The sequence below is a fragment of the Lissotriton vulgaris genome, chromosome 8 (assembly GCF_964263255.1).
Source record: "Lissotriton vulgaris chromosome 8, aLisVul1.2, whole genome shotgun sequence".
Taxonomy (NCBI): domain Eukaryota; kingdom Metazoa; phylum Chordata; class Amphibia; order Caudata; family Salamandridae; genus Lissotriton; species Lissotriton vulgaris.
The window spans coordinates 607,567,287-607,639,375 of NC_141696.1; positions in this window are offsets into that span (position 1 = coordinate 607,567,287).

Sequence of the window (72,089 nt, forward strand, 5' to 3'; positions counted from 1 at the left end):
GAAGGGTCAACAAAAGTGGAGGAGGGCAGAGGGATGTTGTGTTTAATTTTGACAACTTTGTCTATGAAAAACTCGTTGAGCGAGTCACAGAGGGATTGGGAAGGGGGATGGTAACCGTGGCTCTAGTGGATGAGGCAAGTTCATGGACAGTGGAAAAAATTTCCTTCGATTGGGACTCAGCGATCATTATCCTGTTGGTGTAATATTCGGTTTTTGCTCCCAGGATGCTTTTTTTATAGGTTTGCAGAACAGCCAAATAGATTGTCTTTTGGGCAGGGTCATAAGTTCTTCTCCAGGCTCGTTCGGCCCTTCTTGCAGCTAGTTTTTTTTCTTTAAGGTCGGAAGTAAACCAACGATTGGCTGCGTGGGCCCGTTTGATTATATGTAACATTCTGATCATGTGCCCAAGATCACACTGTGAGTGAAGTGTTGGATTCCTTCCACTTAGCACACACACTACAGCAGGAAGGAAGTATGTTCCAATCCACTTCCCCGACCCACAGGTCACTCACAAGATGTCAACTATGAGTGTACCAATGAACCAGAAAAGGGGGTGGAATTTGAGGAGACACCAAGTCTTCCACCCCTGTAGCACAAAGAGTTCACTGCTCCCTTCTCCACGCTTCTGCACCTGGACAAACAAAGAATACACACTTCACAACGTCATATACCTTACCCAGATACCCCAACACCAGTGACCATGTCCTACTAAATCAATCACATTGCACTCACCAGTTGAGGGTACAGGCTTGGCTTCGTGAAGAAATAGGTCAGCAGGTAAATCTGGACCAAGATAACGTCTCTTGGTAACAGGCAATAGAACAGTACTAGTAGGGTGTCTCTCTTCACGTCTTGGTATTAGGGGAAAAACATGCCTCAGCTTCGGCATGAACAAAAAAACCCTACCCGTTTCACTACAAACGTTAAAACCGTCACTTCAGTTAGGACAATGAGTAACGGTGTTGCAAGCCGTCCATACCGGCGCTTGAGATCGGAACCTAATCGCAGAATGACCTAAAACGTCATTTCCGCACACAACGACATGGAGCGGTGTGACGAGGAGCCGCGCAACAGGAAACTAGTTGCAAAAACAAACACAGCGACTCCCCCGCACCTTGCTGCTCCGAAACAAGTTTCGATGAAGTCACTAGACGGGAGGGGAAATAGGAGCCCCCAGAACCCCCCAGCCCAGAATATGAACGGAAAATTCGCTAGGCACCGGGACGGAACAGAAGGCAGGGAAAAAGGACACTAACTAAAGAAGGAAGGCGAGGGAAGGAAAGGGATTCAGGAGCCCACGACTGGAGCTCCAGAAAGGGATCCACAATTCTCACGAGCCCATGAGAATAATCAGAAAAGCTCCAGCAAACACAGGAACCAGGGAACAGCAACCAGGAACCCAGACATTAGCAATAACAAGCAAACACAGTAAGGTAGGACTGACCTATATCCTAAAACTGGTTGGTCATGTGATAAGAGTTCATGGTCACTGAAATAGGACTAGACCCGAATCCTAACATGAAGCTTGATTCATCCATCAGTGTGATCTTAGCCAGAGACACACATACTATTGGCAGAGACAGACATGGTAGATTATATGTAACATTCTGATCATGTGCCTAAGATCACACTGTGAGTGAAGCTTGATTCACCCATCAGTGTTATCTTAAGCAGAGACACACATACTATTGGCAGAGACAGACATGGTCGATTATATATAACATTCTGAGCATGTGCCTAAGATCACACTGTGAGTGAAGCTTGATTCACCCATAAGTGTGATCTTAGGCAGAGACACACATACTGTTGGCAGAGACAGACATGGTCGATTATATGTAACATTCTGATCATGTGCCTAAGATCACACTGTGAGTGAAGCTTGATTCACCCATCAGTGTGATCCTAGCCAGAGACACACATACTGTTTGCAGAGACAGACATGGAAGATTATATGTAACATTCAGATCATGTGCCTCAGATCACACTGTGAGTGAAGCTTGATTCACCCATCAGTGTGATCTTAGGCACATGACCAGAATGTTACATGTAATCTACCATGTCTTAAAAAACACGTACTTCCATATTTTTAAAGACATCAACTAAGCATACCTTTTTACCAGAAAACATTTTCTATAGTAAATTGTTTTTCACACAAAGCACAGTCCTTTTAAATGACCACTACAAAGCAAAGCAGAAACCTAACTCATTTTCAAAATAGATTTCCAATATGCACCATACAATTTTTAAACAGCATTACAAAAAAACGTAACACACAATGCAAGAATAAATAACAACAATATGCTTCTTAATCTTCCCTATACTGCATACAGCAGTATATCTTCAATAAATGAATCATATATCAGATAGCACACAGGCACAGAGTAAAGTGAGACACAAGCAAAAAATACTCTTTAAGCTAATTGAGGCAAACTGTTACAAAGCACAGGTGACATTATCGAAAAATGTAAACATGTTTTCTCTTATTTCAAACAGAAAGTCAGAATGATACTTCACCAATTTTTTCCAGAAAATATTTTCCATACTAAATCGTTTTTGACACAAAGCACAGCTTATTTAAATGACCACTACAGAAACAGAGCAGAAACCTAACTCATTTTCAAAATACATTTCCAATATGCACCATTCTATTTTTAAACAACATTACAAAAACACATGACACAAAATGCAAGAATAAAGAAGCACAATATGCTTCTTAATCTTCCCCATAGTGCATACAACACTCTATCTTTTTTAAAGAATCATTACTCACCGTTAAAAATGCTTTGAAAGATGTAGAACAGTGTCAGTCACACACAACAGATACTCTTAAGCTGAATCTCTGAATAATGCTTCTTTCACTGGAGCCTCAGAATAATGGCACAGATTCTTTCTCAATACAGACCCATATACTTGAACATAACCTATCAAAATTCTTCCCACACAAATTCAAAACCAAACTGCACATTTTAATTGGTTGTACATTTGAAAACTTTGAAACTCACATAACATCCACCCATCCCCCCACTGCTCATTCACCCTGTTACCATGGTAACTCCCTCCTAACCCAGCACGCAGTTCAGAAGTTCATCATACTATGTTGCAAAAAAATCCAGCAAGGGTGTTTGACCTCTCAATGTACTAGCTAATCAACTGCAATGTTTCTTTAAATGACTTTTTCTCAACCATTGAAATGACTTTTTTTTTTTTAAAAAAAGCATGCACCCTAATTTTCAGTGGAGATTTTTAAGAAACCACCAATCATTTCTGGTTTTTCAAGTGCACTAAATCTCAACCACTTTTTTTCATAACTCCTACTTTCAAACTGCCATTTCATTTCCACAACTCATCTGAATACAAGCACATCTACCTTCAAAATGCCAAAAGTCTGGTTTGTGGGTCATAGCTATGTCTTCTGGAGTGAAACATTTGCAAGCAACAGAGGTATTTACAACCTTGATTTGCCAAATGTGGACATTGTCTGGATTGGACAGAGAGGATTAAGAAGTCACCAATTGATACCATTGGTAAAATCCTTTATGCATCTTCCACACCCTGACCTTATAATTGTGCACTGTGGAGGAAATGACCTAGGCACTTTGACTGGGGTAGGTCTGGAAATGCTTTTAAAGGACATGTTTGGGCAATTGATGTCACTTTTTACAAAAACCTACCTTGGTATTTTCTAATATATGCCAAAGGCAAAAATGGAACTGGTCACACCAATTTTGTCCACGGATTGAGAAAGCAAGGAAACATGTGAATAAATCTGTTTCTGCTTTCCTCAGAGACTATGGTATGGGGTCCATATACCACAACAATTTGCGTTACAACATGCAAGGCATCTATAGGAGAGATGGTGTACATTTTACAGATGAGGGGAATAAAGTCTTCCTCTTGAATTTGAGACTCTGCATTGGTACTTACTTGTAGGTACAAAAAACACCCACATAACACAACAGCTCTTTTCAGAGCTAACTTACCTCTAAGCACTCTAAATTATTTTTTTACTCTATTTTTTTCACTGTTTTTCCCCGTGGTACACTCAGGGTGCGCGTACCGGAGAGCGCACCTGGGAACGCACCCAGCGCTTACCCCGCGAAAAATAGCAAAAAAAAATAGTTTTTTTACCCTTCAGGGTCCTTCTAGGCCATCCACAAAAAACCTAGAGGGTCAGAGGGTGTCTACCCTGCCCCCTTTTACACATTTCCCCCTTTTTTTTTCACCTCAGGTGTCTCGATTTTCCCGAGACACAAGATGGCGGACTCTCTGGACTGTTAAGAATGTTGACAGACACCCGACAGCCAATCAGCTTTCTGCTCGCGCACTCCCGTAGCGCGCCGGGTGCGCTCTCCGGTACGCGTACCGGTGAGCGCTCGGAGCGCGCCCTTAGATATATATGGGTTTAAGAAGTTGCTTTTCATAAAAACCACTAGAGCAATTTTCACCAAACATAGCAAAGGCACATCTGCGTACCAGTCCCTACAATTTTACCAAGTTTGGTGTAATTCCGTTCAGCGATTTGGGCTGTAGCCATATCTAAATGTCCTATGGAAAACTGCATTGGGAAAACACATTTGAAACTATTGAAAATTAGAACCAATCAAAATGTAACTTACGTTTTGAAATTGAATGTGATGAAGTATGATTGGTTATGTACATATCTTACATGAGAGGAAAACACGGCCATTTTGTGATACTCCTGTCAGAGGTACTTTTGAGAAGAATTTTGGCTGGTCAATTTCTGGACTTTCAAATACACAGTACTTACTCTTCTACTTTCAAAAAGGTGAGTTGTTAATTTGTAAGGGGAACTATGTTGTACACTTTAAGATAATTTGAAAAATGTTTTCTGTTAGTTATTTACAGTCCTTCTGTTATAATTATGAATTAAGATAGGCTGTATCTCATGCAGTGCTTTATATTTCTAGTTCCTGCCTGATACTTTACACTGCCCAATTAATTTTAAAGAACTAAATACTTGATTAAGCTAGTTTGTAGGAGTGATTACCTACACACCCGACTTATTACGGTCCCTACGTCCCCCTGTCAAACACACCTGTGAAATACTATCTAACCACAGGAACAACAGTACCGCATGCTGTGCATGCAACTTCTATCTTGACATCCCGCAACTCTGTCGGCCCAGACCTAATGGCCGCAAGCCAGCTCGTTCATGGCTTCTTGGCAGTCTTAACTGCAGGTCACTCTGCAAACATAAAAGGAACATTTTTGATCTTCTATCTGACAACTCCTTAGATGCCCTCTTTCTCACTGAGACATGGCTACACGCTAGTTCTGGCTCAGACATCGCCGAAGCCCTACCGTCCAACTATGCCATCATTCGACAAGACCGAACCACTGGAATTGGAGGTGGGATAGCAGTCATCTTTAAAAAATCGCTGCAGTGTATTTTAGAACCCATTCCTTTACCTGCCTGTGAGGTGGCCCTTTTCAAACTTCAACTCCACCCGACCTTCACCTTCACAGGTCTTCTGATTTACCGTCCGCCTGGCCCCACACTTCCTTGGGCCACCCAACTAGTGGACTGGATCGCCTCGGTAAGGGTGAATTACAACAATCTATCTATTGTAGGTGACCTGAATATTCATTTCGACGACCCTACAAACAAACCAGGCATTAATTTAGTTCATGACCTGGCTGCCATGAATCTCACTCTATGGAACTCAGGCCAAACTCACAGAAGGGGACACCATTTGGACCCCATCTTTTCCAGCCTTCCCCAGCTACAGTACCAGCAGGCTCTGCCCTTAGATTGGTCAGACCATTTTCTAACAAAATTCCATTTGGGGGACCATACAGCCGTCAGCCCTCTTAGCGGAACTAGTAAGTCCCTCAAAAGAAATTGGAAAAATGTGGACATTAACCACCTCACGTCCATCCTAAGTTCGACCCCACCGGAGGAACTATTAGACACCAGAGACATTGAAATTGTAGCCACCAATATCAATAAATGGCTCCTAGGTGCTTTAGACATTTGCCTGCCCCTAGCTCACAAAAAACCACCTCCCATACCTCTCCGGCCTTATGGTATAATGAACAACTGAAGGCTTCCAAATCTGAATGTAAACGATTAGAACGCCTTTGGAGGAAAGATTATTCCCCGGCTGCCAGCTCGCTCTATAAAAGCGAGCTCAAGCTCTATCATAAAGCCTGTAACAAGGCAATAGCTAACTATGTAGCCAAATCCATATCTGAAGCTACCAACAAGTCCAAAATTCTTTTCAATCTTGTAAAAGAGCTAGCAGGAGCTAATACATCCTCCAAACCTCTTCCTCTCAACAGCCTCCAATGTGAGGAATTGGCGAAATATTTTACATCTAAGATTGAAACAATCTACCAGGATATAGCAACACAACACCAGGCTCAATCCAAAAGTGCACAAAACCCCGGCTCCAATACAGATGACATCTATGTCCAACCTCATCTGTCCTACGCGCCACTTACTTCTTGGCCCGAGATCGATGTACAAGGTCTGCGGGACATCTTAGGGAAGGTTAAATCTGGGTCACCTGCTGACCCCCTCCCGATCTCTATACTCAGACTCTTGGACACTCCTCTTCTTGCCGTGTTATGTCAAACCTTAAATGTATCCCTCTCCACGGCCACGGTCCCGCCATCCTGGAAACATACCATGGTCTCGCCCCTTCTTAAGAAACCATCGGCTGACCCCAAAATCCTGGCAAACCTCCGTCCAATATCCCTCCTGCCTGTTCTCTCCAAAATCTTGGAGAAGCATGTCCATGAACACCTCGCCAGATTCACGGAGGCAAACAGCATCCTACACCCTTCCCAATCGGGTTTCCGCACCGGATTCTTGACGGAGACTACACTACTTGGAGTTGTGGAAAATCTTCGACAACTGGTCGACAAGGGAAACTCAGCTGCGCTGATACTACTTGACCTCAGCGCGGCGTTTGACACCATCTCCCACAACATACTGCTCGCTTCCCTCTCCAACATGGGCATAAAAGGAAAGGCACTAGACTGGATTGCATCTTTCCTGACTCTCAGGACATTTCAAATCTCTTACAGTAATGCGGCATCCAATGTCCATTTCTCCCCGTACGGAGTTCCACAGGGATCAGTATTAAGCCCCCTGCTTTTTAACCTCTATGCAGCCCCGCTGGCCCAGATCGCTGAATCAGCTGGTCTTAATATGTTCACATACGCTGACGACTCTCAAATCGTTTTCTCACTCTCAAACGATTACCATGACTTCCCTTCGCGCCTACAGACATTTCTTAGGAACATTTCCTCCTGGATGAACAAAAACATGCTTAAACTTAACGGAAGCAAAACCGAGGTCTTGATAGTAGGTCCCAATCAAAACCTCTGGAATTCCAGACACTGGCCATCCGAAATGGGCCCCCTGCCAACTCCATCGCATCAAGTTCGTAATCTAGGCATTACCATTGATAACGGATTAACTATGGAGCCCCAGGTGAACCATCTCACAGCGACCTGCTTCACAATCCTGAGATGGCTCAGAAAAATCATATGGATGCTCCCGGACGACACTCAAAAGACAGTGATCAACGCGCTAATTACCTATCGTTTAGACTATAGTAATGTCCTTTATCTAGGGGCATCTCAGGCAGTCATGAGGCGCCTCCAACTGGTGCAAAATACTGCAGCTAGACTGCTTTGCAAATGCAACAGGAGAGATTGCATGTCCAGTCACCTAAAGGCGCTCCACTGGCTAAAAATCGACAACAGGGTCAAATTTAAAACTCTCAGCCTCATGCATAGGATAAAGTGGGGCAATGCACCCAGATACCTTCAAACCCTTGTACACACCTACACGCCTGCCCGATGCCTGAGATCTGCCACTCAAGGTCTTTTTTGTGTCCCTAAAACATACCGTGCGAGGATGGGAGGTAGATCCTTCTCTCTCCGAGGCCCGAAGCTTTGGAACTCCCTCCCGCAATCTCTCCGTATAGAAACTCGGTACACCCACTTCCGCAAAGCCATTAAGACCTGGCTTTTCAACCAGTGACCTGTTCAGGTTTTCATCCTATAACTCTTTCCTTCTCTCTGGTTCAGTATTCTGTTATAGCGCCGGGAAGCCCTTTTTGGGTAGCTGTCGCGCTCAATAAGCCCAATAAATAAATAAATAATACCAAAAACGATAAATGAAAGTCATTACTTTTTTCTGCAATTTACAGCAAGAAATTTGAATTTAAATGGAGGAGAGCAAGGACATTTCATTTGAAATTACATCAACATATCTTGAAAATGAAAATGTCAAGGAAAATGAAAACACCATTTCTTCCCAAGGAGAAGATGACTTAAAAGATTTTTTAAATCAATCTCTAGATGAAGAATTAATTGAATGTTTGCATGAAATAGAATGCCAACAAACACCAATGAACAATTTTCATGAGGAGATTAAATTTATGAATGAAGATGAAATACCAGATGAGGACATGCTACAAGTTCTATTAAATTATGAGAAATCTGAACAATAAATTATTATAATTTTTTTTTAAAGACCTTTATTGTACATTTCTAAAATCACACAACTTATGGCCTACAACCACTGGGGCCGGCCGCATTAAATCTAATTAAAATGTATTCAACCGGATCGACACAGCCCATCAGCCGACATCCCTGGGGTTCGGCGGCGTATTGGATTACTGCGCGTACTTCACTTGCACTGTCATACCGGATAATTTATAGGTCCGTATTTTCTGTTATGTAAAATATTCTAACTTAACTAAGAAACTAATGAAGTACACATCGTAAGGTAGACAACCAGATTAGCACATATCATCCTTCTTGACCTACAAGTGACAATCACTACCCTGGGGTTCTTGAAGGCTTTATGCATAGCAGAGGTATTGATCAACACTACAATATGCGGGCGTCCCCAATCAAATGCTGTGGTGGCTCAGGAAGATAGGCCTCTCGCACCCCCCCAGCCAGGTCACCTTTCCTTAATGGAGTACCAGGTCCCTATGTCCGCCCTCCCCCTCCCAACCCACCTCACTCCCCCTCCTCCTCCTCGTCCGAGGTCAGCTGTTCATCCTCCTGCAGCGGTTCGCAGATCTCCCCTCTGTAAACGTTCCATTGGAACCATATCTTATTTCATTTGCGTGGGCTAGCCCTTGTTTTGTATACCTCCCTCTCTGTGATCATCACCCTATCCATGTTTGTACACCAATGTGCCAACGTGGGGGCCTCTGCCGCACCCCATTTCTGGGCTGTCTCTTTTCGCTAATAGTATGCCTATCATGGACCACGGTTGGCTGTTTCTAGTGAGGTTGTTTGGCTCCCATATATTTAACAGGCATTTGCGCGGCTCAGGGACCAGTGACAGCCCCTTCACCTGAGACAAAGTGCGCATTATTTGTCGCCAACACTCTATTATATGAGGGCATTCCCATATGGTATGTAAAAATGTACCCTCCCCCCACACCCGCGTAGGCAGTAGGGATGTTGTGCCTGTTGTATTGTATGCAACGTCGTTCTCGTGTAGTACACCCTGTGCAAGATCTTGAGCTGCACCAAGCGGAGCCTAGCCGATATGCCCACCTCCTTTGGTGAGGCCAATGCCTCGTTCCACTCCGAATCATCAATGTCGCCCACTTCTGCTACCCATTTGTCTCCAAGTTTCAGTGTAGGGTCCAGCATGTTGTTGAACAACTTGCGATATGTGAGTAATGTAGCTCGCTGTTGCATGTAGTCCGTGAGAAGGCGGTCCTCAAGGGGGGATGCCTCTGGGACCTGCGAGTCAGGCGGTATGGCCGAAATCAGCGCATGTCTAATCTGTACATATCTATACGATTCTGTCTCACCTAGTTCATACTGTTGTCACAGCTGAGTGAAGGGTATCACTGTCCCTTTGTCCCATAAGTCCCCCACCATTGATATTCCAATGTTGTCCCATTGGGTGAAGCCCTTACAATGTCTAAGGTTCCCCAAGGCTCTAGCGTCCCAAAGTGGGGTGAGTTTAGTGATGCGACCTTTCCACCCTAGTTTAGCCTGCGCTGCGTGCCATATTATGGTCGTAAGTCTCATGGGCCCCACCATCTTGTTTATGAGGCGTTTATCGTACAGGGCCGCTAACATACCATTGGTGCCCAGCTGCGCTCTGTCAGCCCTGTAGGCCGGGTGTTCCTGGGGGGCGTGCAACAACTGGTTGATTGGCTTCAATTGGGCCGTCCAATAATATAACAGCAGGTTTGGCAAAGCAATCCCTCCTTCGTACCAGCTTCTGTTCATTTTAGCCTGTGCTATGCGTGCTGGGCGATTGTTCCACAACAGGTTGGAAACCAACGCCGACAACCGCCTGAAGTACCCGGGCGGTACCGGATAGGGCGTGTTATCCAGGACATAAAGAAACTTGGGTAACGACATCATTTTGTAAAGTGCCGCTCTGCCTAGTAGCGTCAGTGGTAATGTCGCCCAAAATTTTATGTCGTGTTTCAACCGTTCTAACGGCGGTTTCAGATTGTTGTCAAAAAATTCTGTAGGGTCTCTTGTTACATGTATACCAAGATATTTAAAGGAGGTTCCTGCTAGCCGCAGGGGACAGTCGGCCTCCAAGACAGGGGGGGGGGGGGGTCCCTGCAGCACATAGAGTTCGGACTTCGCCCAGTTTATGGTGTATCCCGAGACCTTACCATGGTCATCCCACAAAACCAGCAGTTCCGGTATACTACGGTCCGGGTCTGTCAGGTAGACGAGCATGTCATCGGCGTAAAGGGAGAGGCGATTTTCCCACCCCTCCGCCCAGGTGATCCCTTTCAGTAGAGGGGTCGAGCGTATCAGTGTCGCCAAGGGCTCCAGTGCTATTGCGAAGAGTAGCAGGGACAGGGGGCTTTCTTGCCGGGTGCCTCGCGCCAAGGGGAACGGGGGGGAAATGTGGCCAATCGCCACAACTTGCGCTATGGGATTTGAGTACAGCAATCAAACCCAAGCTATGAATTTAGGGCCAAACCCCATGTGTGACAGAACCTCGAATAGATATTGCCATTCAACCAGGTCAAAGGCCATATTAACATCAAGTGCAAGTATGACTGCTGGGTCGGTATGCGACGGAGCGCCAGCCAATACCCCATGCACCCGTCTCAGGTTGAGGGCGGTGTTTCTGTGGGGCATAAAGCCCGATTGGTCTGGGTGTATCAGGTGCGGGAGATGGGAGATCAGCCTGGTAGCCAAAAGTTTCGCCAAAATGTTGACTTCTGCGTTAAGCAGGGATATGGGGCGGTAAGATGTACATTCCGCAGGCGGTTTCCCTTGTTTGGGGATAGCCACAATTGCGGTGGTCCGTTGATCCAGTGGGAGTTCAGCCGCATGCAAACTCTCTGTGTACATAGCCAATAAAGGCCCACTGAGTTGATCGGACATAGATTGATACCATTCTATTGGGATGCCGTTAGGTCCTGGTGCTTTCCCTGCCCTCACCTAATGAATGGCCCGTCGTATTTCCTCTGTCGTAATGTCTACCTCTAGCTCTGTGGCAGCCTCAGACGGCAGTGTTTGTAGTACAATGTGGCTAAGTGACGCTCGCGCCATGTCCGCCGTCCCAACCCTATCAGAGGTGTATACAGCCTCAAAATGGTCTGCAAGGACCCCCACCACCTCCTCCGGGCTCATGTGTGCAACTCCCTCCTTATCGTACACTTGTTGTATCCCCCTCGTGCTTCCCCCTCTCTTGTCCAACCAGGCCAATATTTTCCCGGCCTTGTCTCCAATGTCATAGATTCTATGTGCTGTTGCAGAAGCCGCTCAGCCGTCTGATGTTGTACATGTTCCCTATGCTGCTGTTGTCGCAGGAGCAAAGTGCGATGCGTAGCCGGCGTTGGGTCTGCCGTATTGGCGACGTCTGCTTCGTGTAGCGCCGGTTCAAACTTGGTTAAATCTAGAGTCCTCTCACGCTTATAACCTGTAATGAACGCTATCGCCGCCCCCTTAGAACTGTTTTGTATGCCTCCCAGAGGACAACGACATCGTGTTTTCTGTAAAATAGTGTTTAGCCATCATCTTAAGTGCCTTTTTAACCTTGGGGACCTTGAGATACGATGCATGTATAGGAAAAATCCTTCTACAGGACTTCTCCTGAGTGGACAGGGTTAAGAGGACTGGGGAGTGGTCTGAAATCCCCTGGGTAGAATTTCGATGTTGTCCACATGCTGCAGGCCATTTCCCAATGCCAGAAAATAATCAATCCGAGTTAAACTGTTATGTAATGCGGAGTGGCAAGAGTACTGATTCGTGTGAGGGTGTATGTGTCCACCAAACCCAAGGCCTCCAAGAATCGCTGGAAGCGGGAAGGTCCGGGGGGTTGGGCCATGACCGGGAATCTATTCGCTGTAGCATCTATTGTCGTGTTGAAGTCTCCACCGATAATTATATCCCCCTCCGGGAGCGTCAGGAGAAAATCTCCAATGCCGGTAGCATAACTGTGTGAAGCGCCGGAGGTATGTACACTGAGACAACATTCACCAGCCTCCCCTACCATTGCCCCTGAATCGCCACGAAGCAGCCCTTGTCGTCAGTGTTGGTGCTCAATAATATGAACGGGAAGGATTTCTTAACCAGAATGCCCGTACCCCGGGAGCCTGATGTGAATTCCGAGTGTACCACCATTGTATACCCCCTCCTGTCTAATGCCTTAGACGCCCCTCTGGTGAGGTGTGTTTCCTGCAGGAGTACTAAAGCAGGACCTTGCCTCTTCACCACGTGCAGTACTAATCCGCGCTTGATTTTGTCCCCCAGCCCTCGTACATTCCATGTTAAAAGTCGGAGGGGAGCAACTGTGGACCTTAGTGTCGCACCCTCAAGCGTCGTGGAATGTGAGTCTTGCATGTTCGCCATAAAAGCCTATCTGGTGCCCGGTGTATCCCACCACCCGAGTGTAGTGCCCGTCGCGGAAGCCTGTTGAAAGTGTGCATCACCAGTTTCGTTTTGCCCTTACCTGTGTAACTTGAGAAACAACAGAACTGTCCCCCCTCTCCCCCCCTCAAAGCCCCCCTGCTTAACGGACATAGAACCGCCCGCCCCCCCAACTTAGCAGAGTGCTTTACCCATCCCATTAACAGTGTACTTGCTTGCTGGGGTGAAATGTCCTCCGGAGCAGGCGGCCTTCCTGCCCTCTTCAGAGTCCCCCAGGCCAGTGTCCAGCCACCAACCAACCAGCTATGTCCTCATCTTGTGGCACTCTCGGGCGCTCAGGACTCCACGCCACCCTCTGCACCAACGTCCTCTTGCGCCTGCGATCGGGCCACGCCATCTCTGCCGGATGCCTGCGAACCCGCTTGGCTACCCTCTGTTTGATTCGGGTGGATCTGTTCATGCGGCGGGCCGTCCTACTTGCCTCCATCCCTCCAACCAATCTCGGGCCGCATCAGGCGTGTCGAAGAACCATACTTTATTGTCCGCCACCACTCTCAGCCGAGCCGGGAATAACATTGAGTAGGGAAGCTCCTTCGCTCGTAGTTCCTTCTTAACCTCAAAAAAAGGTCCTTCTCTGTCGAGAGACCTCCTTCGTGTAGTCCGGAAAGAAGGCGATGGTAGAGTTTTGAATCTGAATCAAGTCCGATACCCTAGCCGCCTGCAAAATGGCGTCCTGGTCGCGAAAGTTAAAGAGCCTTGCGAGTATCGGTCTCGGTGGGGCCCCTGGTTTTGGTTTCCCACCAGGGACTCTATGCGCCCTCTCAACCGAGAAGAAGTGTGAGAGCCCCTTGGGCTGGAGTTTCGATTTGATCAGCTCCTCCACGTAAAGGTCCATTGCGCGGGCGCCCTCAGATTCTGGAACTCCTAGGATGCTGACGTTGTTCCTTCTCGAGCGCCCTTCTTGGTTGTCCAGTTTCTCCTTAAGCGCTTTCTTCTTGGCCTCCACGCACTGCACTGCAATTTGTAGTTCCGAAACGTCCTCTACCAGGGATTTTGCGACCACCTCAACCTGCTTCACTCTCTGGCTCATCTTGTGAAAGTCTGCGCGCAATAAGGTGACCTCTGTGGCAGTGGACCCCACCGTTGCTTGCACCTGCGCCAGGGCTCTCATGACATCGTCGAGCGTTGCCTTCTTTGAATCCTCGCCTTCTGGCGCCTTATCCGTGGACGTACGGGGCTCCATGTGGGGAGGGTTGTGCTTATCATAAGCAAATTTGTCCAATCTAGATTGCGTCGAGTTGTGCTTCGGGCCTCTGCCAGCCATGGTTCCCACCGGCAGCTCCCCCCGTTCGCCGCTTCTACTCTCTGGTTTGCGGGAGTATGGGCAATTGGTGCGTAGGCGCTATGGTACGTGTGTATAATGCCCCGCTATCAGCCCGACCTTATGCATGCCCTCTTCCGTGGCTCTCACTGTTTAGGGCGTCAGCAGGGCCACCTCCTGGGTGGGTGCGCTGTCGGCGCCAGCCGTATGTAAGGGGGTCACCGCTGAGGCTATGGACTGGCCTCCTGATGCAACTGCCAGCGTGCGCCCCATGTAAGCATGTGTGCTGGCTCACCTCAATGTCTGGGGCCCGCAGCTCCGCTGAGCTCCTCTGGTACTCCCTTCAGAGTGAGACCGGGGAGGCGGTAGATTCACTCCTGCCGGGGGCGCTATATAACGATGTACTGAGCCTCTGTGCCTCACGCTATTCTGGGCTTCCTCCCACTGTGTTCTGGCCTCCTGATGCTGCCGTCGCCCAGCGTGATGTTGCAGCGTGCGTTTGGCCCTTACCACTCTACTGGGGGCCCGCCGCGCGCCTTCTCTGCGGCTCCGGTGAACTCCACCGGGCTGATTCACAGTGCGGGTGTCTAGCGAGGCACGGGGGCCGCTTCAGTCCGGCGCACCCTCCGGCGCGTTCTTGTGCTGTCGTGCCTGGCGCTGTTCCCGGCGTCTCTCCGCAGTACCATCTTCTAGACGGTGTCAGCTGATGCCGGTGTGCAGCTTTGGCTACGTGGGCAGGATTCGCGCTAATATAGCCCCCACCACCGCCGTAGCTCTCCAGGTGACCTCGTATAGGGCGGACTTCCGGTCTCCTATTGGCCGCTGTTCAGGCACTTCCGCCCGACTTCAATGGCAACTGTGCCTCGGTCCTATTCGACCCCTCCAGGCCCACACCAGCCAGGGCCAACGCTGGCTTTTTCCCGATCTGCGGCACCGTTTAAATTCATTCTGGTCGGACTATGCCCGGCCCTAGACCCAGGGCCCTCTCCTCCGAGGCTATTTGGTGTCGGATATGTGTGCGGACAGTTGGTGAAGGCCGCCTTACTCATGGAGCCTCACATCGATGCTGCCGCCATTCTCGGCTGCTAGCCACGCCCCCCGAACAATAAATTATTAATTACAAATTAAAAATGAGTTGACATATTAATCATTTTTATTTCTAATTTATGAGGTAAAAGCGAAGTGATTGTAGTATACTGTAATACTTATAGTATAGAGTGCAAAATTTTTATGTTACATAGCAAGTTTACTCATATTTACTGCCCTTCTCCCACTGTATTTTTACCAATGTATATTTGACATCTCTTCTTCATCTCCTGCCTCCTTTCTCTCACTGTCTGTCTCAGATGCACCCTATCGCCGCCATTTTGTGTAGTTTCAGAAGAGAATGAAATGTAATACTTCAAAACTTGAAAAGAGAGCAGGGTAGAGTGCCCCTCACCCCCTAGACCTTCTAAGGAGGTCCCAAAAGGATCTGTTTCTGCTTTCCTGAATGACTATGGTATGAGTTTAATATATCACAATAACTTGGATTACAACATGCAAGATATCTACAGAGGAAACAATGTACATTTCTCAGATGAGGAGAACAGAGTTTTGCTCTTGAATTTTAGACTCTGCATCAGTACCTACTTGTAGGTACTTAAATCACCCACATAACACAACAGCTCTTTTTAGAGCTACCCTACCTCTAAGCAATCCAAATTCGTATTTAAAACTATTTTCTTTTACTGTTTTACCCTGTGGTGCTCTCAGGGTGCGCGTACCGGAGAGCGCACATGGGAACGCACCCAGCGCTTACCCCGTGAAAATAGCAAAACAAATAGTTTTTTTACCCTTCAGGGTCCTTCTAGGCCATCCACAAAAAACCTAGGGGGTCAGAGGGTGTCTACCCTGCCCCCTTTTAATCATTTCCCCTTTTGTTTCACCTCAAGTTTCTCGATTCTACCGAGACACAAGATGGCGGACTCTCCAGACTGTTTAGAATGTTGACAGACATCCGACTGCCAATCAGCTTTCCGCTCGCGCACTCCCGAGTGCGCTCCCCGGTACGCGTACCAGTGAGCGCTCGGAGCGCGCCAATAGATATATATGTGTTTTTGAAGTTAATTTTCATAAAAACCACTTGAGCAATTTTCACCAAACATAGCAAAGACACATCTGCGTACCAGTCCCTACAATTTTACCAAGTTTGGTGTAATTCCGTTCAGCGGTTCGGGCTGAAGGCTTGTCAGACCGTCCTATGGAAATTAACATGGGGAAAACACGTTTTGGGACCCCCTTTTTTCTCAGAACCCCACTTGACGAATACACCTGAAACTTTCAGGGAAGGAGCGGAGCATAGGTTTCACATACTTAGGAATAGGCATTTAAAAAACCTTAGAAATTGACTGAAAAAAACATAGGTTTCACACACGTTATAGTTAGGAATTAGCATTTAAAAAACCTTAGAAATTCACTGAAAAAAACATAGGTTTCACACATGTTATAGTTAGGAATTACCATTTGAAAAACCTTGCAAATATTCCTGAAAAAAAACCAGAGGTTTCACACATGTTATAGTTAGCTGGACATTTCACTCATACAAAACCATTGAAATTCCCCAGTTATAGTTAGTTCAGCTAACTATAACTTGCGTGCCCGCATTGCACTGTTGATGATGTCACATATTACATCACTCATGACATGGTCAGTGACATGGTCAGTAATCCTGAACGTCCACCTCCCAGCCTTCTTATCGAAAACCACTGACATCATCTACGGGTCCCCCAGGACTCATCCATCAGTCCAACATCTACATGGCCACCCTAAGACAAGTAGACCACCATCACAACTTCAACAACATCTCCTACCCAAAGAACACCCAGCTCATCCTCTTCCTCACCATGAAGCCACTTACCACCAAAAGCAACCTCCACGACACAATGAAGGACTTCACCAACTACATAAAGAGCAGCACTGTAAACACAAACTGGCACAAGATGAAGGTACTTATCCTCAGACCCACCCCCTCAGCCTCAGACAACTCCTGCTACCTGACTGCACTGTGAACAGTAGCAACATCTACCAACCATGTCCACAACATAGGATTGAACCTCAACTCCTCCCTCTCCATGTGTAACCAAGTCTACACTGTCTCCTTGTACTGCTATAACACCCTCCACATGCAACGCAAAATTTACAACTGGATCCTAACCAAAAGAAGAATAACAGTGACACAGGCCCTCATCAGCAGCAGACTACACTGTGGCAAAACACTCTACACATGAATTCCAGCAAAACATCTGCAACAACTAGAAAAAATCCAAAAGACCTCCACCTAGTGATCATCAATGTCCCCGGCTGCACTCACATCACCCACCACCTGATACACCTACACTGCGTCAATATCAACAAAAGGATCACCTCCAACCTCCTCACCGTCACTTACAAAATACTCTACAACACCAGACTAATCTAGCTTAACAGCACTAATTCTAAAGGGCAAATTTTGATCTTAAAATTTTGCCTTTAAAAATATTAGGTAAGAATTTGGTAACTCTTTGGGCAAACGTTGCTTAAAAACTAATTGAGTATCATTACAATGTATCCAACCTTTCAGACATTTTAAATAAACAATGTAATATTCATTTGTAAACAAATACCAGTGCACATCCCTTTCAGTCACTTTTATCCAATGGGCATCCAGCCACGGCAATCCAATATTTTCAATATTCTTTCTGTCCACAAATGTATATGCACAATGTTCGTTGGTGTTCAATTTTCTTTTTATTGATTTCTTTCTTGTCACACTGTCACAGCCGACGCGTGTTTCGCCCTCCGCTGGCTTTTTCAAGGCTGTAATTTGCATATAAGATATAGCACCATATCAGTTTTGTACATTATATGCCACCTTCACATTGACAGTACCTATTAATATAGGGCTGATGTTGCACAATTGAGTTATACCATCACCACTTGTGTGAATATGGCGTGCGCCTCATATTGATCAGGTTTGTAGTCATATAACAGGATCAATTTTATGTTGTTATCATGAATAGAGGGCACACCTACTACATGCGATCACCCTACTCCGTTAACCCTATGTCGAAAATTTATTTTTTGGACATTACCATTGTGGTGAAGAAGGACAAATTGCACACTGTTCCCTATAGAAAGGAAACTGCTTGCAATTCCCTACTGCATGCACAAAGTGCCCACCCTATCTCACAAATTAAAGCAATCCCCTTTGGGGAGATGTTAAGAATTAAAAGAAACTGTAGCGATCAAGAGAGAGTGGACACAGAGTTAAGATCAGTAGAAAATAGATTTCTATCTAGGGGTTATAATAAAGAAATAGTAACCAATGCAAGAGACAGAATAAATAAAATTAATAGAGATTCACTGCTCAAATACAAACACGTAAATCTATCAAGACCAAAAGAAATATAAGGTTTATAACACCATATAGCACAGTGAGCACAGATCTATATAAAATACTCAATAAACATTGGCATCTGCTATTGGAAGATACTAGTCTACATGACAGAGTAGGATTGAAACCAGCGATTACCTTTAGCAGAGGCAAAACATTATTTCTTCATTGAATATAGAACATTCACACAGTGTTGGCATTAAGCAGATTACAGATTTGTTTTCTGCAATTCTCATGTATATTTTCTCTGGGACAATATTTGCATTTGGAAAAAATTGGAAAGTAATCGTCTCTGTAAAGTTTGTGGCCATGTTTGGTCAATTTTCAAATTCTTATATCTTGAAGAATAGTTCCATAATCAACATCATTTGCCTGTCGCATATTTGTAGTAAGTTCCTTATACTGAAAATATGACCAAATGTTTACATTGCCAATACTCCCCAAAGACTTTCTGGTATCTTCATGCACCAGTGTTTTAAACACTGGCTGTCCTTTTACAGGAATAAGTTGTAGAAGATCTCCAAAAACTATGACGTGTTTTCTTCCAAATAATACGTCATACTCTGTTTTAAGAATTTGCAGCATTCTTAAATGCACAAAGGCAAGCATTAAGTTTGAGACCATGCTTACCTCATCAATAATGAAAATCTTCATTTTCCTCAACACTCTTGAAACTTCACAAGAAGCTTCTCCAGATAGCTTGTGGTATTATAATTTGTTGTCATGCTCTACTTGCAGCATTAATAAACAATGTAAAGTAATTCCTTTAATATTGTGAGCTGCTAATCCAGTTGGAGCAGTGACAACACAAGACAAATGCGACTTAGTTCTTTTCTGTAGAAAACTTGTGATTACTTTAATTAAAAAACCTTTTCCTGTTCCAGCTTGTCCACTCACATACATACGGAGAGGTTTAAATGATGAGCAAGAGCACTCTTTCTTCTCATGAAGTAATCCATGGTCAATCTGTTCTCTCACTTGCTCATATATGTCTTTCTGCTCAAGATTTATTTGTTCTTCCAAGTTTTCTAAGTTTGTTACATCTTCTTGACGTTGATACATTGCTGTTTCACCTCTTCCATAGCAGTTACTGCTTCATTTAGAACAATTGGTTCTCCTAATGGATCCTGACTCAATGGAGCAGAAGTTTGACTGTCTTGAGAACAGTCTCTAGCAATCTCAGCTGAAATTGTAGCTTCTTGCTCAATTTCGTCATTCAAAATTTTCACATAATTAGCAAAAACAGGACATTCTTTAGTATCTTTAGTTGCATTGAAGAAATCTTCATAGCTCTCAAAATCTCCAAGTAATTCCAATTCTGAACGCCATGGCTTGAAAAAGTTGCAAAAGAGCTAAATAGTAAAATTCCCTTTTGTCAGGTGTTTCGCAACTCAGTTTACGGTGATTAATCAAATGTCCTTTTCTTTGTTTCACCAGACATCCTTCAGAATCAATAACGGCATATATACCATTATTAATGTTTTCTGTAATATTCTGTTTAAAAATATAGTTTTGCATTACTCCATAGAGACAAATGTTCTCAAGATGATGAATTCTATTTGGATATTATGTAGCCAACTTATTTGTTTTCACAATATCAGTACTTTCTGGCTCTTTTTCAGCTAAATATTCAATTTCTTGTACAGATTTAAGAACTTGGTTTTATGTTTCATGTTGCAGCAAGACCTAGACTCACCCAAATGATTCTTCTAGATTTAGAGTACAGACTTGCAGATTATAAGCGATCCGAGCATTCATACACTCTAATTTCTCGATGAGATAACATCTTCATACTATAACTGTATAATTTCTTACTCAGACTCTTCTCATGGGAAATCTCTTCCCTCACGCATAGTCTTGAGAGGATGGACTACCACGCCACTAAAGTCTGGAGGCGCTTGTGACTATAAGATATTCGCCACCTTACACGCACGTATTGATAAGTGTGTAAGTTGTTGGCCCTCACCCCCATTTGGAGTCCTTGACCACTAGGATTAGTTACTCCTAGCATTGGTTTTCAAGTACCAGCTAACCCCCGGGAATTACGGTCAGTTATTCACTGGAACGGAATGGGATTGGCATGTTGCTTGTGAACACGAGAGAACCTTCACAACGTTACAGGCACGTAATTCAGTATATTTACGCCCCTTTTTCTGTTTTTCCTTCCACAGGTCTCTCTTTTCTTTAGCCCACCGATTTTTGGTAGGTGCTCACGTTTTAAGCAGAACATTTTTTGCTTTTTCTCACAGGAATCTAGGATTGGGTATGCCTTTTAGGGGGTGTAGACCGTCCATTTTCTTGCTTTTTTGGTCCTGAAGAAAACCTGGTACGTCCCACTATAAGGTTGAAAGATGTAGACAAGACCACTTGCAGAGATACTCTTGGTCATAATTACCCTCAAAGTATCTCCACATTGTTTTTAACATTGTCTAGTTACTGACTAATAAAATGTATTTCTTGAGTTTATACCAGGACAATTTTTAACATTTTTTTCTGCACTCAAACACTCACAAACCAGCTCCACTGTAATTCAGGTGTTGTAGCACACCCTGATGGCATTCGGTAATCAGGGTGGACCCCAATGATGAATGTCACCACTAGGCTGGTGAGTGAGGGTTTTTTATAAAAGGAAGAATTCTTTCCATTTTTCCAACATACATCCCATTAAGATTCTTTGAATCTTTATGGTGATAAACACAACCTATAATAAAAAAAGATATATAACATTGCTAAAAAATATCAAATATTCTATTATATTACTTACAAGAACAGAGGGGCATATTAAAACAAGTAGCGATATGACGGGAGGAAGATCCTTTGCCCATCTGGGTCCCACTATCTGGAACACACTACCACTTCACATTCGAAAGGAGGGAAGTCTCTCCAGGTTCCGTAAAGAGATAAAGACCTGGTTGTTCGATCAGTAACCTTGAACGACCTCTGCTATTTTATTCCATTCATGATTATGTGCTCTTAGGCGCCGGGAAACCCTTCTTGGCTAGCTGTTTGTGCCATATAAGTTTAAAAAATAAATAAATAAATAAATAAATAAATAGGCTTTGCAATGATTTTTTTATCGCTGCCTATCGCTGGATATGTTAGCGAAGAAAACATGCTATTAGCAACGTTTTTCTCCATTGTGCTAAAATATGCAGTGACAGCGGCGAAATGCGTGAATATCGCTGAGAATATAGCGATATTCACGCATTAGCGAGGAAATGCTCTCAGCCATGTTATCCACCTACCATTGGATAAGATGGCTAAGAACTGGTCTGGGCAGGTGTTAGTATTTGGAGAAATTTGCGCTTAGCACGAATATTTCCAACACTACGCCTGCCTTGCTAATAGGCGATAGCGACGTTAGTGACTGCTTTCAGTCGCTAACTAGTTGGGTATGCCTACTTTGCATGTCATTAGCGACATGCAAAGCGGGCCCCAAACCGCTCGCTATCGCTTAAAAGCTGTCTCTAACATCACTTAGCGACATCTTGCTAATAGGGCGATAGATTTACCTCCGCTTAGCGGCCGAAAACAGCCACTAAATCGGCGATAATTGCCTATTGCCCCCCTTGGTAATATGCCCCAGAGGGAGGAGTATGAGGACAAACCTCGGACTATGAAAATAAAAGGACTTACAACAAAAGAACAAGGAGTATGAAACAAGGACAATATAATAAAAAATGACAGTATAAATAGACACTGCAATATAACGGAATAAAGAAAGAGCCGCGGCCCATGGAGGGAGTTGCAATGGGTCAGGCAGGTGGGGCGGGGGAGGGGCAGGGTGATGAGTGATAAACAATGGAATCTGGATCATTGCAGGTAAGTAAACAATTAAATTAATAAAACGCATTTCGGGCCATATTATCAACAAAATAGATCATCGCCGCTTTTATCGGAAGGAAAATGCCGATAAAGGTACGATAATGAGCTTGATAATATGCCTTTGAGAATTCCCATAGAAGTCCAGGTTAACACCAGAACTTGGGCTCCTATAGCAATTTACAAGAACCTATTATGAAGCTCATTTTCGCCGTTTTATCAGCAGTTTCCTGCCCATAAAATGTCGATAATTTTAACACCGGTCGTTAATAATATGCCCGTCAGTGCCATATTATCAGTAAAGGGCGATACATTATCGCCGCTTTTACCGGCAGGAAACTGCCACTAAAGCTACGATAATGGTCTCGATAATATATCCTTGTGAATTCCCATAGAAGCCCAGGTTAACACCATAACCTGGGCTTCTATGGGAATTCACAAGGATATATTATCGAGACCTTAATCGCCGCTTTACCGGCAGTTTCCTTAATGTACAGAGACGCACAAACTGATATTAAACAAAAAAACATAACAGCATGCATTATAGCATGCATTATAGCAAAACACATTTACTACTATAAAACGTTTAACAACGGACAAATATAGGAGCATATTATCAATGCAGGCGATAACATTATTAACCTTGGTGAAACACTCACAAACCTTTTCCCAACTCTTCAAGTCATACGCACTGCATATACCACAATGCAGAGGGGCGATGTGGCGGAGAGGCTAGCAGTGTGCTCCCATTGTTGATTCCCCTTACCTGACATTATCGACAATATTTAATGTACTCAGTCAATGTATTTTCTCTAACTTAAAACAAGAAACAAGAAACTTCATGTTAAGCAAGGTCTTAGGGGAAAAGAACCCATTGAGTTAGGAATAGTAGGAAGACTTTTGAATTAAGAAGGAACATTAATGAAAAACACAAGATATTGAAGGATTGAGAGAATAGATAACAAGCAATTGCAAAAAGAAAAGTTAGCAGAAGAACACAAGGAAATTAATAATATAAAAATTAGATAATAAACTGAGAGGCCTAGATTAATGAATGTTACGTAATTTTAGGTTATAAGCAGTGAGAAAAATAAAGAACCGTAAGCTACAAGGTTGCAGATAAATACTAGAGAGGCTAGTTCAAAATTGGAAGGGGTAGGTAATTAGTAGGGTTAGACTAAGTGATAGATGAGGAATAGAGATAGAGTTAACACATGAAGTATTCAAAAAGTAGTGCGATAATGATGTCTAAATATACACAGATATACAGTGTCATTCTGGAAAATGAATACTATCTTTTCCATTACAGTAAAACACATTTACTATTTCGGAAAGGGTAAGGTGAATAGACATATTCTCCATTTTTTAGTACTGTATTTCACTATAACAGCCTGAGTCTTTTCCTATAGTCATAAGGAGTGACGGCAAAAGCTAAGAACAGGATATCCTTATAAGTAATTATAGGTGTATAATTTTGCAAAGGACTAAAACTCTACTAATGGAATGTTATTAGATAATAGTATTTATACAGTATTTTTTGTAGGCCAAAATCGGTGAAAATGGTAGTTTTGTATTATATATTACGAAAAGTGATAAAATTAACTGTTTATATTTTTGTACAAGGAGCAAGAACATAAAGGAAAAATTATGGAAAGAGAACAGCCTCAACTCAGGAGATTTTGGATATTACTTTGAGTATAATTGAAGAACTAATCGTATCTGTCATAGCCAATGGGAGTGAAGAAGGGGAAATTAGTGCTGCAGGAATGAACTGTAATTTTGAAGACGAAAGCTTTGATGGTGATTTTCTCGAAGTTTTAAATTATGTTGAAATTTTAGTACAAATTAAAACAGAAACTGCTGACGAGGAAATTGATCTGAATGACATATCTGATGAAGTTGCATTGGAATGTCTGTTAAATTATGAGATGTTACAAGAATACATTTATTGTTGAAAAATAATAAAGGTTTGAGCACAATCTACTAATGTATTTATTGTACTAAAAGTGAAGCGGTTATAGATTCAGTTATATATTCCTTAAATGTTTGTACTGATTTAAACTATGCAAAGTGGGTTTGAGAGTATCGATTGCTTTAAATCCATACGGAGTATACATGCAGTCTTGTATGCAGCTGGAAACTTGTGTTTTATGCCTTCAATTGCCTAGTCTGTATCCTTAGACTTCCTGCAAACACTGTGACACTGCTGTTTTAGTATTGTAGTGAGCCAGTCAGCAGTATGTTCTTTTTCATTGTACAATTGTAAAACTGAAGCTGTAAAAAATTTAGTGAGGAACTTTCTTTGCAGAAGTGTAATGATCCAGTCAGTATTTAGATACTCATGTATTAAAAGAGGCCTTAGTGCATAGACTGTTTCAAACCTCTATAGACTGTGCATGCACTGTTCTATACACCAGCAAACTTATGCCTTATACGTTCAATTCCTCAATGTGTATCCTAATACTTCCAGCAAACATTCTCACGCTGCTGTTTCAATATTGTAGTGAGCCATTCAGTAGTATGTGTTTATCTGTATACTGGGGTACAACTGAGTCTGTTATAAATTCAATGAGGTTCTTTCCTTGCAGTCTTGTAATCAACTACTCACAATCTAAGTACTCATGCATTAAAATAGGTCTTAGGACATGGACTGCTTCAAAACCCTTATAGAAGATGTATGTAGTTTTCTATTTACTTGCAAGTTTGTGATTTATAGGTTCAATTTACTAGTTTGTATCGTTACACTTCCAGCAAATACTCTGTTACTGTTGTTTTAGTTTTGTAGTGACTCATTCATCTGTATGTAGTAATCCTATCACTACATTAAAACACTAATGGGCAAATATATAATAACTGGCATATCCCCAGGAATATGTCAGTTATTGTGCTCCGTGACACCACCACTATGGATACGCCGTATTTACAATGAGGTGGACCATGGGACAAAAATGGCACATATATGTGATGTATCTGTGCTGTAAAGGTGGTGCATTGTTTGAGTTATGTTGGAAGTGCAACGTATCTCCAGCAATGGTCTGGGGGCTCTATGCTCAGACTGCTGTGTCAATCCTTACACCTGCTTCAAGGTAGTGCAGGGTTTTGACACAGCATGAGTATAAAAGTGACAAGTGAAATCTTGTAGATTTTAGTCAGCAACTTTTAGGAGCTGTTCTTGCGCAGGAACGCCTCCCCATATAGGAATGTGTCCTTCTGGTACAGGGATTTACAATGTGACGTGCCTCCCAGATACGTCAAATTCTAAATACCGCATATCGTTGTGCATCTTTTGCACCACTGCTTCATCAGAAAAGTGATGCAAAAGTGGTGTAAAAGAGGAACAAGGGTGTTGTAAATCTGCCTCTAACAAACACTTACAAATTCACCAAGGCAGTTTTACTAGCAGTGCATTCTTTTTGAATTTGATTTTGTTATTATTTTACATTAAAAATATGAAACGTAACTTTAAAAATAAAATAAATATAAGTATTTATAATAAAAATTTAGGAAATTACTATGAAAAGAAAGAAATATAATAATTAGTATATTTCAAAATTATCATTTAGAAAACCTTTGAAATTCACTTAAAAAAACATAGGTTTCACACACATTATAGTTAGGAATTAGCATTTAAAAAACCTTAGAAATTCACTGAAAAAAACATAGATTTCTCCCATGTTATATAGTCAGCTGGACATTTCTCTCATACAAAACCATTGAAATTCCCTCGTTATAGTTAGTTCAGCTAACTATATCTCGCGCGCCCGCAATGTACTGCTGATGACGTCACATATTACATCACTCATGACAAGGTCAGTGACATCACTCATGACATCACTTGAATGGGTTTGCAGGTAATTTATTCGTACAAAGACTGCACAGCAACGCATTTCGACTTTCGTCTTGGTCACGCTGAGAAGCAGAACAGTTTACGCATCCTTATACACATCCCTACTAAACATAAATGAAGGACTAGTAAAACACCGTGAAAAACAAAACATACATTGAATTAAAGGTGAGGAACGGCGCCCCCATTTTGTAATAGTCAAAACTGACATGAGGTGTTCAATAAATACAGCTGGTGTGATACAACCAATGCCTAATATGCAACCTCAAAATGTTATGGCAGTTTAATAAACATAATATTGTCTTAATAGATTATATCACAAAATTAAAACGTTTTATACCATACTAGACTGGCTTTATGTAGAATGCCATATTTGAGGCTTTGTTGCTCTAAATTCGAGTTGAATGCACGTTCCGTTCAAAAAGCCCCAAACTTTATTGAGTGGGACATACATGGTAAAAATTTGGGTTAGAGACTGCGCATGATCAGGTGATCAAGGCCGCTTGGACGGCCGAAACCAGTCTTGACAGCTATGGGATTATGAAGAGTGAATAAAATAATGCTGGGATACAAAGTTGGTCCATGCCCTTAATTTCGTTGTGGAAGACGAGTGTGTTACGAGTTGGCACATATTTACCGGCATTTGATTGCTGCCGGTTCGTGGACCCCCTCCTGATAAGAAAAGGCTTCGCGGCAAGCAGTCTTTTGCCCCTTGGCGGTTTCCGTGTGAGTTACCACGGGCGCGTGGTAACGCTTTGGCGGGGACCCCAGGGGCACTACGAGGAGTCCGCAGCTAGCTGAAGGAGCGAAAGCCCCCCATATCCAGGCAAAACAATGCAGAGAGGAGTTTGAATAAGCTGTTCAGCAACGTGCTCGGCGTGGAGGAGACGAGAGGCAGACCAGCCCGAGAAGCCACAGGATATCGCTCGGCTGAGCAGGTACGTGGCAAGGCAACAGCCGAGTCTCCTGAACACGCATTCGAAGTCATTGCAACAGCGTTTGTGTCTGGGAAAAGGATCAGGAGGCATTTACCAACCCCGGGAGCAGCGGCACACACAAGTATTAAAGGCAAAGCCAAACCCGTCAAGATTGTGAGTCTGGATCGGAGGTTGCTCAGCCGAGTGTTTGCAACGTGTGACTGGGGTAGTATAGCATATTTTCAAAACACATCATAATCCCAGAAAAATGTCAAGTGACATGTGCAGAGAACGGGAGCTCGCAGCAGATGAGATGTTCTCAGATGCAATAGAAACTGAAATCGCCACTATTTCAGATGCAAATGCAGAGGCAGGAACAGAGTCTACTACTAATCTAAAGGAAATATTTAAGGAGCTGGAAAAATGAAGCCGACAAGAGCAGTCTAAATGGTGGGAAGCTCGTTCTTTAAAAAGATATTTGGACGTGGGGAGGATTCCCCGGGGGCTCCGAATCATGTTAGCCCCGAGCTATGAGGTACCAAACCCCCTAATGATGTCCGAGTGGGGAGATTGTAATCTCGAGTCATCTAGACGCCTTGTCCAGATTCTTATAAAGTACACTGAAATAGATGGGGCAGATCTACAGAAAAAGATGGATGCCCTAGAAGATAATATAAAACAACTAGGAAGCGACCCCAGGCAAGAATCAAAATTTAGAGATGAGATGAAAAGTAGACTGGCAAAGGAGGAAGAAAAAATAAAGGCCGAAAGATTTAGAAATCTTAAAAGGGACAGAGATGATTATGCCAATGGGCAGATATTTACGTTTGCCAGACGCTATGACAGTCTTACAGCAGCAACCGCTAAGAAAAGAGCTGATGCCAATAAAGGGATTGTGGAACAACAAGTAGAAGTGTCCTCAGTGTCCAGCGTAAAGCACCTGAGAGTGGTTCAGATAATGAAGTCGCCAGAAAACCAGCTGGAGTAAAACTGACTCTGGGGGAAGAGCTGGACATTTAAAACAAAGCAGGCGGGATACCCTGAGACCAAGATTTGGCGGAACAGTGGCAAAACCAGCAGCCAAAGAAGAAGGGAGAGACGCCAGGCCCGCAAACAAAGGAGAGCAAAACAAGCGGGGTCGGGGGCGAGCACGGAGGAACTAGGAACACATGGCGAAAAAGAGGAAGATCCCATACTAAATGATGACATGGCAAAATCCAAATCAGTCATCAATCTGGGAAATATTGATTTATCAAAATCGGAGATACAATTACTTAGTTTAGGCCTAAGCTACTGCCCGGAATCAAACTTCAATTACACCAGAACACGGGCAGATGTGTACCAATTCATTCGTAAGCTCAAGTTTAAGAAAATCCACTCACAAAAATCGGCAGTGGATCCACAGCATAGTATGGCATCAACAACAGCGCCTTTGGGACTTCAGGTCTCCGATGATAGTCTCTATCGGGACATCTGTCATTTAGCCTTGGGTGAGGAGACAAGTACCCAGGGGATATTTATTGAACAAGTGCAAAAGAAGCCAGAAACACCGTTTAGGTTGAAATCTAAATCCGTCCCAATGGCGGCACATGACGTCTTAGATACTTTTAGTGAGCATGTGGTGACGCAAATTAAAAAACTGACCCACACAACCAATGAAAGGAAGAGAAAATATTCCAGCCACGAAAGAAGATACAATCAGTTAATTCTGAAATTACAGCAGGAAAAAATGATAATACGTAATGCTGACAAGGGCGGCAATGTCGTTCTATGGCCAGTAGAGGACTATTTAAAGGAGGCATACAGTCAACTGGATAAGGTTGAATGTTACAAGAAAAGCAATCCCCTGAAATATAAGGCAACACAAGAGATACTATTTGCAAACCTCCTAGCGTGGAAAAGTAGGGGTCTACTGAGTTGGGATGAATATAAGTTTTTAAAGAAAGATTATCCATTGACACCTTATATTTATTTTATCCCAAAAGTTCATAAAAATCCGGAGGCCCCTCCAGGAAGACCCATAATTGCTGCTTGTGAAGGACCATTGGAGAACTTGTCTAAATATATTGATCATTTTTTACAAAGCCACATGAAGAAACTGAAATCGTACGTGCAAGATACAAGTGACTTTCTCACTAAGATAAAAGATATAGTGTGGGGTCCGGATCTTCTATTGGTTACATTAGATGTTTGCTCACTATATACGTGTATTAAGCATATGGATGGGCTTCGGGCCATTGAATATTTCTTGAGCACCGGACCAAAAGAATTTGCACAACACACAAGAATGGTTTTAGACATGTTGGCTTTTTGTTTAGAGAATAAATATTTTCTTTTTAATGGTCAATTTTACCAACAGGTGCAAGGAGTTGCTATGGGGGCCAGTTTCTCCCCCAGTTATGCCTGTTTATTTATGGGCTGGTGGGAGGAACTGGTCCTCATACGCAAATATAAATATGCTTGCACTGATCACATTGTTTCCTGGCTACGTTTTATAGATGACCTTTTTATTGTTTGGCGTGGGACAGAAGAGAGTGTGTTAAAGTTTATTGAGGACATTAATCAGAATGATTTTAACCTTAAATTTACTTTTAACATAAGCAAAAACACCGCAACATTTTTAGATGTACAAGTTTTGGCTGGAAAGGACATTTTAAACACTACCCTTTTAAGAAAACCTACTGCTGAGAATACTTTATTACACGCCACAAGTGCTCATCCCCCACACCTAATAAAAAGCATACCATAAGGGGAGCTGTTACGTATAAGACGTTTATGTAGTGACCCTGTTGATTCAATACAAAAGCAGAGGGAGAGTTGTGCACGATTCCTAGACAGGGGGTATAGCCAGAAAACATTGGATATTGCCATGAGAAAATCCCAATTAAAATCAAGGGATGACCTACTTACCTATGAATCATTAAAAGTACAGGAGGTGCCAATTACCAAAAAGGAGGAGCCATTATGACTAATTTTAACGTATTCCAAACAACAAAAAGAGTTATGGAGCATAATGAGAAAAAATTGGCACTTTGTACAGAATGACCCTGTCATAGGAGCTTCTATGCCATCCAACACAGCGATAACATTTCGAAAAGCAGCTAGCATGGGTAATATGTTATCGAAAAACAGTCAGGAAAGCTTCGGGAAAGAAATCTGGCTTCCCCCCAGGAAAGGTTTTTATAAATGTCTGACGTGTAGAGCCTGCCAGTTTGGTATTAATACAAAATCCTACAAGACATTATTTCCAAACACTATTAAAGATATTAAACAGCATCTTACGTGTAAAATGGAGTACTGTGTTTATGTTCTTGAATGTGAATGCTAACTAAAATATATAGGGAGCACCAAACTGGCCGTGCACAAGAGGGTTTTACAACACCTAAGAGCAATAACAAATAAAGACCAGAACTACCCTGTGGTGAGGCACTTCCAGGCAGTGCATAACAGTAAGCCCAAGTATTTAAAATATTTCGCATTAGAGTCTATACCATTGACTAAGAGAGGGGGTGATAGAGAAGCAGCGCTTAGACGAACGGAGACCAGGTATATACTGGAGTTTGATTCTAAGTGGCCAGGAGGGTTAAATGCCACAGAGGACACATTCTTGTAAGTAAATTGTACATTAGAATGATTGGGAATACTTTAGGTGATGTATGCCATACTCCTAAATTAATTGTGAAAAATATCGAATTTCTTCAGACAATTTTTATGTACTCTGGTTTAATTCTATTTTAGCCTATAATTAAGACCTTTTTATGGATTGGTTTTAAGATATTTGGGTAGGTTTTTATCCAGCTGTCTTTTAAATGAATTATTTAAGAATGAAATGAATGGCTAATATTTAACAATGGAATTTTACTATGATCAATTGTTTTTAATGAACTGAGGAGAAAGAGTTTTTAATGGAAATTTGAATGTGCCTTTGCACAAGAAGAAAAATCATGCACTATGTTCACTTTATCTATAAGCACTTTAGCAATGCCTTTATTTCTTGCACTTGTATTGCACTAGACACTTTATAGCCCTATTTTCAGAAGTAGGATACCTCCACCAGAGTATAAATATTTAGCAGCAATCTCTGTGACCAATAAAACAATTAGACATCAGCTTTTAGATTAAGGATTGCAACGTGATGAAATTTTGTACATGCACAATTTTGCTTTATTAATTCAATGTATGAATACTGAAATGTACTTGCACTTTAAATGATTTGATGGCCAGAGGTGCTTTAGTACACACTATGGAGGATAAGCACGATGCCATTTTAGCTATTCAATGCATAAATTGGATATAATGAGTTAAAGTGCGGGTATGTGATTGCACTTAAACAGTTTGATAGTATCATAGTGCGAATACATTTCAATGTACACCGTAAAGGGATAGAAGTGCAGGATAAGATAAATACTGGACATGAGGTGGGGTGTCAAAACAACGAAAACATAAAGACTGTAGGGTGAAAATGTTGTTTTAAAATTTTTTTTTTTAACATAGTTAATTTATGATTTGATTCAGTTAAGTGGTACACTAGGGTGAGCATGTGAAATAAAAATGATATCTTTGGCTAAACAGGAATATGAGTAATACGCATATTTTTGAGATAAAATTGATGAATGAAGCATTTATGCTGTTAGTTCTTTGGATCAATTGATATTATGCGATAAAATCATTTGCAATGGAAAAAGAGTATAATTAATGCATTTAAGCAGGTATTAATATGTACTTTTTCAAAATATGTTACTTGATATAAAAATGTGACGTATGTGCAAATGTACAAAGATGAAAAGTATTTTTTCCATGTTGATGCAGAATGGTATGCACTTGCACTTTAAATTTGGGTTAGAGACTGAGTATGATCAGGTGATCAAGGCCGCTTGGACGACCGAAACGCGTCTTGACAGCTATGGGATTATGAAGAGTGAATAAAATAATGCTGGGATACAAAGTTGGTCCATGCCCGTAATTTTGTTGTGGAAGACGAGTGTGTTACGAGTTGGCATATATATATATATATATATATATATATATATATATATATATATATATATATATATATATATATATATATATATATATATATATTACCACTTATTGCTCCCAAACATCTAAGATTAGTAGCATCATTAGATCAGAGTGGCCAATCGTACTAACCGATGTGATTCTTGCCCCATTTTTACCTAAATCACCTGCCATTACTTTTAGGAGGGCTCCTTCCATGAAGGATTCACTGGATAGAACTCAACCTGAACTGTCATCCAAGACGAACTGGCTTAACAAACCAGGTTTTTTCAGGTGCACCTCCTGTCGGGCCTGCACTTTTGCAGTTAACGGTACACATTATGTATCAGCCTTTAATGACAAGTTGATTCCAATACAAAAACATCTGACATGCCGGAGTGAGTTTGTGGTCTACAAGCTAACCTGTACTTGTCTACTATCCTATATTGGAAGCACCAAATTACCAGCTAATCAGCGGATACTACAGCACATCCGGGCCATAGTCAATTCTGACATGAACTACCCAGTGGCCCGCCACTTTAAAGCGGTACATGATAGAAAATTAAAGGATCTTACATATACCCTGCTTTGCTCTGTAGCCAACCCGGGCAGGGGTGGTGATCGAGAAAAACTGTTGCGACGAAGGGAAGCATATTTTATTTTGCTTCTCGATACCCGGCCCCTACAGGTTTGAATGCTTTTGATGAATTACATCATTTCTTATAATTTGTGTGTGTTTTGCCTCAACTTTTCTGAACTGAGCCTTATCTTATGATGATTTGATTCTTTCGTGATTTGCTATTTCTGAATATTTCATTCATGACATATTTGATTGTCAAATTTTTGACTTTTTTGTTTTCATTTGTAGGTTTTCTAAGTGAGTTCTCTGCAACCTATGAAATATTTCATCGGTTGATGAAATTGTTCTTATATATTTGCACCTTAGCACTGTGGCACTTTTTTTGACACTTAAACTTATATTGCATTAATGATAGTGGATGATGACAATAATATTTTTGGGGGATTATGTTCTGGCTGTTCAATCTTATGTAGATATGTTTTGATGCACTTGCATTAGATTTTTAGAACATAAATGGTTTTCGTATTATGCTTTACGATGATCTATTGGCTGTTTTATATTTTGGTTCATCTATATAGATTGACTTGAGCTTGACAGAATCAATTTACTGTAGTTTGATTTACTCCCCAAATTATCTTGTTTGTCAGACAATTTACTTGACGCTATCTTTACATGTTATTTGAGCACTATGCTCTAACTGTGTCTAAACATAGATGCATTAGCAACATAATTTATATGCACTTTCGTTCTAAATTGGGAATTGGTGGCCTATCTGCTTTGTTGCAACCCTTGCGTCTTGTTTTTTGAGGCGCTTGGGCTTTTAACTTCCCACTCCTGACGCGTCATGTGATCAAGCTCCGCTTGCGGAGCGAAACGCGTCAAGGAGGGCACTCGCTCTTGCACTTTGCTGTAAATAAATATAGATTGCTTGCATTCATATCATTGATGTGGCTTCTTTGGTGTTTTTGAACGTACTAAAACACCTTTTGGAGTGGAGGTCTACGCCTGCTGAAACCGCTACCTCTGGCGGTCAGGACTTGTTGTTCATATATATATATATATATATATATATATATATATATATATATATATATATATATATAAAAATTCACTGAAAAAACCATAGGTTATAGGCCATATATAGTTAGGGATTAGCATTTAAAAAACCTTATTTTATTTGCACAAAACCATTGAAATTCCATATATAGTTAGTTGCACTAACTATATATCGCGGACCCGCAATCCACTGCTAATGATGTCACATATTACATCATTCATGACATGGTCAGTGACATCACTGATGACATCACTGATGACATCTCAAATGACATCACTGATGACATCACTGATGACATCACTGATGACAACACCCAGTGACTGTATGTTTCTGTAAAGTTAAAATATGTCTTATATATTGAAGAATGAGTGGATGTATAAGTGTCTGGATGAAGGATTTAGTAGGTGCATGACTGACTGTATGAGAGAATGATTAAATGTGTCTCACTGAGTGTATGGGTTAGTGATTAAAGTGTCTTAATTTGACAATCATTATTTATGTTGTTCTGTAAACTGCTGCATGTTTAAATCAGTAGCTATATCAGTAACTATATGGGTTATTGAATGGTTGCCCAAGTATTTGTATGGGAGACTGAGTATGTGTGTGGGTGGCTGGGAGGTGTATAACTCTGTGCATAGATGTGTGAGCAGTTGATTCCCTAGGTGTATGGGTTCAAAAGTGCATGTAGAAACAGCTGTATGGACAGTTGACTGTGTGCATGAGTATATTGGTGAGTGAATGGATATCTCAGTGCTACATGTCAAAGTAAGTACATATGTAAAACACAGTACATGTGAGAGTTGAAATATATAAATAACTGAACATAAGAGCCAGTGAATGTGTGAGTGGCTGTATGAATCATTGTGAACTTGTATCAAGGATTGTATAAGAGAGTAAATATGTGTTACTATATGTTTGAATAAGTAAGGTGTGTATAACTGTATAGTTGAGGAAATGGAGATGTGATTGATTCTTTGCATGACTGACTAGGTGTGTGAGTAACTCCATGGATGTGTGACAGTCTGTGAGTGCCTGTTTACACTGAGTGTATCTAAGGTTATATTAGAGTCTGAAGATGTATTATCACATAAATGATATCATCAGTGATGTAATCAGTAATGTCAAATGAGATGTCAGTGATGTCATCAGTGATGTCATTTGAGATGTCATCAGTGATGTCATCAGTGATGTCATTTGAGATGTCATCAGTGATGTCATCGGTGATGTCACTGACCATGTCATGAATGATGTAATATGTGACATCATTAGCAGTGGATTGCGGGTCCGCGATATATAGTTAGTGCAACTAACTATATATGGAATTTCAATGGTTTTGTGCAAATAAAATAAGGTTTTTTAAATGCTAATCCCTAACTATATATGGTCTATAACCTATGGTTTTTCAGTGAATTTTCAAGGTTTTGTAAATGCAAATTCCTAACTATGTATGGTCTATAACCTATGGTTTTTTCTGTGAATTTCATTGGTTTTTTAAAAGCTAATATCTATAGCTGTAAAATATGTTCTTTATTAAGTGACGTATCACGTAGCCCGTGAGACGCCTCATGATGCATCGCATAACCGTGACGTATCGTTTCTGCAGCGCAAACCAAACCCAAAACGTAAGCGCGCCAGAACACGCTTAAAGATATATATATATTTTTTTAACCTTAATTAGACAAAATCCACACGTGCACATATCACAAACGTTCAAAAAACACAATATGTCGGACTCCCGTTACGCTGCCGGTTAGCTGCCCGGTTAACGTACCAGGAAGCACCTTTACCGTGAAAAATCGCAATTTTTTTTTCTTATGCCCCGCAGGGAACTTTAATAGCCCCCTCATCAATCCTAGGGGTTCAGGAGGGGTCTGCCTTACCCCTTTCATTCATTTACACCTTTTTTTTTTCCACCTCTTGTCTCTCGATCCTACCGAGAGACAAGATGGCGGCCGCTCCGGACTGTTTACAATGTTGACAGCCAATCAGCTACTCCTCAGACTCCCGTTACACTGCCGGTTAGCTTCCCGGTTAGCTGCCCGGTTAGCTGCCCGGTTCGCGTACCAAGACGTGTCTCTACGGCGAAAAAATCGGATAATTATTATTTTTTTTTTTGGCCCCGCGTGGCTTTATAATATCCCCCTCATCAATCCTATGGGGTCAGAAGGGGTCTACCTTGCCCTCTTTCCTTCATTTCCCCCTTTGTTTTGGTCTCCTCTTGTCTCTCGATCCTACCGAGAGACAAGATGGCGGCCGCTCCGGACTGTTTACAATGTTGACAGCCTATCAGCTACTCCTCAGACTCCCGTTACACTGCCGGTTAGCTTCCCGGTTAGCTGCCCGGTTAGCTGCCCGGTTCGCGTACCAAGACGCGTCTCTACGGCGAAAAAATCGGATTTTTTTTTTTTTTGTCTTGTCTCTCGATCCTACCGAGAGACAAGATGGCGGCCGCTTCGGACTGTTTAGAATGTTGACAGACACCGGAGAGCCAATCAGCTTCGCTTCGCAAAGTTCCGATACGCGAAAAGTACGCGAACCGGAGCGCAGCCCGGAGCGCTGTTACAGATATATATCTTGATTTAAACGTTAATTTCTCAAAATCCACTGAAGCACATATATTGAGACCTAGCAAAGGCACATCGGGCTAACAGTCCCTACAATTTTGCCAAGTTTCGTGGAAATCCATTCAGCCGTTCGGGCTAAAAGTGAGGCCAACCGCCCTATGGAAATTAACATGGGAAAAACGCGTTTTGGGACCCCCCTTTTTTCTCGGCCCCCCCTTGACGAACCCCCCCAAATTTCCAGGAGCTGCTTAGAAACAAAATGTGCCATTTTCCTGAAAATTTCAGCCAATTCCGTCCACAAACGCCAATATTATGATTATATATTGTATATATATATATATATATATATAATATATATATATATTATATAAATATATATATATATAATATATATATATATATATATATATATATATATATATATATATATATATATATATATATATATATATATATATATATATTATATATATATATATATATATATATATATACATATATATTATCTACTGGCGGTCACCAGTAGGGAGTTATAGTTAGGACCTAGTTACTGTAGGAAAATCGCAACATTCTATTCCTAATAATTTAGGCATCATTTGATGAATCTTCATGACATTTTCAAAACAAATTCTTTGTTCATATCAGCTCCTATGCTGACATTTAGGGGGTGATTCGTCAAGGGGGGCTGACATAAAAGGGGGTCCCAAAACATGTTTTTTCCATGTTAATTTCCATAGGAAACTTTAGACAAGGCTACAGGTCGAACGGGTGAACGGAATTACTCCATATTTGGCAGGGAGAAGGGTTTTGGAGTAGAAAGCACACTTTTGTTTATTTGGTGCAAACCCGTTCAGTAGTTTTTGAGAAATATCAAAATTTACAGATATCGATATTTGGGAATTCTGCCATCTGATTGGCTGAGGCGTTACAAGCAGGAGCTTGCTGCTGATTGGCTGTGAGCTGTGCATGTGTTTGGAACTAGGATGTTTTGACCACCATTTTGTGATTGCGTTAAAGCCAGTAAGTCTAAAAAAGGACGAAAGAAGTGGGAAATGGGAGGGTAGGAGCAATGTAACCTCTGTGGGGTGTTTAGGGTGTTCTATAGAGGGGGTGCAAAGCAAAGTATTCACTCTTATCAGTGTGAAAGTGGTGGGTTACGGACATTAAGTGAGGTATTCCCTAGAGTCTGTTGTTGCTAAGGTGAGCTGGTGCGGGACTCGAGGATTAAAGCGTGAGTTCAAATTGTGTGTCATGCTGTGAAGTCATGTGCTGTGGCTGCTGCACTAAACATGTGAAAGTAGTGTCAGCATGTGTTTATACCTACTAGGAGGAACTACTGACCCGTACTGGTCTGAAAGTCCTGGGGTATGCAAAATTTGTAAGGTATTGTCTAGGAAAATTTAGACAAGGCTACAGGTCGAACGGGTGAACGGAATTACTCCAAATTTGGCAAGGAGATGGGTTTTGGAGTCGAAAGCTGGCTTTTGTTTATTTGGTGCAAACCCGTTCAGTAGTTTTTGAGAATTATCGGAAATTAAAGATATCGATATTTGGGAATTCTGCCGTCTGATTGGCTGAAGCGTTACGAGCTGGAGCTTGCTGCTTATTGGCTGCAAGCGGTTGCAACTAGGAAGTGTTGGCAGCCATTTTGTGAGCAAGGGGAAAACATTTAGGTTATAGTAGAATGTTAGTATGTAATTCTACTAGAATCTAAGTATGTAATGTTAGAATGTAGGGCTGTCATGAGGGGAACCTTCCGGCGTTTGTACACAGTGCTGGAGAAGAAGGTTGCTTTGCTGTCTGCTCCTGTTGGTGGCTGTTTCAGTGGTCTTGTTTTGCTGTAATAAATCTACTTATTGGATCCACTGCTGTCTGCCTATTCACTACATAAATTTGTCGAGGAGCGGGAGAAGGGAAAAATAAGGCACCACTCAACAATATTTCAAAATTGCTTGCGTTGTGCTAAAGACCTGTTTTGTTTGTGTAGCTGTTTCTACTCATGCCAGGGTCGTCGGCTCATTGAACTATGTCATCCGACTTCTGGTAGGAATTATATTTTTAGATTTTGCAATTCTTCACTACATTTTGGTCGCTGTACTAAACATGTGTAAGTAGTGTTAGTATGCGTTTATACCAACAAATGCATCATGGTCCTAGGGAGGGCGACCTCTCAGGCACAGCTCAGCCAATGCCCCTGGGTGTGCATTCGTGGGATATTTGTGCTTGCCACTAGAGGGCGGGTGCATGGCTTCCACCCTGTGATAGCAAATCCTTGTTTGACTGCTTGAAGCGAGAGGAGGAAAACCTCGTATAATTTTAATAGAGGGGATGCAGATGGTAAAAATGGAGAGAAAAAAAGAAGCAAATAAAAAGCGAGGTGCCACCCGTTCATTTAAATGAGGCTCCTGCTGGGTACTGTTCCGTGGACAATCCAATTATTATATTGCGGGGTCTCTTTAGGACTGAGGATCTTAATGTCACATGTAAATTTGGCGCTGAAGGGTACAGAGACGTTTTGCAGCCTAGGGGACCGCCACCTTCCCAGGTATTCTTTACTAATTGTTCGGGGGGTTTGAGGACAACTGAAGTCCGGGGATTGCCACACTGCGGGGCTTTATTTAAATATGCAGGGTGGGCCTCGGCAGTCCCTGAAGCCTCGGTTGTCCGAGACGGTGCCTTATTGGTTCTGTAATCACACTGGCAGTACTCATGGTGTTATAAAGTGATACGCACCATAGAACTCTTGCAGTTGTAGAACTACCCAGGCTTCAATTGTTTAATAGTCAGTTAGATTATCTTTGGTAGGTGTAGTGTAATATTGGAAGGCTTTGCCCTCATAATATCCTATAAACATGATTTTCACAGTACACTATACACAAGTGTTGTCAAAAAAAGAAGACCTATACACTCAGTTATTTACTTGAAAAAACAGTAGCCTTTATTAAAACACAAATAAATAGAAACATAAGTTTAATAGAACAAACAGTATAGTCGAACAAACGTTATAATATAAAAAACGTGGGTTGAACTCCAGTGGAAGCAGCGTAGAAAACCAGCAAGACAAAAATGAAACATAAGTATGTGTGCTATGTGGAAGAGGTAAAGAAAGGTAGTTTGAACAAAAGGATGATAATGAGAATGGGAGGGAGGGGGAGTCAGTGGAAGGGAAAAGAGGAGGGAGAGTCAAAAGAAGAGAGGGAGGAGGAGACAGAGCATTGGTCTACTGCACCCAGCCCTTAGGGTATACCCTCCCGTCCCCCGTTTGTCTAGGACGCTGGGGTCCAGCTAGAAAGAGTGTGGTATAGCTAGTCCCTAAAATGAAACACATGAGGCCAGAGATTAGGCTTCTATGGGAATTCACAAGGGCATATTATCAAGCCTATTGTTGCCGCTTTAGCTGCAGTTTCCTGTTGCTAAAGCGACGATAATGTTATCAACGTTCTTTGATAATATTGTGGTACATTATTAGCTACGGGGAAATCGCTTGTCTGCACCTATGCACCCAGGGTGCTGCACCCCAGCCCCTTCCCCCGCACTGTGCTCAATTGTAGGTCCTGCACACCGAGGATTCACTGCTCACCTGCTTCCACCGGTGTGTCCCACAACATGTTGGTGAAAACTCCAAGCCCGGGGTAGGTTTGTTCTGTAGGAGATAAGATCTCTGGTCGGGACGGTGCATTGGTGTTGTAAATCAACGGCGATTAGGTTAAGCATTAGCAGAAGACATGCTGTATTTGATCATTATCGTAGCAAATGAACCGACTCCATTTTGTATTCGTAGCAGCCATTTTGTATGCCATACATTGCCGTGTGCTGATCATGTGTTTTGTCCTACCTCCTTGTTGACTGCACCTGAAATCTGCCTGGCAAAGGGCTATATTTAGCATCCCCCGCTTTTAGCATGCCCAGACATGCCCAGTAGGGTCTGCGGCTGTTACTAATTAGTTACAGATAGGAATGTGTTTACTAGTTTCTGAAAACTGTTAAATCCGCCCACTCATCGATTGTGCTTTTCAATATGTCCTTATATGGTCATAAAACTGCTCTTGTATTTTGTACCGCCTTCATTTGAGCCCCCTCATTGTGTATAAAAGGGGGCATGTGCTTTAGTTCAGTGTGCTACTCTATACAATACTGAAGGGTGTTGTGTGGACTGTAGTGCCACCTTTAAAGGTTTAATAAACGTTGCTTTTGTATTTTCCAGTTTCTGTGCCAACTTCTTGCTGTGGTCTGAGAAGGGCGAACCCCTTGCACTGGTAGGCCTAGCTGAGACTTGCTTACATCAATTGGCGCCCGACACGTGGGGCTCATTGGCGACTCGGATGCCCGAAGGAGTGGTCGTGACGAAGGATTGGAATCTTGGCGTGGACGTGATCACTGCCAGAAGAGACCCGAGTCTTGGCATCCATGGCGTTGTTCCTTTCTTTCCGATCTGACCATCCAGGTGGTGCTGGTCCTCGACTGAGATCTCTTCTGTTGGCTTGCTGTGCAGTTGCCGTTTGGCCGAATTTAGAACTTGGCAGTTGGAATCTGGACGCCCTGTGATTGGTAAGAACCATTGTACGGTACTTGCTGTGGGTTTTGGAAGCCTGGGATTGGCAATGCAGTTTTAGGATACGCTTGCTGTGGCAATTTTGGTTTGGTATGACTAGTCATGATGTGTATGTGTAAGTGTAATATATGTGTTGCAACACATATAGGCAGGTATTGAGGAGATTTTTCTCTAAAAATGCGATTTTGATTTGAACGGCACAACGTATTACAGATACTTTAAGTGCCATTTGTAACACAGAGCAGCGGGACTGTGCATAGAACTTTGGGTCTGTTGGAGTGCTGGAACTTTAACTGAGCATGACAGCCAAAAACTGCAACTTCTTGCGGCCCCAGCTTCGCGGTAGCCGCTCGCCGTGATAACATCTGAGGGAGCACTGGTTTCACTATCCACCTACAGGTACCTGTGCCGAGCCTCACCTTGCCGGACTGACCCCCAGACCTCCTGCGGGACTGCGAGGAACAGCGTGCAGTGCGGCTGCTGATCTGCCGCAGCTGGTCTCTTCCTGCCCTCACTGCCATACCGGATAAAACCTTGCTGTGGATTCACTCACCTGGTGCCATTTGTAACACAGAGCAGCAGGACTGTACAACTGCCCGCGTTTCCCGCTGCGCGGGGAAAATCCGCATTAGGGTCTGTGACAAATGCAGACCATGACTACATCGCCCACAACACTTTGCGGCATAGTGACCACCTCCGCGAACGCCCAGCAGAGAGCACGCCAGGTGCTTTAAATCCGCACCGTACCCGTGCATCGCGGCACCTTTTCTTTTTAATCTTTATATTAATAGTGTGGCAGAACACCTACTTAAATTAGATGTGGACTACCCTCAAATTGATGGTGCTGCAGTCCCTATTCTATTGTACGCCGATGATGCGGTTATCATGGCAAGAACCCAAATAGGCCTCCAAAAGGCGCTAGTTAGCTTCTCTGTATACATGGGATCTAGGGGCCTTAAGATTAACATTGGGAAACTTTTACCATGTGCTGCTCATCAAAAAATAAGGATTCCTGTAACACTTTTTTAGAACAGTCAAGGATAGAAACCACCAATACTTTTTCTTACTTGGGGGTTGTTTTTGATAAAAAAGGAACTTGGACTACAGCTATTACCACCAGGAATCTAGCTTTTTTACGCGCCATTGGTGCTTTAAAACCGTTTGCCAATAAGTTAGGAGGTAGGCCCACTCGCATTTTGCTTGATATTTATAAAGCCAAAGGCGTGTCAACTGCTATATATGGGGCCGGCATTTGGGGTATCGCTAATTGTCAGGATATCCAAGTAAAGGAAAATGCTTTCCTCCGATAACTTTTAGCTGTCCCTAAGTCTACCTCAACCCATGTTTTTCACAAGGAACTCACCCTGGTACATATATCGGACTTAATTAGTATTAGCCCAGTGCTAATTTGGCACAAGATATGGACTTCCACTGAAACCGTTTCTATTGCGGACTGTATGAAACTTGAGGGGTCCAAAAACATCCAGTGGCTCTCCAATATTAAGGATTTTTGGACAAACTTAGGGCACCCAGAGTTCTTTAATACGCCTCTACTATTATCTTCTATTTCTAAAATAACTTTGAAGGAATTATGTTCTGCTTTTCTGGACGATCAACGCTGGTTAGTGGAGGGGAAGAAGGCCTCTGTTATTCAACACCATTTATTGTTGCAGGGTCCTGGTTTGCAGCTCTATTTTTCCCCTGAGCAGTCTAGTTACGACAGAATGTTATTAGCTCGGTTGAGAATGGGCAGTTATTTTAGGTTGGTCACATTTCCAGTCATAAATGACTGGTCTAAAAACCTAAATAATTGCCCTTGCGATGACACTTCCGTGCAATCAACAATTGACCGCATCCCTTTCTGTAAATTCTATGCATGGGGAAGGTCAAGATATTTAACACCTCTGTTAAAGACTTGGGGCCTAAGACAATGTAGACCGGCCCTATTCAAGATCCTCCTGTTGCAGGATGCTATGACTATAAATGCTGTATCAAAGTTTTTAAAAATTATAATTAGATGCAGATCAACCATGGGTTAAATGAAATTCTGTATTGTAAATAAGATTTTAGTATGAGGCTGTAGTGTTTTCCTGTTTATGAGATGTATGGTTGTACTAAATGCTTTATAGAGGAAGTCCGAGCATGCACTTTTTACTCTTTTATATATTTTGTTCTGTATTTAATAATTTTAAACTGTTTTGTATGTGCTTTTATGATTTTATATGAAATCGAATAAAGCTATCTTTGACTTGACTTTAAGTGCTACTTTGATTATAATACTGCATATTTTGCACTATTTTTGGCATGCCTGCTTTTAGCGCACTTCGTAGGTTGTGCTGCTGTTGTGGAAATAACCGGTTAAGACTTGAGGAATCGCAGACGGCTCCCCCAGAGGGGACGCCTAATAGGGAGATGTATGTAAAAAATGGTCTTTCTTCTATAATGTACAGCACATTATGGGGGAAATACACATGGAAGGATCCTGAGTTACGTTGGCCAAAGTATGGGTCGTTTGATATGCAAAAGATTGAGTATGTGGAACAGTGTATGTTCGAGCGAAAATCTAGACAAGAAATGTTTGAATGTGTGGAATGTGGGTGAAAGAAGTACGTGAGCGTGAGAAACGTGAGCAAGCGCTGATTGAAAAAGAACAACGGAAGAATGTGTATGAAAAAGCGCAAGAATTAAGGAAGAAAGAGGTGAAAGAATTGGAAGAGAGACAGGAGAAAGAGCGCAGGTTACAGATATCTGGCCAATATGCTGTTCGGCAACCTCTTTATCCTGTCCTTAATAAATCACAAGATGATTTTTCATTGCTAGATCGTCCTCCGCCTCCGTATGCCGTTCCGTCCGCTCCATCTGGCGAAGATGAGGATTCCGGTGCAGATCGAACGAAACCAGATACTCGCTCTATGCTGTCGGCTGAACGTGCGGCAGAACTTAGAAAGATTGCTCGTCAAGCACTTCGGGATTCTGTTACTGTTTCTAATATCTTACATAGTTTACAGGAGTGGCAGGACAGAGAGCAATTATATTTTACCGAGCATTTTGCTGAAAAAGTTGTTCACATGTTTCGGAAAGTCTCTGGTGTTTTAGAACCTAATGATGTAGCAGCCGATTGTAAGCAAATACGTAATGGGCTTTTTACTCTCCCCCAGGTGGCTGATACGATAAGACGGTTGTTCAAACTACAAACTGAGGCGCTTCGTATGCGAGAGGAGAAACGGAAAGCAGATGCAGATATAAGGACGGATTCACCCGGCGGGAAACAATCATCTATCTTTGGAACAGATAAGACCGCAATAGTGCATGCAAAGCCAATGCGAGAGGCCGCACCTTTATATGTTTCTCCTAAGGGAGCAGGTACAAGTGACGATAAGTTTTCTGTAGATGCTAAAGGTTATTTTATTTATAATTGGGTGTATACTCCCTGGAATAGGACAGATGTCATGGCACTTAAAGCTGCATTGCCTGATCCGCGGAAAAATCCAGCTGCTTTCTATGAGGAAGTTGAGGGAGCCATAAACTCTTGTACCATGACATTGGCTGATATCGATTTATTTTTTGGGCTAATATTACCGCCTGATATGTGGAGATCCGTGCGTAAAGTTGATGATCGCGCAGCATATGGGGCATTATGGAAAGAGATAGATAGGGAAGATGAGGATAGGGAACCAGCGAAAAAGCCATGTCAGTTGATTTTAGATCTTCCTGGTGCAATATTAACTAAGTTAAAAATGATTATTCCCCCTAAAAAGATTGATTGGACTATTTTAGCATCCTGTAAGCAAAAGGCAGATGAATCAGTTTCAGATTTCTTTACGCATTTCGAGGAAGCCTTTCATGATTTTAGTGGTCAGTCGCTAACGGATGATACGGGCCAACATTTGTTTGTAGATAAGTATGTTACGAATCTATTACCAGGAGTGGCTAGCTGTTTAAAAGCTAGTGAAAGCTCTTGGACTACCTCTTCTCCGGCATCCCTCCTGACAATGGCTCAATATAACGAGCGTCAGGAATTAGAAGCGAAGGGTAGTGAGGATAAAAAGTCTAAGGAATTGAAAACAAAGGTTATTTTATCTCAGGTTTATGGTCCACCTCCTACAGGTAACGATAGAGGCTGACGAGGATTCTATTGATCTTCCTATACCCGCTTGAATCTGGCTGTTGATCAATGTGCGTATTGTAGAAAATTTGGCCATTGGGTTGATGAGTGTCCATTGTTGCGCTCACAACGTTATACTCATGGCTGGGGACCAATGAGAAATCGCGAGGGATATTCAGGTCCTAGGGGAAATACGAACGATCGTGCTAGGTTTGATTCTCATGCGCGACCACAAAATGGGTTCAACACTTTTGATCGGCGTAATCAATATCAAATGTCTGATTATGTGCAGCCTGATTTACATGACTCTGCTTATGCATAGGATTGCGCAGGATGGGGTAAGGAATCAGTTGAAGTTCCAGTGGATCAGAGGGGTCCTTATGTTACAGCACGTGTTTTGGGTTCTACTGATCAGTTTCTCGTTGATACAGGAGCTACTCATAGCGCTCTGTCTAAACAATTGGTTCCAAAGGCTCCCCTGTCTGGCTTAACGATTACATCGATAGGGTTCGATGGAACAACTTCCCTTAGCCCATTGTCACAACCACTTGCATTTCATGTTGATAAGTTTGCTGCTCCATGCCCATTTTTGCTCTCCCCAAATACACCAGATAATATTGTGGGTCTTATGCTTAAGTATTTCAGAGCTACAATAAGATGTTCCCCTGAAGGTGTACGTGTGATTTTAAATGACAAATATCCAGTGACGGACAGAAGTTTGCATTGTTAAAGAGGATGCTGCATTAGCCTCCCTACCTAAAACCTTGTGGGCTACCTCAGATACTGATGTGGGACAGATGGTTATTCCTCAGGTACATATTAGTGTAAAGGAGGGAGCTGTGTTGCCGCCTTTGCTTCAATATAGAATTTCGCAGGAAGGCAAGGAAGCACTTACTCGAATTGTACAGGATCTCATTGAAGTCGGGGTTGTTGAAGAAGTTCCATTTAATGTATGTAACTGTCCGATCCTTCCAATTTTGAAGAAAGACACTGATACTAGGATTTATTGATTTATAATTGACTTGCGGGAAGTGAATAAGATAGTGGTGCCACAATACCCAGTGGTTTCTGACATCACAAGACTTCTTACTTTAGTTCCACCTACTGCAACTACGTTCTCTGTTATAGACTTGAAGAACACCTTCTTTTTGATCCCTATTCATCCTGATAGCCTATATCTGTTCGGTTTCACTTTGAATAATCGATCGTATACATTTTGTAGAGTTCTTCAAGGCTATACTGAGAGTCCTAGTATTTACAGCCAAGCATTAAGGAAACAACTTGATTCTTTTGTTCTGCCCGAAGGTGTGGCGCTCATACAATATGTCTATGATATCTTGTTGGCAGCCGATACCTCTGAACAATGTGAACAATGCACCTTGTCCTTGCTTTCTTTCCTTGCTTCACATCATCACATAGTATCGAAAAAGAAATTGCAGTATTGTAGACCAAAGGTAACCTACTTAGGTCACCGTTTGTCTAAGGAGGGGCGTGCACTCACATCAGATCGCATTCAGGCAATTTTAGACACACCAGTACCTTCTACACAGAAAGAAGTTCGAGCATTTTTAGGTCTTACTTCTTTTTGTAGGCAATGGATATTGGGATTTTCATACATTGTTAAACCTTTGTTAGCACTTTTGACAAAAGACACTCCAACACCCCTTCTATGGACAAGTTACAACAAGCCCTTTGTTCAGCACCAGTGTTAGGTACTCCAGATTACACTAAGCCCTTTACATTGTATGTACATGAGAGAGATGGATGCGCATTGCCAGTTTTAGTACAGACACATGGTGATAAGCAACGCCCTTGTGCATATTTTTCAGCAGTACTTGATCCTGTTGCTCAAACGTTGCCTGGATGTTTTGGCTCGGTTGCAGCAATAGCTGTGTCAATACGTCAGAGTGAAAGGATAGTATTATCACATAAGCTGTTGGTGCTGGCACCCCATGCTGTTGATGCCCTTTTGAATCAAACAAAGACGCAGCATTTAACTAGTGCTCATCTGACAGGATATGAACTGAGGCTGTTAGCTCTTCATATTACACTGAAGAGATGTGCAACACTAAACCCAGCCACGTTGATGCCATTTCCGGCGACTCAGCCTGAGGTGCAAGAAACACATGATTGTATTTTCCTGACTCAGGAACAGACAAAGGGTCGTATTGATTTGCAAGATACGCCCCTTCCAGATGTAGATGGAGAATTGTGGGTTGATGGGTCTTGTCTGAAGTTACCGGATGGTACAACTTCAGCCGCATATGCAATTACTACGCTTCATACGATAGTGGAGACAGCTCGCATACCACATAAGTCGGCTCAAGCAGCAGAACTAAAAGATTTAACACAAGCATGTGAGCTTAGTACAGGTTTATGTGTGAACATTTATACAGATAGCCGCTATGCTTTTGGAGTAGTGCATGATTTTGGCCTGCTCTGGAAGGAAAGAGGTTTTTTGACATCACACAGGATGCAGATAATGCACGGAGAATTAGTGCATAATCTCTTAACTGCATTAACATATCCAAAGAAAATAGCTATAGTAAAATGTAGTGCGCACAAGAAAGTGACTGATAAGGTGGGACAAGGAAATGCTTTTGTAGATCGAGTGGCACGTGAGACTGCGATGCAGCCTGACACTACTTCCATGTATGTAGTGAAGTCACAAGCTAAGCGGTGGCACGATGCTAGGAAAGAAGTATTAGAGATACAGAGGACCACTTCTGACAAAGAACGGGAGCAACGGTCCAAGGATGGAGAGTTGGATGATGAAGGTTGTTGGCGAAACAAACAGATGGATAGATGGAAGTTGCCTATAGCTTTTGTACAACCTATGGTTCAGATGGCACATGGGCTAGCACATGTTAGAGCTTCAGCAATAGTGAAATTGCTTACGCAAGTTTGGGAGTATCCAGAAATTGCTAGCACAGCTAAGAGATGAGTACAGTCCTGCATAATTTGCCTACAATTGAATCCTGGAAAAGGGACACAAACTCCAGCAGGAGGATTTGCTACACCAACTGCACCTTTTGAAGTTTTGCAGATGGATTATATTCAGCTTGAACGCTGTAATAATCTGAAGTATGTCTTGGTGGTGGTATGTGCCTTCAGTGAATGGATTGAGGGGTACCCTACAAAGGACAATACTGCAATTACTACGGCAAAGGTACTTTTGAAGGAATTTTTCCCTCGTTATGGTGTTTGTAGATTTTTGTGGAGTGATAACGGGCCTCATTTTATAGGGGACGTTATCAAGTATGTCCTGAAAGGATTAGGGATCAAACAGAAGTTTCATGCAGTGTTCCACCCACAATCAGCAGGATTGGTGGAAAGATACAATGCTACTCTGAAGCTGAAATTAGCCAAGATACAGGCTTCTACTTCTCTAACATGGCCAGATGCGTTGCCACTACCCCTTATGAGATCTTGTTTGGTAGGCCTATGAATATCTGGGGAATTCCTAAACCGAGTTCTGTGTATGATGTACCTTGTGTCTTAATGAATGACTATTTGGCGCAGTTAACTGATAACTTGGGGGCATATTACCAAGGGCACTATCGCCGCTTTAGCGGGGAAAATCCCTGCTAAAGCGGTGAAAAAACTATCGCCCTATTAGCAAGCTGTCGCTAACTACTGTTAGCGACAGTTTCCATGCGTTAGCAACAAAAAAAATGATCGCAATGCGCGGAAGCAATAAATATCGCTAATGATATGCGAGGTAGGCGTACCCTCGCTAAATTTCACTAAAAAAGTCGCTAACATGCTAGCGCACTATTATCAACTATCACCTAGACATGCTTAGCGACAAAAAAATTCCCGCTAAGGCCCCTTAGCTGGAGATAAATAAGAACTGCTAAAACCAGTTCTAAAAATGCAAAACTGGAGATAAAAAGACCTTATAAAAGGAGACCTAGCCAAGCCCAGCCCCACCACAAAGCTGAGGACCTGCAGACGCCATGGAGGCAGTAATCATACAGCTTGGAGTCCCACAAAGGCCACAGCCCCCACCGCCACCACCACCACCGCCTCCAGGACCACCAGCAAGGCAGCGCCAAAGACGACGGCGGCCAATGCGCACTCGAATTGTCCTTGGAGATCTACAACCACAGGATATCATAGCCCACTACAGGCTCAAACCGACATCCATTGACTTTATACTGAACCACATAGGCCACAGGCTCACACCACCAACCCAGCGGATAACCAATATCCCCCCGTAAACAAAGCTACTGGCTGTGCTGCATTTCCTGGCCTCACGGACATTTCAACCCACAACATCCAGATTGGGTAGAGTCTCACAGGAAGCCTTTTCTAGATTCCTCCCAATTGTGTTGGAAGGCATAATCAGCCTGATACCCCAGGAACTACAGTTTCCCAATACTGTGCGTGAACAGCGCCTGGTCAAGCAGGGTTTCCACGCCATTGCTGGATTCCCACAAGTACTGGGTGCAATAGACTGTATGTGTGTGTACAAAAACTTCCTAGGCAGTCTAAAAACCAGACAACAGATGATTGGACCAAATAGGACTAGGCCAGGGCAAACAATACAAAAAAACCTTAATAAAAATAGATCATGATTTTAATCAACATATTAAAAATCATATAAAGAACAATAGGTTCACATTATATGACACAATTACATAAAACAATACAGTATATACTCAATATAATTGAAAAGACACCACATAAATCAAATAGTGTCTGCAATAAAAATTATAGTGACAAATTACTCGACCCGCGTTTCGGCGAAAACGCCTTCTTCAGGAGCCGCAAGTTACAATCTGTAATTACATATAAAGAAAGGACTTGTTACAACCATGGCTCTATAAAGATTTGCAATAGACTGTACACATATCCGATTAGTGCCACCTGCGGACAGTGCACACATATATAGAAACCGAAAACACACTCACTCAATGAATGTGCATGCAATAGTGGACCACCATGGAATGTTCACAAATGTCATCGCAAAGTTCCCAGGGAGTGTGCATGATTCGTATATTTTCCAGAAGTCAGTCATCAACCAGCGCTTCCAGGATGGAATATATGGGAATGCAGTCCTAGTTGGTAAGTAGCAATCCAACATACCACTTGCATCAGCAGCACATACATGCAAAACAGAAATGTACCAATCTGATTGTCATCATATCACATACAAGATGTCAAACAACATCACCCCACACCTGACACATTAACACCATGAACTGTGGGCACTGGATCCAGATACATAGAACAAAATCACTGCAAGTTGTACACCCCTGTCCCCCTCCCCAAAGTTGCAAAATGTGTGAAACATGCATGTGTGACAGAGAAACATCACTCACAAACAAACTTGCTAAACAGCTCCCACTGTGCATGTCCTGTGCTGAACAGGCATGATGAATACCACAGGAGAGACTGACATGTTGCCATTTAGTGTGCAAGTGTACTGCTGCTCCATGTCAATTACCGTCAGTGACCCAGTAGCACACTACAATGTGTGCAAAATTGCAAAGACTGCATGGAGGACGCCGACATATGCGAGGCAGATGCAGACCACCTGGTACACCTCTAGGTATATGTAGACTGACCCTCTAATATGGAGCGGAGACAGGACTGTTTCCTCATTACATTGTGATTTACCTTGTTCACAACATAACACAGTAATACTGCAATCTACGGCAGTACATTCTTAAAAAAACAAGAGACGTCAGTGGATTATACAGCACGGGCATGCACAAAATCAAAACACTCATACCTCATAATATTTCTTGCTTTCTAACATAGGTGTCGCCTAAACCACGGTTCCCAATCAACAATGGAAATGACTCACTCGTGGAAGAATGTATGTTGACACTAACAAGTGATGGAGGAGAAATGAAACTCACCAGTGGACCCCAGATGTACTAGGGTTTAGATGTCATTGGCAGTTCTTCAGTAGACAGGGTCCCTACAGTAATCCAAATCTTCCAGCCAGCACTCTATACCTTGGTTCGCTCTACTATCCCATGTACATAAGATGTGGCGTTTATCCAGTCTGAGAGCAATTCTGACCGACCTGCCCACCGTCCCCTTTATGTGCAGAGTATGAGGAAGTAGACAAACCAAAGGCGTACATGTCAACTGCAAACCCATCATGGTGTGCAAGTATCCCAATACTTCCTCCTAGTATTGATGACCAGGATTACAGGCCCAGGACAAATTAATAAAGACTGCCCTGGATTGTTTACAGCGCTTGCAAAGATCATTTTCCCTGAGACACATTCTATGGAGCTCAACGGGTGTGTGGCATGTATGCTGCACAAATTGTAAATGAATGAACTGAAAGTTGCCATTGGGGGTGAGTCAGCTCGTCAGCTGCCACACTTTGCCGCTGCTACCACCTCTGGGCTCGTTTGTTCCCCCGCTGCCTCCCGTGCGGCCCCGCCCCCCGGATCCTCTTCGCTGTCCTCGCCTCCTGCCTCCCAGCTGACCCCTCCACCCCTCCTCCCCTTATTTGGCAGCCGCTGTGCGGCAGAGACAGCGAGCCCTGACCCTTGGGTAGGTCAGTTACCCACTGCTGCAGCTGAGCCTGCCCTGTCCGCTCTTCCAGCTATGCCCCTTCCTCAGATTGACGCTCATTCACCTGCGTTATTGCCACCTGGCCCCCTTGACTGCCTGTCCCCCTTGCCTTCTGTATCCCCGTGTGCCTGCCCTCATCCCTTCTTATTTTGTACCCCGTAAGAGTGTTGACTGGTTCAACTTTACTGACAATTTTGCTCCTTTGTCGACGCAAGCATCTCCGCGCAGCGGACGTACCGCTGGCGGGCTGAAGGTGCAACAAAGGTAAGACCATCTGCGCCCGTCCGCACCTGTACCGCGCCCAGCGCCAGGACCCCTGGCCATCAATGACACCAGCCCACCTGTCTAAACTACGATGACGCCACCCTCCACGTACTCAACGCCGGCTGGAACCCCACCTGCCACCAAGCCAGCATGAAACGCACATACGGACCCTTCGGCTGCCAAGCCTGCAAGTTCACCTGCCTCCGGACCAGTACCGCACACGCCAGGCCAGGCACCAGCAACAACCACCTCAAGTGCATCCTGCTTAACACCCGCTCCGTCCACAGGCACACCGTAGAACTCTTGAACCTCCTCGACACAACATCACCAGATGTCGCCTTCCTCACATAAACCTGGATGAACGCCCCCTCAGCCCCCAACATCTCCATTGCCATTCTGGATGGCTAGAAGATCAGCCGGAGGGACCACATCAACCAAACCGGAGGAGCCATCGCCATCGTCCACAGAAACACCATCCGCATCACCACCAACTCTGAAGACACCCTCACCGCTGCAGAGCACCTTCACTTCCAGATACACACTGACCCCAAGACCACCCTCAGAGGCACTCTCATCTCCAGACCCCTGGAACGAGGCACACAATTCAGCAAACCCATCTCAGACTTTGTCAGCCCGCACGCACTCACCCCCTCAGACTACATCCTCCTTGGGGACCTCAACTTCCACCTGGAGAACAACAAGGACAACACCACCACCACCCTGCAGGACAACCTCGCCAACCTCGGACTCAAGCAACTGGTGAACACCCCCACCCACTACGCCGGCCACACGCTTGACCCCGTCTTCTCCTCCAGCAAGCACATCTCCTCCAGCCACTCCACTGAACCACACTGGATAGATTACAGCTGCGTCCACTTCAACTTCAGGAGAACCACGACCCACCACCACCTGCAAGAGGTTCTCCATAGAAGCTGGAGCAAGTTCACCACCGACCAGCTCACCACCTCCTTTAGCGAGAACACTCCCACCAACACGACGACCCAAACGAAGCAGCCTGCAACCTCACACAGTGGCTCACCAACTCCCCCAATGACCTTGCACTGCTGAAGTATCCTCCCAGCAGACCCGGCAGCAAGAAAGCCTCGTGGTTCACCAACGACCTCAAAAACTCTAAGAAAACCTGCCACCTCCTCGAGAAAGCCTGGTGCCATCACCAGTCAACAGGAAACATGACAGCCCTCAAGAAAGCCGTTCACGAACAACACCAGCTGATGTGTTGCATTTGTGTTGTATTTTGTAAAGCGCACGGCTGCCCATGCGACGGGGCATCCCGGCGCTGCACTCATACCGCTGAGGAACCCTTCCTGGCTTTTCCATGTGAAGTGTCCACTCCTGGGCACCCCCGAGGTGAAGCCAGGCATCCAAGCGCTGGTGGGGCCGTTGTGGAGATTAAGCGGCGGGAATTGAACCCTGGTCCCTGGCCAGACCTCTGCATCCGGGTCTGCTGCTCTGACCAATGAGCCACGCCTCCCCACTGATCCAAACCACCAAAAGGACAACATTCAGAGAACGACTAGACAACAACACCCGCAACAGCAAGGAACTCTTCAGCATCGTCAAATAGCTCTACAACCACAGCGCCTGCAACAACGACATTACACCCTCGCAAAAACTCTGCGAATCACTCGGCTCGTTCTTCCACCGCAAGATCGCCAACATACACAACAGCTCCAGCACACAGACCACGCAGCCAACCACCAAACCAAGGCCACCCACCACCACCCTCTGCACTTGGACCACGGTCAGCACCGAATACACCACCTGCATGATGAACACCATCCACTCCGGCTCTCCAACCGACCCCTGTCCACAACACATCTTCAACTAAGCAGACTCCATCATCGCACAACAAATCCAGGACATCATTAACAGCTCCTTTGCATCCGCCACCTTCCCGGAGAGCTGGAAACATACTGAGCACATTGCCCTCCTCAAGAAAACCATTGTGGAGCCCACATACTTCAAGAACTTCCACCCCATTTTGCTCCTCCCTTTTCCTGCCCAAGTTATCGAGTAGTCTGTCAACAAACAATTCTCCGCCTTCCTTGAGACAAACGGATCCCTCAACCCCTCGCAGTACGGTATCCGAGCAAACCACAGCACAGACACTACCCTCATTGCAGCTACAGACAACATCAGGTCCCTTCTCTACAATGGGGAAACAGCTGCCCTCATCCTCCTGGACCTCTCAGCAGCCTTCGACAACGTATGCCACCGCACACTGATACAGCACCTCCGCAACACCGGAATCCAAGGGACGGTCTTTGAGTGGATCATCTTGTTCCTCGCCGGAAGAACCCAGAGAGTCCGCCTCCCCCTCTTCCAATCTGTGGCCACCAAAGTCATCTGCGGTGTTCCTCAAGGATCCTCACTCAACCCCACCCTCTTCAACGTCTACATGAGCCCCCTCGCAGCCATTGCACGCCAATACAACCTAAACATCATCTACTATGCTGACGACACCCAGCTGATCCTCTCCCTCACCAACAACCACGCCACTGCCAGAGCCAGCCTCCAGGAAGGAATGAAAGACGTTGCAGAATGGATGAAGCTCAGCCATCTGAAACTGAACTCAGACAAGACGGAAGTCCTCATCCTGTGACCATCCCCCTCTGGCTGGGACTACTCCTGGTGGACACCTGCACTGGGCACTGCCCCCAAGCACACAGACCCTGCACGCAACCTGGCCTTCATCCTGCACTCCCCCTCACGATGACCAAGCAAGTCAACGCCATCTTCTCATCCTGATTAAACACCCTGCGCATGCTCCTAAACATCTTCCGGTGGATACCCCCCCAAACCAGGAACACGGTCACCCGGGCCCTCGTCACCAGCTGACTGGACTGCGGGAACACCCTCAACGCTGGAACCACAGCCAAACTCCTGAAAAAACTCCTGTGCATACAGAACGATTCTGCACGACTCATCCTGGACATCCCCCGTCACAGCCATATCTCTGCCCATCTGAGAGACCTGCACTGGCTACCCGTCAGCAAGAGGATCACGTTCAGACTCCTCACCCGCGCACACAAGGCACTCCACCACATGGGCCCCAAATACCTCAACAGCCGTCTCACATTCTACACACCCACCCGCCAGCTCTAATCTGCCAGCCTGGCCCTTGGCACTGGCCCACAAAATCGCAGAGCCACCCCAGGAGGAAGATCCTTCTCCTACCTGGCGGCAAAGACATGGAACTCCCTCCCCACCCACCTACGGCTGACACAGGACCATCTCACCTTCAGGAAAACACTCAATACCTGGCTGTCCGAGCAGTAGCGGCTCCCCCTCCTCCCAGAGCCTTGTGACCCAAACTGGTGAGTAGCGCGCTGTACAAATTATTTTCATTGACTCACACCCACTCCTCCTCAGATATAGGACAATACAATACGGTATTCCATTTGTGTAAGCCTTTGTCTGGCCCCCTGCCTGTCTCCTCCTGCACCGCCTTCTAAAGGTAGGTAAATAATTACTGCATTGTGGGTAAGACTAGGAGCAACTGCAGGGCCTGTAGTGTTGGTGGTTCTGCTGGGAAGTCTGGGTATTGATCACGTATAGGCTGCTGTAGGCAAAATGAGGAATAGTGAAAAAGGGTAGAGGGCGTATTTATATATCCTAAGTCAATGTCTGTCATGTAGTGCCCTTCAGGATATAAGTCCCCCATCTGCACAATGCTAACCTCCCGGAGAGACTGCAAAGGACCTTTCTCCCGTGTAACGGACAGTGCTGTGTGACATGGCAGGGGGAGTGCAGGTTCATATGATGCTACTTTGTTATTCCGCTCACCATTCGCTTGACACGCTGCTACAGTGGTGTCTATTGTGTTCATTCCTGTTTATCGGGCATGTGTGTTCACATGTGTAAGTACGCTCCCTTGTGGGGTAGGACATGCATCCCCGTCTACTACAGCTACATGAGGCGTAAAGGCATGTGGTTGTACCCAGTAGTATGCATACTGTGTTTGGCCACAAAGGTAGTAGACATACAAATGTTCGGCTAGACGTAGTCCAATTCTGGTCTAGCCTCCCTGGCGGCCAGCAGCGAGTACCTGACGCACACCATAATGGACCTTAATTAGCTGTTGGTGAACTTTTGTTGGATGGAGGATTGGCCTAGAATACCTCAATGGAATCTGCGGCAGGAAATGTGGGAGGATACGGTCTTTCGTGCGGAGACAAGCGAAGGGATAGAGCATTATTTTGCGGAAACTATGGGCACCCCTTTGACGTGGCCCTAGAGTGGGATGCTATTAAGGTGGTGGTCCATGGGATCTGTCCCGCCCAGTGGGTGGGGGTTAGGAAACTGCTCCTGCAGGAAATGGAGAAGGCTGACATGGGCCTGCGCACAGCTCTAAGGGTCCATTCGGACAGCTCTGGGATACGTGAGGACGTGCTAGCTTGGAAGGAGGTGGTAGCGGAAGGGGTGGAGCGGCTCCGGTGCATTCACCACAAGGCAATCTGGTACGTGCACATGCGGAACTGAACAAGATTGGCACTTCATTGGCTTGCCTTGCGGACCCCGCCCCTAGATGCGTTAGTATTCTGGCATTGGGCTCCCCTGCTGGCCAACTGGAATATGAACAAAGTAGCATCAATGAGTTTTTCGACTCCTGTTAAGCAGACCTATACACCAGCCAATTGCAGACTGGTGACGCAGAAACGCAGGCGTTCCCGGAGGGCTTAGATTTGCCAGCGATAGAGGAGGACAAGGCGGATGCACTTGGGCAAGATTTTACACTGGATGAGATCCGGTGTGCTCTTGGGCAATTAGCACGTAATAAAACGCCTGGGAGATACGGCCCACCTATTGAATTCAACCTGGACTACATAGCCATACTGGCTCAGAGATCACTGCTGCTGTACCGGAAGGCTAAAGAGATGGGGATGTTACCGGAGTCTACAAGGGAGGCCATCATTGTACCGCTCCTTAAACCCAGAAAGGCGCCGACTGACCCGGCAGCGTATAGGCCACTCTTTACATGCTTACCACAGATGAATAAATACTGAGCTGTGTGCTCGCTACTAGGCTCCTTACACTAATGACGAGGCTGGTGCATACGGACCAGGCTGGTGTCATCCCGACACCCAAAACGGCCAGCAGTGTTCATTGGCTGCTGGGGGTCTTGGATGCGGGTCGTGGAGGCCAGGGCCAGTCGGTGGTGCTCTCGGTGGATATTGCTAAGGCATTTGAAAGCCTGGAGTGGCCCTATCTGTTCTCTGTTACGACGGAGTTTGGCCTTGGGGCTGGTCATGTTCAGTGGACTAAAATCCAACACTCATCAGTGACCGCTAGAGTTCGGGTGGGGAGGGCCCTTTCCTCCCCCTATCCCGTGGGGCGGGGCACTAGGCAGTACTGCCCGCTCTGGCCACTGTCCTTCGCTCTTGCGATAGAGCCCCTGGCAGTGCATGCGAGGATGGGTTGAGCATACCGGGGCCTGCAGCTCAGAGGCCACAAACACCATATCTCCCTTCACGCAGATGACCTCATTATGTTATTGAATGTCGCGGGGGATGCACGCAGCAGGGCGCATAACCTCCTCGTCCATATAGGGGACATTTCGGGGCTCTTTGTCTACTGGGCAAAGACATGTTTTTCCCCAGTATCAAGTGCATGTGCCCCGCCGGTCTTACCGCCCAACCTGTAGTGGGAGCCGTGTTGCCTGCCTTATTTAGTAACGCAGGTGTATCATATACAGGAGGATCTGTTTGAGATTAATATTGAGAGAGCGATGAGGGGTTTAAGAAGAAGCATGTGAATCTGTGGGCCTCTGCCGTCGTCGGTGATGGGGCGGGTCGCCCTCCTGAGTATGGTTGCGCTTATGCGTCATTTGTATTTCATGTGGACATTACTGATACGAATACCGGCGGCATTCTTCCGTCAACTCCGTTCAGCGGCGGGAGGATTTATTTTGGGCGAGAATCGGCGTAGAGTAGCATTGGAGGTGCTGATTAGGCCATGGAAGGAGGGTGGCCTGGCTACTCCAGACTTCGAGTCATACTATCTAGCTGCGCAGTTCCGGATCCTCACTCAGCCAATAGCGCTGGAGTTCAGAGGCCCGGAGAGGGAGACTGTGCCAAATGTACTGCGACATGTGTTGTCATTTGAGATACAGAAGCAGAGCCTGAGGATAGCTGATTTTACCATGCCGGAGAATGCCCTTCGATATTGTTGGAAACATTTCCTTTTTTTTTTTGTTTATATTTTTATTGGCAAATTCAATTCACAAAACATGTGTACAAAACATAATCAATGTACATTGATAAGGTATGCTTGGAATACAGTATGGATACAGAACATATGTTAAAGTAAATAAACAAAGTTCTACCTCATGGAATAAAGAAAAAAATATAACGATAATTAATTAAAAAAACAAAAACAAAAAAAAAAGAGAAAGAAAAAAGGAAACATAGTATCAGAATGCATCAAATGTCCTGCGTCTGGTTTCCCCTTTCAATATTATACCACCTGGAAATAGGTTCCTATATCTGTTTTCCTATTGCTCTCATTTTCCTGCCTCTTGTGGCATATATTGCAATTTCTTGTTTATAGATTGCTATAAAACGACTAAGCCACATATTAAAGGTAGGGGGCTCTGTATCTTTCCATCTAGCTGCTAAAATTATCCGAAGTACGGCGTATCCCAGAAAAAGTACCGCCTGTTCTTCGCTATTGTGCTTCAGAGAGTCATCATGACCTAATAGGAGCAATGTAATAGAATCTTTTATTCGGTGCCCAAAGATTTGGGTCCAATATTCCAATATCATAGCTTCGACTGTTGCCAATGTAGGGCATTCAACAAACATATGCAGGAGATTTGCAAGTGGTTGTTTACATCTAGGACAATTATCATCAATCCTGAGCCCCCAAGCAAACAATTTAGCTGGTGTATAGTATAAATTATAAATAATTCTGTAATATTGAGCTTTTAAGTTAGAAGCTATAAAATATTTTGTTGAGAGGGTTAATGAGAGATCTATATCTACATTGGGGTTAGCTAATTTCAAAGCCAAGATTGTTCAGTACGCTCTAAATCATCAGGGAAATTGGCCAAAAATAACTGATATAGGACCCCAATTCTTGTGGATTTTTTCCCTATAATATCAAATAATGGGATATTATCTAGTAGAATTTTTGGGTTAGTATTATAAATACTAGACGATATTTGATAAAATTTTAAAAAATCACACGCTGGAACATTATATTTTACTTGAAAAGACTCAAAGGATAGTGGGAGATTATTACCAAAAAAATCACTAATTGTTTTAATGCCCAAGAGCTCCCACCTCTGGAATCTACTGTCGTTAGGAATGTTGGAGAAAATTTTGCATTGCCATAATGGTGTATATTTCGTAAATGTAGGAATAACTAGATGTTTACAGATAGCTTTCCATACTGCATGAGCATCTAGAACAGTCTTTAATTTAGTTTTTTTATAATATGATGGTTCTACCTGCCTTAAAAGTAGTCCCTTATGTTTTTCGCCTAAACTAAGCTCATATATAGATGGTATATATGGAATTATAGAGGTTGGGGCTCCGGGTTTAGCAGTCAAAAGAGGATCCATATGTTGTAGTAATGATGCCCAAAAATATAATCTCAAATTTGGTAGAGCTAAGCCACCTCTACTTTGCGGGAGTGCTAACAGGGGAAGGGCCCTCCTTATTTTACCGTAACTCCACATAAACTTTGCAATGAAGGAATCTATAGTCTTTATAAAATGTTCCCCAGGCAGTAGAGGGATTGCTCTAAAAAAGTATAAAACCCGCGGAAATATGTTCATTTTAACATAATTGGCCCTACCTATAATAGAGAGGTGTAGACTGTCTACCCTTCTAAGATCACTTTTAATTTTATCAATGAGGGGAGAATAATTTATTTCGCTAATCTTGCTTATCTCCGCCGAGAGAACTACTCCTAGATATGTAGCCTGTTTAACCCTAAGTGTGCTTTCATATTGGATATTATTAGTGGCTAATACCATGGTTTTATCTCTATTCAGAGAATACCCTGAATACTTCCCAAAAGCTTGAGTAATTGTCTCAATTTCATAGACTGCTTCAGACGGCTTGGTGGTTATTACGGCAATGTCGTCCGCATATGCCATGACTTTGGTAGAGAAGGACCCAGTAATAACTGGTTGGATAGCTGGTGAAGTTAATAGTTTCTGAATAAGGGGATCAATATAAAGTGCAAATAAGACCGGGGAACATGGGCAACCCTGCCTTGTACCTCTCTGAACCTTAATGACCTCCGACTCGTTACCAGCTATAGAAATTTTAGCCGTGGGGTTGAAGTAAATGGCTTTGATGGCATTAATAAAGTTGTTTCCCAAATTTTTACTTTCCAAGATATTCCAGAGAAACTGCCATGATACTCGATCGAATGCCTTTTCGGCATCGAGGAGGATCATCGACATCTCACCCCCCGCGGCGCCCATGATGTCAAACAGGGTTATGGCTCTACGAGTATGGTCTGTAGTGCCTTTGCCGGGGATAAAGCCATGTTGCCACGGGGATACAAGTCGTTCGATGACCCCGCTCAATCGATTTGCAAGTATTTTAGCGTATAGTTTTGAGTCGGAGTTGATCAAGGATATAGGCCTATATGAGGAAGGAAGGTGAGGTGGTTTACCCTTTTTATGAAAAAAATATTATATTTGTTTGCTTCCATGACTCAGGAGGAATTGTATGATATTGCACTCCAAGAAACAAATCGAACAGAAAAGGAGTTATTTGATTACCAAGGATTTTATATAAGTCCAATGGAATTTTATCCGGTCCTGCCGCTTTACCATTGGCCATCTCGGCTAATGCAATCTCCACTTCAGTGATCGTAGTCTCTCTGTCCAGGTTAATCTTATTTTCTTCGTCGATAATTTTGTGTAAGGTCTGATCTGGGAGCCAATTATTTAAAAATGTCATTATTTCGTTGTTAGGGTATGATATATCACTACCATAGAGTTTTTGGTAATACTTTTGAAATATTTTAGCAATCTCTTTAGGAGTTGTATACACATTACCCTCAAATTCTATCTTCTTAATACTACTTAGTGATTGTTTTTGTCGAGTACGTAATGCTAGCTGCTTCCCCACATTTTCCCCTGATTCATATAATCTAGCCTTATTAGCCTGATAAGTTTCCGCAGCTTTTTGAATTAGCGTACTATTAATCTCATTTTTTAGAATCATTATTTTATTTAAGATTTTCCCAGGATCTAAGGTAGGATCGACTTGCCCTCTTCGAGACTGATTTAACTGGGAGGCATGGAGGGTCTCGAGATTGGAAAGTTCTTGCATCAGTTGTATATTGGTCTGCTTTTCTATCTTTCGTTTATTAGCCACAAATGAGATAGTCTCTCCCCTCAAAGCTGCTTTAAAACAATCCCAAACTATTATACGGGGTGCACTAAACTGGTTACACTCAAAAAAGGACTGGGACCATGATTTAATATACGTTATGTATTCCTGGTTAACCAATAACCTCCTATCAAAAGTCCATTGTGTTATTGGTTTAACTAAATTAGCCGTATCGAAGGTAAAGGTCAGTGCATTGTGGTCAGATAAAGTTTTCGGGGATTTAGATATTTCTATGATATCCTTCTCCTCTATAGTTGACATAATATAATCAATTCTAACGTATTTATTGTGGGGGAAGGAGAAATAAGTAAAACCATCTGCATTTGGTCCCTGGAGTAGACCCCAGACGTCAATCAAATTATAACTTTTCATCATCTGATCCAGTGCGCTGTAAACCTTTGGTTTACGCCCTTTATAATTTGGAGATAGATAGTTCCCAGAAGACAACCCTGTGTCGATATTAAAATCTCCGCAGAGAACCAGAGAGCCAGACCAAGAGGCCAATTCGATTTCGAGCTCCCGAAAAATAGCAGGGTCATCTAAATGCACAGATAGTAATACCCAGCTGAAGCTGAATTATGACCCATCTACCATGTTTATCGGTCAATTTACGAATTGGGAGACCTATTATAGGTTTGGCTAAAATGGCTACCCCTCTAGTCTTGGATGTTTGGGATGTAGCTGCCATTAGATTATAACCAGGTAATTTAAGTAGATCTCTATCAGAATATGCTATATGTGTCTCTTGGAGACATATTATATCAACTGGATTTTGTCGTATTAATTGAAATAGCTGGGCCCTTTTATCTTTATGATTGAGGCCTGCCAGATTCAACGTGCATAAACTTATTCTCCCCATTTATTAACTTGAAAAACTAACCCAGTTTTAATGTGTTGAAAATCAAAACCTCCATTCACCTTAAGGTATATATTACAGTTTTGCTTTCTACAGTTTTTTCTCCTTGTACAACGTAATCTGTGACCGAATTTGCCATTTTTTTTATTTTTTTTCCCCTTCCTTCCCCCCCTCCTCGACCCCCTCCCCAAGGCCTTCCCCAAGACCTTCCCCACCTGCCTCCCCCCGCACACCACCCTTTGAGGCATGTAGACTCTAACTAGAGTCTGTAGTGATGGAGAGACACCCCTGGACCGTGCCTTATTATTATTTCTATGTACACCTAATAACACATGTGCAGGCTAACAGAAAGGGATAATACAGGAGACAGGTAAAGCTAAAATAGGGTAATCATACTAGGACCCTGTGGCACCCAGTGAGCCAGTGAGCCAGACAAAAGAACCCATAAATGCCAACCAACAATTCATTGTAGCGATAATAGAAGAAACAGCATATACTTAATCCGATTATCAAAAAAGATAAGAGTTGGTATTGAGCTTAGGACTTCAAAATATACTAAATTCCTCCTATGTCGTTAAACTAAACCCACCGTCCGGGGGTTATACAGTAATCATAATAAACATTGCATTTAGAATTCTTAGGAAGAAAAGACTATTAATTCAAAAATTTAGGTCAGGCTATCTAAAAAGGCCTTCGCTTTGATTTCGGAGGAAAAAATTTTTACCTGACCATTATACAACACTTTGAGTGTAGCAGGGTTATTCAAATAGACCTTAGCTTTTTTGTCCAAAAAGGGTTTGATTAACTGACGGAGTCGCCATCTCCGCTCCACAGTTGTGTGGCAGAAATCCGGCCTGACAAAATATGAAATGTCACCTCGGGACCGATGGGCCTCAGGTCTCGCTTTCTCTGCAATGGCTTGACGTAACAAAAAGTTGCCGAAATAGACCAGAATTGCCCTAGGATATTTGCTTTGCGAATTGATAGCCCTTAATGTAGCGGGGGTTCTGTGGACACGCTGAACTTCCAGTTCCCAATTCCATGAGGATAACTCGGGAAAAGTGTCTTTAAAGAGTTGGATCACGAAAACGCGTATGTTATCTCCTTCTCTTTTCTCAGGAACTCCCAGTATTCGGAGGTTGTTGCGACGCATACGATTTTCCATCTGCTCAAGCTTCCATCTTACATCAGTCAGCTCGGCGTCATGGGCATCAACCTGCTCTTTCACCACGGTTGCTTCAGCCTCAATAACCACAATTCGATCTTCCATATCAGTCATTCTTGCATTGGAGGCCGCCACTGTTTTTGAGAGCTTACGCACCACACCTTGTACCTTTTGTAGAGCTTGCTGAGCTTTCCGACCATCCTTAGATGTTTGTTCTCTATGGGATGCGATTGCCTGCAACACTGTGTCCATTACCGCAGTTAAGGTAGTGTCTTGTTCCTTCGAGGAAGAGGTCCCCTGAGAGCTGGAGGCTGTTGCAGGAATACATTCCCGGTGAGGGGCTACTGGGCCAAGATGGCTTCTCTTTTTTTTAATCACTGTATGTCTTCCGACTGTAGCTTCCCCCAATAATTCATCAACATCACTATCCTGAGTGCTGGTACTGGAACCTGTGTGCAGATCGGATAGAGGGTCTAGATCAGAATCTAAGTCATGGTGCCAGCCTTGATCCTCGCGACCTTCAGAGATGGTGTACAATTCAAGAGGTTCCAGATCTGTGTCAGACGCGATTCCGGCTCCACCAGTATAGTCTGGCATAGGCAATGTTAACTCTTCGTCATTTTCCTTTCCAATTGATGCAGAAGCGCCTTGAATCTGAGCAAGAGTTTGTACTGGAAAAGGTGATGTTAGTATGCCCTCCTCGTTAGCCAGGTTTGGTAATACAGAGTGTTTTTCAAGCTGTGGATGAGTGGGCATATTTGCTATGCTGCTTGTGCCAATTGTGGGGGCATTTGTAATTGGAGTGAGTACTGGAGGCTCAGCTGTTAATGAGCCTCGTGCTTGAATCGGTATATCTGACCCCGCTGTAGTTTCTGGAGCTTGTAGCTGTGGCTGCGCCGAAATTGCCATAGACTTTTCTGCCACCGCTGCCTCTGCAGTGTAACTCCTTGGCTCTTCTGCTTCTGCTGAAGCTGTTGGGCATTGTGGCGGTAATAGCGGGTCGGCTGTAGCTACGGCTGTACCTGACGGTGTAGAACTTACTGTGGGGCTTGCTCCTGTGGATAGCTCTGACAAGGATACTGCTACTGCTGCCACCGACGAATCCGTGTTGGAGAGCGCCGCCGGGATTGCTGGCGGCGCTGCAATCAGCGTCCCGCTTGTTGCGTGTTGCACAGAGGGGGAGGGAGCAGCTCCGGCCGGTGTCTTCCGAAGCAGGTCTACAACGGAGGGACCTGGGCCCGGAGTATTGATGTTTTTTGCTGCTTTCAGTTGCTTTGGATGAAGCTGGAGCTGGGCCTGTCCCCCATCCGATCCAGCAGCTTCGTCTGTCAGCGAGCCAGCGCGTCTTGCAGCTAATTTTTGATCGCGGAGCGCCTGCTTGGCTGCCCGGGTTTTCGAGGCGGCTGCCACCGCTGCAGCATTTTTCGGAGCCATCGATGTCTCCGCTTGAAGGTAGTCGCTACCAAGTGCACTTCTGGATTGATCGCGGAGCTGAATGAAGAGCCTTAACACCGTAAGGCCAAGAACTGATGAGATGTAGTGGAGTCGTGAGCGTGACTGCACAGGTAAAAATGACGAGTCTCCAGATGCTTTAAAGCAGGCACCACTCATTATTCATTCCTTTTAGCCCTTGTAGAGTAACAATTATTTGCTGATGTCACCCCTCGCTGCATCTGCTAGCATCGCTTTACTCGGTGTCTCCATGGGTGTTGCAAGGTCCTGACCCCTCTCCTAGCCCATTCGTTTGACTTGGCACAGGAGAGTGTCTCACAGCGGACTAGTGAGCCGCCGCCATCTTGCCTGTTGGAAACATTTCCATTGTAGAATTGGAGTGCTGAGGCCTAATGCACCAGGGATAACACTGGGCATGTGCACAGCGCTGCCACATGGGGGTGATTGGTCTGGTCTGGCGGAGTGAGAGGAACTAGGCCTGCAGATGGTGGGTAACTTGTACGCAGACGGAGCACTGCTTCCCTACAGTGCACTGCAAGATTCATTTTGACTTTTGCAAGGCCACTTACTGATGCACGCAGCCTTGAGTGCCGCTCTGCAAGAACATAGGGTTGCTGGTCTTTCAGAACCCCAGCTGAGCAAAGTATGTCGAAATGTGGTGATGGCTGCAGGCACCTACAAGGCAATTACAAGCCCCTAGAAACGGATGTTGGGGGATGGACTTACCCCGCTACAAAGATTGAGGGAGCAATGGGCCGAGGACCTGGGGAGGGACATCCCGGAGATGGGCTGGTCACAGATCGTTCGAAGGGCGTGGAAGGGTACTAGGAATGCTAGTTTCCAGTTGATCCATTTCTTCGTATTACATAGGGCATACCTCACACCCGCTAAAATTAATCAATATTTCCCAAAACTAAACGGCGATATGCCTCCCGATGTCGAGCTGAGGGAGCTGACCTCAACCACATGCTCTGGGATTGCCCCGGGCTGGGCACGTACTGGGAGGAGGTGACCGTGGTGCTCTGTGAGGTGACTGGATGGCAGATTGATACGAACAAGGGGACGTGCCTGCTGCACTGGTACCCACACACTAGAAAATTATTACAACTATTAAGTTTGTGGATTTGGGCATCATTCTTGAGAAGAGGGAAATAACGTCACATTGGAAGGCAGCGGCTGGGCCCAGCTTTGTTAGGTGGAAGGCAGCTATACTCCAAAGGGCAGGCAGTGAGAGCTCCATCTGAATGCAGCAGGCTCATAGGTCCCATTATGATAAAGTGCTGGAAGCTTCACATGCATGGGAGGCCCTGGTGGCGGAACAATGGATACTACACAGGGAGGAGGATACGAGTTCAATGTCCTCAGTGGGGGTGGGACAAGCATGAGTGGCTCCATTCGGATTGAGAGGGGCTAGCAACATAGGAGGTTATAGAGAATCCTACTATGGAGCGTACGCTGACCCATTGGTACATGACACACATTAGTATAGATTTTTGCAAGACTTATATTTTACACAACAGCACCAGCAGCAGGGTTGGGGGGATGGGAGTTGATGGTCAATGTGCGGGCCCAAAGATGGGGCGTTGTTCATGAATGGTGAACCTGTATTCAGGCACGATTGTGGTTCATTGATGGGCTGGGCATGATAGCATCAGAACTGACGGGGGTTCATATGCTTAATTACTTATTGCATAAGTATCCAGTCTTATCTTAACTAAGAATGTGGATTACCATTATTCATGATGGCCCCTTTGTTTTGTTATTATGTATTTAAGATTAATCCCAATTATCCTTTAATATGATTTTTAAAATAAGAGATGTGATATGGCAACATAGATTATGTATGCTGAGCACTCATGGCATTTGATTTGGAGTCCTAAACAGGAAGGAGCACACAGTACAGGTAGTGGATGGTGTTGCACATGCAGAAGTTGATGCAGTTGGTGAACCTAACAAGGCCCCAATGGTCCATGCATGTAACGGGTAGCTAACTGGCGATTTGGTTCAGACCATGACCGTGAATAGCATGCTTAGTGTTCTACAGCAGGCTTGCTGAATGCTGCTGCACATAAGGTCAAGTGTGTGTTGTGTATTATCATGCCACCTACATAGCAGAGGTAATGTACAGTGCAGTAGGTGGATCACTGTCAGTGGCAGATGGTAGAAGAGCCACACATGCAACTCATCTGCACACAAACATGAGGTTGGATGGAGTCACAGCAGAGAGCCATTATGCACTACAGCATTGTGCTGCAACACATGGCCAACTTGATTAACAACTTGACATACACCCCAACACACAAATCCATGCTCATCAACAACACATACAGCACAACCAATTACTAATTCCGCTTTCCCTTATGTGTCACAGGGGACCAAGGATATGCACTGGGACCATGGATGATGACACCAGTACGAAACCCCACCACCCCAGGCCAGAGGCAGAACAATGCGGCACACATATGCACACGGTCCATTGTTGAGTGGACATTTGGTGTCTTAAAGTCCAGGTTCAGGTGCTTGGATATCTCAGGTGGCAGCCTGCTGTACAGACCAGAAATGGTGAACCAAATTATCCTGGCATGTTGTGTGTTGCACAACATATGTGTCTGTACCAAAGCACCATGGATCCAAGTGCCAGAACCACCTGATGAAGATGAGGAAGAAGAAGAGGCTGGTTCTGTACACCCCACACCAAATGCTGCAGGACAGGCACGGAGGAACCGCATCATCAACAATTATTTTGACTGAGTCAGTCACATGTTGTTAGTACAATAAAATGTTGTAAACACATGACATGTCTATGTGTTACTGTTTGCCATGGGCACTGTACTCATTAAACAGTTACGTGTCCCAACGAGTGGTTAGTGAAACCAATTATCCATGGACGTTGGGAATGTGTGTGGAGTATAGAGATGCCCCGCACTGTGTCAAATGTGTGACACCCTACTTGTCAAGGTGCCACGTATGCTACACTATGTCAAACGGTTGTGTCACATGCTTAAAATACTAGCAAACTAGGCTGCTGTTTGTGGTGAGGATGACATTCCTATACTGACGACATTGCCCCAATCCATGTATGATGGATTGTGTATGTTGTGTGAATCCAAAAAATTAGGAGTGCGTGAAATGGTGTAAATGATGCCAATAGTCATTGCAACATCCCAATACACAATGGTGCCAGTCATCCAGGCACTTGTCCAAAACATATCAGTCTTTGCAGCCGTAAACTGTCCCTAAAGATGTGAACAATGTTCCGGATTGTCAGCCTATATCATTTTATATGGTAGCATGCACAAGATGTGCAGGATACATAACCAGGGCCCGTATATGAAACATATCCTGCAAGTTGCCAAGCACATTGTTGCTGTATAATGTCAAGTTCATATCTCTACAGAAGGACATATTGTCAATGAGGTTCCTGAACATATGCCTCAAAGATGCATGTGTGGAATGGGGTTAGACCTGCAATTAGGGCATGTAATGGCAGGAAATATTGTAATGGCCTGTGAAAAGTGGCACTATATTAACAGGGAAGAGGGACTATATATTAGAACACTTTAAGAGTTATGTGACAAATTGGAGTAACACGTTGATGTTGCGTCTAATGTATGTACAACATTTATCTGTCTGTCACAAGACATCAGCATGGAAACAACTACCACCTACAAATCAACAAGGGCAAAAATCACTATGCTGACCAGCTACTTTGCAGAACCAATGGACCACAACCATCACCAAGACATGCAAAACAGCAACATCCAAAATAAAAAACATGGCTGGGTGAAGACACGTCCTACATCTGGACAGACAAGTATATTTGGATACACACTGACCCCTGGCTCATTCATAGATTCCAGTGAGACACATCTGTCATTGCATATCAACCACTACGTGACATCGTAACATAAACATCTGACATTACACATGCAGGTACACACACCTCGAAGTTTACAGAAAGTGATGGCCCTATGTCACGTGTCTACCATGGGTGAGTAGCACATGTAAGACGAGGCTATCATCACTCATGGACCACTTGTGAGCATTGAAAACATGACGTGGCATGTGTTGTGGCTAAGTGTACAAATAGTATAGACGGCCTTGCCGCTGCCTGGAGCTACCTTCCTACTTGTACCTACACATGTAGAATGCAGAGCTGCTGCCCATGTTGGTGAGTGGTGGCCCAACTACACACCTGCTGCAGACCTCCGCCCAATTTAATGTTGATTAAAGCCATGCTCATTGCACGTCAGAGCAACATTCTCATGATTCACAGACTACACACATAACAGTGTAAGGGCAGGGAATACTCAGTGTATGCAGGAGTGGAACAAATATTGAATCCGACAGTGTGTACCCTTTCAAATTTTGGATGACAATATGGAGGTCAACCAGTGGTATGTAGCAGTGCATGGCATACTAGACATGAGGACAGTAGTACTTGCCTTGCTGCATCCAAACATGGACCAGGGGGCGTTCTCCTATCACATATAGCAAATTAATGCTCACTGGCATGTCCCAATAGATGACCTTACATGATGGCCCATTGAGATTGTGACTATGTCATAGCATTGCATTGGTGCAATGGTGGCACCACATGTTTACACATATCTACATTATTGGCCACCATCTCTGAATCTGTCTCAACATGTACACTGCTTGTATTGACATTGTTGTACATTCCTAAGGTATCAGTCTCCGGGCCCTAAATGCCAAGTTAGTACCTTTGCAACATTTGGCCAAAACACTTCTGCAACAGAAAAAATAATATTTATTTACAGTATATACACGTGGTGAGCATATAGGCCTAGTGCAGAGGGTGCCCATTGGATGGCCAGACTGAGATGATTGATGTTATCAGGTCCAAGGGAAGAGGCATAGTTCACTCCACAGGCTGGTTGAAGTGGCAAGGAATGGGGTCATATGGCAGTCCATGGGGGGTCCAAAGATGTTCCAGGGGACAGTGAAAGTTAGTGCAAGAAGTTCATGGGTGACATGATTCAGGGTGCAGCAAAACCAAAGAAACTGGGGCTTTGGAACAGAGGGATACTACCGCTTCCTCCTCAGCAGTATTTCGTTGTCATCCTCATCTCCATCATCATCGGGGTCATGTGCCTCACAGGTGTCAGTGGGTGTTGTGGCAGCAGCCATGTGAGGCACTGACACCCCTGGTGTTGGAGCTGAGGATGTGGAGGCCGCTGCAGCATCCATCTGCCCCAAACCCTGTGGCAGCAAGGAGGCGACAAGAAGGTGCAGGGCATTGTATATCCCAGTAACCTGGTGCATGTGTTCAGCCCGGGCAGCCAAATGTTGGCCCTGCATCCGCTCCATGCTCTCCAGGATCTTTCTGATGTTGTCCAGATCCCTGCTGACATTGCTGAAACCACCCTGAGCAGACAAAGCATGTTGCCTCTGGATCATGACTCCAGCAATGTCAGCCATGGACTGCTGGAGAGCATGGAAGGGGCCGTGGGTGTCAGTAAGACACCCACGTAGGCCTGCGAGTTCGGCTGCCATGAGCTGGAAGCCCACCTCCACCCTATCCCCCAACCGTTCCTGTAGCTATATGATCCGCTGTTGGAATGCGCGTGTTGCGGGATCCGGCCCCAGGGAAATGGCTGGGGTGGTGGATGCCTGCTGCTCGGTGGTGTGAGCAGGGGGTGGGCTCTGCCGAGGGCTACTAGGTTGCCCTGCACCGGAGGCTGGGGAGGCAATGACATTGAGCAGGATTTGCAGGTTGTCGATGTCGATGTTAGCATAGACGTCCATGTCATCAGTGGGTGCCAGGCCAGGTTGCTCTTCAGGAGGTGCAGTCTTGGCCTCTGCAATGTGAGATGGGAGATGAATTACATCACTGTTTGCCAACACCAATCATGCATTTGTCAATTACACCTTGATACAGCAGGACATCGTCTGATCATACTTGTTTCGAGGAAAGGACTTGTGGCTGACTAATGGCAAATGATCTGAGGAGATTTCACATGAGAAGTAGTAGTGGTACATGGGGGGCTCACAGTGCCCTATTTTACATGTGACATACCAAAAAGGCTCTGCTTTGACACAAGGAAATAGCCTTTTGAGTGGGGAGTGTATGTTTACACAATGCTAGATTATTTGGCCTGTGATGCATATTTACACTGGCAATCTGGCAGCCCTTGTGTGACTTCATCTCATATGCTCATCATTCCACACAATACTGTCACTAACCTCACCTCCCCCTTAGTGGGTGGCTCATCTTAGTTCTGCTTTCGGTTCATGCTGTATGGCATTTGGATTACAGATACCTATCTCGACGCACCAGCCACATCCTTAGTGTGAACAGAGTAATGGAAGGCTGATACATGTCCTGGTGTAATTATGCCTTACTGCAAGCCTACCAACCATTCTGCAATCAGTATTCCACTAGGGGAGTTGCTATCTGTCCAGCTAGCCACAATGCCCATGCCATGGCTGCCTGCATTACGTTATGGTGTACTACATGTCTCCTATGCCCCACAGTGTCCGACAATAAGGTGCAGAATTCCAATACCTGTAGGCTCCCTGCATGTCTGCAGGGATGCCACAGTAATTGGGCACAACGCCGCAGCCAGCATGGATGTGATGCGTATACAAATTTGTGCAACCTGGCCCGGAAATTAACATTATGTGTGTGCCATCTATGCCGTAAATGTGTGGCATTGCTGGAGTGTGTTTGCAAGTGCAAGTCAGCCAGGCGCTGGAGCAAGTGGGAGTACCTGCAGGGTGTAGACATATACAGGTTGGGGAGTAGTATTGTCCGGTTACTCAATGCTAATGAACATCCCTCCGAGTCAAAGGCCTCCATGTACCACTCCTTACAATTGTGCAGATAGCAATACAAGATTTGGATTCCCACTGTAGCGAAACAGACTGAAGCAGCACAAGCAGCAAGTTACAAAACCCAAGCATAAAACAACACTGCGTACCCAAAGCCAGGACACACAGTAACACACATCACCCTATGACCACATGACATGAAAGTGTGCTGAGAACACACAGCCGCATCCATGCACAACATGGCCAGAGACTCCCTTAAGGAGCAAGCACAATGATCTGCAAAACCCGACGCAAGCAATCTCCAAACAACCGATGTGCCAACACACCACAAGCCCAAACACAGGCCCCACAGCCAACAGAGCCACTGATGGAGAGTAGCCACAGAAGACCACAGATAATGACCAGCCAGGCCTATGGGAACCAAAAGGGATAACCACCCTGCAACAAAGGCACAGCATGAAGGAGACACACCTCCAGAGGCTGCACAAACGCCAAACAGAGCACCTGCACATTTACATCAGAAAGGAGTACACAACAGACCAATAGTAGAACCATATACTCTGACAATGAGCAAAGGAAGTAAAGACCTGCCCCAGGAGGAA